Here is a 72,089-nt window from a genome sequence, read left to right on the forward strand (position 1 = left end):
CCCGCTAAATTCTCAAGTATTCCTATAATTCCGCATTTAATCCCGACATGTCTAAACCATTACTAAATTACTAACCGCTACTCAATAATTCCCGAACACTCTATAATATTCCCAAAATACCCCTAAGCTTCTCCCGAGCCGGGTATTTGACCCTGTTGTGACTTTCTAGCTAAACAGCTCCCTAGGACCGTCTCGGGTCGTGCATCACAATTATATCAACACTCACACGTGGTATCAATCACAATATATAAGAATATCACATTTATGCCCTCAATGGGCTAAAATTACAAATATGCCCCTAGCAACCAAATGGGGCCCACATGTATATTTCATATATTCATATAATCTTACAAGCATACTTAACACAGAATCATGTATTAAACTATTTAATTCACACATAAACCATTTGTGCCCTCTCGGCACACTAATCAAGGCCCTTAAGCCTTATTAGTGATTTTGGGTCGTTACAGGACCCTCCATCTGCCCCTGGATTTTGCAGCAGATGTTTGCTAGTATGCGAGTAAGGCTGCTAGATCAGGATGAGGAGATTAGATGGTTGAGACAACGGGTTCCGTTGGGGAAATGTTGCTTTGTATATCTTGATAGTAAGGGCACCAGTGTTGGTTCAACCTGAGGATGGAAACAGATAAGAGTTATCGTATGAAAGACTTTAGATGCATTATCCTCCAGTTTCTGAAGGTGGTTTGGGTTTGCTCAAGAACTGATCAGTAGATGGGCATGATTAGTTCTGTCCGTGATGATATGAGAATGGTAGGCCATGATAGAGTAATTGTACCACGCGCATGCGGCAGGAGGATGCCCGGACGTGGTGGGAAGTAGTACCCTATACCTGAAATGTTGTCATGATGGGTTGGGAGGAATTCAGACTATGATTTGATAAAAGAGACTACTGTGATGCAGTTTGAAATGCGAAGACTAATGAGTTTATGAACTCGGTTAAGAATGGTAAGAAAATGATAGAGTATGTCAATAATTTGATGGGTTGGTCAATCTGCTTTTGATTTGATACAAGAGAATGTAGCTCGGAAAGAACGATTTATTTAAGGACTGAACTCTGAGATGGCCCAGAGCGCTAGGGTCGCTCTAGTGCATGATATTTTCATCTATGCTCGGGCAGTATGGAGGGCCTTGTTATTAAAGACATAAGAGTTGAGATATGGAGTGAGAATGTCATAGGGCAAGAAGCGCAGGCAATGGTATTCCCATTTGCTGGATTAAGTAAGGGTAGATGCCCAGTAACCAGAAAGGAAGGACCCCTGATAGATCTACTACTCTTGGTTTTGACAGGAAGGGTTATAGTTTACAAGAAAGTCGTCAAGGCGGCAGGTAGGCCTGGTGAAGTTACTTAGTATGAATTAGATGCGGGAGACATCATCTGGGAGGACACCAAGTGAAGGCATGTTTTCAACATGGAATGGTTAAGCACGTTAAGGCTGATTGCCTGAGATTTGAGAAGGGAGGACTGGTCTGCCTTGATACAGTTAGAGCTCGAGGCTAGTCCCTCAGAGGTGACCGGTTGGCTTTCTAGTCCTCCTACCTTGTTGTACATTAGGCTGATTGAGTTTGGTGCTACGTATCTCTCAAAAGAGACAAATATATGGAGCACACGCTTCAAGGTTACTATACGATGGGGCTTCAGATATTAGTGTCTGCTGGGAAAGAGTTGTTAACTTCCAAGAGGAAAGTTAGAGTATTATTGGTAAAAGGTTTACAGTAAAAGTGAGTGAGTTCGTCATATGAGAGTTTTGATATGATCCTGAGTAGGAGCTAATATGTTAAATAAGGGACAACCATGGATTGTAGGAGATGGTAATAATGTCTAGATTTAAAAAGGAAGGAGCCAGTTGCGTCTATGGGATGCCTACATATTGTGGTAGGTACCACTTGGAATATATCAGTTAGACTGGATGGAGATTGAATTGGCCAGTAAGGTTCCAAATGGGTGCGCAAGGAATTGTTGGGTACGCTATAGGCTTTAGGTATGAATATATTCAGTATCAGGGACATCATGAAGAATGATATTACCTTACCAGAAATAATTAATGGTTTAGTTGAAGAAGTATTTGATTTGAGGATGGATTAGACAGAGTATCGCATCGTGGGACACGTTGACATCGCCTGTTAAGGATGAAGGGTCCAATTGCCCAGTTGCAAGATAGGATAATGTTCTCAGGAATTGATCTTCGATCTAGTTATTACCAGCTGAGGATCAAGGAAAGAGACATTATAAGAATTACTTCTTGCACCAAGTAGGATGTGATGGAATATCAGTGAAGGTTCTTAACTGACCAATGCTTCAACGACACAAGTAAATTTGACAAGCAAAGAGTACAGGAACGACATGGATGAGTCATATCCAGATTAGTTAGGAATGTGTTGGTCTACTCCCAGTTAGAAGCAGAATGCGAACGACTACTATGTTTATAATACTAAGATTGATGAAGCAAGGTTTCAGGTAAGGCTTCAGAAAGTGTAAGCTTTGATTTCTCCAAAGGTATTCAAGGTCACGTTATAGGAAGTAATGGGATCATGTATGAAGGAATTCAATCAGAAGCCATAAAGAAATTACTGAAGAACGCCTGAGGGGTGAGAAGTACAGTGAGACCAGTAAGACATGTCAGCTACTACTTGAAGCATCTTTGTAGATAATTATACCCAAGATTGAGACAACACAAGAACCTAAAGTTTGTCTGAATGGATAGTTTCGTACTGGATTTTCAGAAGATAGAATAAGGATTGGTTAGCAGCCTATGATATTAGAATCCCTATGTAATGGACGGATATGGGAGGACAACATGATGGATATTGTCTTTGCTTAAGACATGAAACTATAAGGCGGTGATGTGGTGAGGAGACCCTAGGATTTCAACGGGAGTTATTGCGCAAGGAAAAGCTAATGGAATTATGATAAATGAGATAAGGTCTTATGGAATAAGACTGTCACTCTAATGAGAGTGTTACTGAAGGATAAAAAGGTACAGGACTGGACTCTGTGGTTAGAGTTAGATTTACGGGATTTGTATCCCGGAGTGTTTGAATAAATTTCGAGGATGAAATTTCAATAAGGAGGGGATAGTTCTAACGTCCCAAAATGCTAATAAGGTTTAATGCCTTGATTAGCGTGTCGGAAGGGCATAATTGGATGTATGTGTGATTAGTTGGTTAAATGCATGACTGTGTGGCATGCATGATATATATGATGAAGTGAATATATTTAAATGCATGTTTATATGTATTAAATATGCATGTGGATCCATTCTTGATAGTTGGGGCATATTTGTAATATTGGCATGTTGCGAGCATAAATGTTATTATATGTGAGTAAATGAATGAGACCACATTATTATGTGGATATATTTGCATTATACGGCTTGAGGCAATCCTAGTGAGCGGATTTGTGGAATAGTTACAGCGGGGTTTAATACCCGGCTCGGGGCGAGACTAGGGGTATTTTGGAAAGTTTAATGTATATTTGGGGTTTATTGAGTAATGGGTAAGTATTTAGTAATTAAATGGCATGTCGGGGTTAATTGAGAATTTATAGGACTACTCGAGGAATTAGAGGGAAATGTGGCAAATGACGATTTTGCCTTTCGGGCCATTTAAGGTTAAGGGTATACTTAAGGGGCAATATTGTCTTTTACTAACTATTGGACGGATCTTGGCTGGGGCTAGAAACTTTGAGAAACAATCAGGAATATTCAAGAGACTTTCCTTCTCTCTTTTACGTGTCTTTCTCTCTCCTCCCTTTAGAAGGCGAAGGCTGAAGGAAAACCTTGAGGAAAGCTTAGGCTTGAGCTGGAAAAAAACTGAAGAAATTGCTGAGGAATTTGGTGGGAAGCTTGGCAACTTAGGAATTTGAGCTAGGATCATTAAAGGATTTGTTTAGGTTGGTACCCTGTTTTCTTGATCAATTCTGCTATGGTTTAGGTTTTATTGAGGTTTAAAATTTGGGTTTGAGTCTGAGTTTTGTTGAGGATATGGGTTAGTTTTTAGGGTAATTATGATAACTATGTTGTGTTATTGTGGATTCTAGACTCAATTTTCAGGTTTGATTATGGTTAGGGTGTGTTCTTATGGGTTTAGCTTGAAGAAAATGCAAGTTGCGACCCACGTGCCCCAGAAGGCCCAGGAAGGGCTGCTAACATGAGGGCACGCTGCAACCCTAGGGGGCAAGTCGTGGCCCGCCTCCCTACAGATGCAAGGCTGCGCCTCTGACTTGAGGTGCCACGACCCTCAGGGCTAGGTCAAGGCCCGCCTAGACAGTTCTAGCCTAGGTTTGTCTTAAGGCTCGGGGAGGATCGGGGATTAAAACCTAAGCGCTCGAGACGAATTCTACTACCCAGTTTAGTAGGATTCGAGGTCCCAGAGGTTAGTATTTGATTCCAAAGCTTTTAAATGGTTTAGGATCTTATGGTTATCCATTATCACATTATGACTAGGTTATACCATAAGGGATCAAGGAACAGGGATCGTGCTTGGGGCTGCCATATGCTAGCTGGTCAAGACCTGAGGTAAGAAAAATACACTCGAGTTGTGATTGGTGTTAAACCCCTTGTATGAATATATTATGATTATGAACTATACACTACCATTGATTACTTTCTATGCATTGATTTGTGATTATATCTGTTTACAGGTCGGCTTAAGGGTGCCAGGGGCTAATAGCAAGCGCGTGCGAAACACAGCCCCGCCTAAGGGTGTTGGGATCGGCTATAAAGCCAATGGACTCAGCCTAAAGGCGTCGGGCTTGGAAATTATACAATAAACAGAAGCGTGGTTCACGCTTAACTATTTGTATTGATTGATTTATATGTTTGATTAAGTTGAGAACTTCTATTGAGTTTGTTGCATATAATCTATTGTTAGTTGAATCTGATGAATTATATGTACTATTTTTATAGTGTTGCCTAGTTGTGCATGTTGTTTTAAATTTTCTTGTTAGGCTTTGGCTCACGTGTGCTACGTGGTGCAGGTAAGGGAGTTGGTAGCTAGACCAGCCATGAGTTGGAGAGCTTCAAGGGCGATGTGTACATATGCAACCTGCCCAATCTCCACGGTTGGGATAGCTTGGGAGGAACTAGGGTTATACCCTGTTTTGCTGCTTAGGACGTCTAAGCTGTAATCTATTTATCTTTTACAAGTCTGTAAACTGATTTTTGGGATCCCGTGTACAAACTTAATATTTTAATGAAAAATAAACATTTTGTTGACCAAATCTTTTATTACTTGACCTTGACTTAGTCTTTAATTACACATTTATGTTCAAACGACTTGCTTAGCAGGTTAAGCATTATTTCAAACACACAGTGTAACAATCTTGGTTAACCAAGGGGTTACAATTTGGTATCAGAGCAGTCTAGGTTTAAGGGTTCCTGAAGACTGGCTGGGCATGTACACTCGCTGCTAAAGATAAGCTCGACTCATGGTTAGGTACTTAATGACATGATTATGTAGTTAATTGTTTAAATTTAACCTATATGCCTTATATGTTTGTTAGTATAGAGAAAGCATGATGTGTATGAGTGTATTTGATAGTAATGGAATTTGATAATTAATGCATGAGTAATGTAAATTGGTGTTTTGAATGTATATTGTGCGTGTGATTATTGTGATTGTTTGGACCTGCCCGAGGGATGATTATGGATATGAATATCAAGGCTGAGAGGTAAAGTCAGTGTTTGCGAACTGATTCAGAACGTATGTATTCAAGATAGTTAATTGGACCTGGTATCGTTAGAATGGGGGCTACAGATGATAGTTAGGGATGGAACCCTCCATCTGTTTACAAAACCTCTTGTGAGAATGTTAGTAAGTTCTACTTCAAAATGGGATTGAAACTCCTAGAAGAGTAGATTCACCAATGATGGAAACCCATCTCTCAACTTTTACAAATCAAGGGAAAGTGTTTAACGGGTAAGAACAAGTCATTGATAAGAGAATAGTTTCAACACTAAAATTTATGATGAGTTCCATCCGAGATGGTTAGTGTTGGTTACTACCAAGTTAGGGATAAGCCAATGGATTTTAATGAAGTTTAGTTGTGTGTAACAAGAATCTATAAAGGTAGCAAAGATGCTATAAGAACTTCACCTATGTGGACTTAGAGGTGGTGTCGCCTCTCATGGGAGTTGGAGTTTCTCCCCGGAATGTCCATGAAGAGATGAGCACATGGGCATGATAGTGCTAAGCGAGAAAGTGGGAAAATAAAAGATATGGTGGAGGTGTGTAAGGTATCACCGGTGTTATCATATGGAAAACTTAGTTCAAGCTTTAAGCTACTAATGATCTCGATAATACTTTGTGGTATTTTCACTAAGATAAAGTTCAAACCGAAAAACACTTTATTTTATGCACAAAAACTGTTTAAGCTAAAGAATGTGGCTTGTATTTAACCAAGTGGGGTATTGTTATGATTGGTTAAATACAAATGATGAAGTGTTAAAATACAAGTAAGGTATAAATACTTAGTAGAATTCACATAGTGTAGATGTGAATTTGAGTTTCAAATTGTAGGCACTTAGAAAATGCAAATTTGGGTACAAAGTGATACATAAAAGTATCTAAGGGTTCTCAAAAAATTTGGTGGCATTTTGAGAATTTTTTGGACCTTTGGAAGTGTCCAAAGTCAGAAGGGGTGGCGATACATCGCCACCCAAGAGGCGACACATCGCCTGCTGTATTATGTGAAAAATCGTAAATTCTCTTTATGCATGTTTTGCAACTCTAATCATATTGGTTAGACCTAATGATGGTGCCTACTGTATATATGGGTCAAAAACAGTGATTTGAAAGACTTGACCACCCTCTCTACCCTCATTCTCTCTTTAGCTCCAAGAACACTCCCAGAATGTGCTTGACTTAGAGAGTTGAAGGCTTGTTCAATCTCAATCATCATTTCCTCAAGAGAAGGCCTCAAGCATCAATGATGGCTGGGAAATAGAGTATTAGGACAACGTTTCTCAACGTTTATAAGCCTTGGTTTGTGGATTTTATTTGCTCGAAGACTTTGCTCAAAAGAAAGTGGTGGTATTGCCTAGGGTTTCAAAGCTTCATCAAAGATTGAAGAACTCCATTGATTAACTTGGGTTTGCAAGTTCTTTCTTAATCTTTTTTAAGTCTCTGTCAATCCAAATTTTGTGTAGATTTTATTTTTTGTGGTGGTGTTATCTCACTCTCCCCCAACACATTTAACATAAAGAATCTGCCTTTATAGTCATTCGGGTGGTTGGGGAGGTCGATGACGCTGGAAGATATAGGAAACCAGGTGATGTAGTAGAAACTGTCACATCAGGTTTTAATTTCTAGGTTGGCTTTTAGACAGAAAAAATAAATAATGTCCTCTAGAGTGGGGACCTACCACTCGTTCTTGAGGAGTAAATATTTTAACCTTGCAAGGAGGCAATATGAATTTGGGGGGGAGCTGGAATGGAGCGAGCTTGATGTATTTCAGGAAGTCTACGAAGTACTGGTCCAGCGGGAGGAAGGCATCTGCTTTCAAATGTTCATCACTCCAGGCCCCAAAGTCATCTTCCAACGGGTCACAACTTCATTCGCCAACCAAAGGAGGTGGAGCATAAAACTAGAGGATCATCTCTATTCCATGACTCAGCATAATCTTACTGACCTTGTCCTAAGTTGTTATTCGAGACATGATCAACTCGGGGATCATCTCATGCGCGTCTCTAGTTTACGCATAATCATCTCATGCGAATCTCGGGAAGGTGCTAAAATTTTGGGATTTGCATGTCAAACGCGGTGGTTTCGAAAGGCGGTTTAAGGCAAAACCATCCCAATGTCATAACCCTTAAGCTACCCAAAAACTGAACCTAAAACCCTTGAATCTCCAAACCAAGGAATTCAAATATTTGTCCTGTAAATCCAGAAAATCACCCATTTTTTTATCCATTATTTCTAATCAGATCTAGTAATATTGTTTTTGGTCTAGCAAAAACCCACACTAAACTTATACAGAACCAAAGTAAGGCAAAAACATTGGAAAATTTCATAAAACTTGTTGAAAAATGAGAAAATGAAATTTAAACTAGGGATGAGCATACTTACAAATTGGTTTCTTGATCGATGAGTGAAATAAGAACAAAAAGTGCTTGAAAAATCCAAGTGTGAGGGCCTGGGATTTCTGGGAAGTAAGGGATTTCACAAAGTTTGAATGTTTTGAGAAGAAGAGAGGCAAGAGGAAAGTTTTGAATGCAAATGTGGCTAGGCTCAGATTTTGCTCTACTATTTATATGTAAACTTCAGGGACAAATCTGAGCCACACGATTAATACGAAAAGAGATCCGAGGGCCAGAATTAAATAAACTAAACGATGGCAAAAAGTTGACAAGACAACTATCACAATACTCGAAACCTGAATAGCCACCTATGACAGGCAAACACCTGTCCCATACTCGAGTGAGTGGATGGGCACATTTTCTCATAACAGAAGCTGAAAAGCCTCTACTTTGCATGTCAGAGGTGACATCATGCACGAGCAGGAGCTGGGGGGCAAATGTTGTACTCCAAAAGTACGGGCTGAATTACTCAGCACAAGGTATAGCTGGTAGACAAGCACATGAAGAAAATATACATATAAAGGTATTTTGTTAACTCAGGAGTGAATAACTCGAGCCTACTTGATAGTTCGTGACAACCCGGATTTCCAGATCACCTCTTACGCCAACAACTTAGTTTGAGGTACATAACGTCCGGTTCACCCTTGTGAAACCCCGGACATGACTTGCATCAGTTCGCATTGGTTTTACAACATCCAGCTCGAGGAGTGTGTTCAGCTCGCAGAAGTTTGACTATGACGCACAGTGAAGGATCCCAAAAGACTTGGAGATTCCTCATATGCCTAATAAATGCCCAAATTTTATTATGTATTTATTACCCGATATAATGGATAAAGAATTAATGGCAATCACATATTTATGTAAATGGGAAGTTACCCAAAATTTTCAGTTACCATATTAATGTACGGTTACCCTATACTATCCATATTTTTTTTCCATATAAATATAAAGGGAATGGACTATAAAAAGGATAGACTTTCTATATGTCAAAGCTCTGCTGAAATTGTCATAAACAATTTCATCAAGAGTCCAAAATAGATCAATAATAGTGACTTGTGGACTAGGTGGATTTTAACCATTGAACCATGTAAAATCGTGTGAGTGTTTCGTGTTCTCATTTTTTATATTCTTATATATTCGGTTACAAAAATCTTAATCTCTCTGTCTCGGATTTATAAATCCCTTGTTGATGAAAAACTGCATTAACAATAAGACCATGCATGATATCATGATGTTTAGTTATGTGATGCCTTAACAAGTTTTATGCAACATAAAAGTACGTTTTAGTAAGAAGTTTAAGTTTAGTGCCACTGTTTTGAAAAGGCAAATAAGAGTGTAAGTAAGTGTAAATGGAGACCTATAGTTAGGCTAATAGTGGCAGCCCAATAGTTTGGGTTAGGATTTAGTGAAGCAATTATATTGTTTGTCATGTTCCCATTTTTACTTCTCCTCCCTATGAGTTATGTTATATATATTGACACCACAGTGTGTAGGTGCCTTAACTCTTGAGCTCGACAGAGCAATGATGGAATAAGGTTTTTAATGCGCCCTACTATGGTGATGGCTAGCCGGAGGAGAACCCATGGAAAATTTATAATATATGTGTAAGAAGCCCTATAGGCATTGTGCTAATCAAACAGTGTGCACAATATTAAGGGGTCCGGAGATGAAAAAGAAAATGTGATAAGAAAGTTTAAGGATAAATTGTGTATGCACATTAATATGGGGTACTCATTAGCATTGTATGCATTACTTTGCTTACTAAGCTTTAGGCTCACACTTGTCTTGTGTTATAGGTAAAGAAAGAAATGAGTGAATGGAAAAGGAGAACTAAAGCATGGTCCTGATCCTGATTTGTACATATGAACATATCGCCCATATGTGGTTTATTTCAGTTTATCATTTTGTCTACTTATAATAAAGTGTGAGGTTATGTTTTGAAAATAAATTGGGTTATTTGATACTTTGTATAATATGTTTGAGACACACTTTATGTTTAATATAAATAATGTGAAATAAGTTTTATAAAAAAAAAAAACTACACTTCTGCATATAATGATTATGAAATTGTGTAAAATGTAACACCTTAACACATGGTTTTAAATTATATAAGTGAAGGTGTTACAAGGACGGTCGGTACGATCGTTGGGGCCAGGAAGCCTATACTCAGGCATGTAAAACAAGTTGTGTCCATCGGTCATGTCAGAAGAGGAAACGATAAAATTACCTTCGAACGATGAGGGAGCGATGTTGCGAGCATGTCTGGTGACCTCGGCTAAATCAATCCTAGAAGAAGAGCCTGACTCCACTATGGCGGGACGGAATTCTCCGTACCTAGGCCAGGCTTGAGGTCCTTGGGGTTGGCGAGGGGCCATGTCAGCACAACAAATGACCTTCCTTGATAATCACCAATTTGCTAAGATACCTAAAAAAAGTCCAACAAAGAAAGAGTTAGCATCCAAAGTACCAAATCCAGAGTACGGGTTGAGCAACCGTCCCATCTCTGAAAATGGGATTCCCTGCGAATGTACCAAAGCATGGGAGTACGGGTTGAGCAACCGTCCCATCTCTGAAAATGCGTGGTTAAGAACAATGAATGTTTCTTTGGAGGAGCATAGCTAGTACATGCCCATACTATACATGGAATCACACACCTATAAATTCAACGTAATTGAGCAAAGCCAGGGCAAGCCACTAGCAGTGGAAAATGAACTTCAACTTCCCATCAAGCACCTTGCCGCACCAAAAATTATCCACAAAGAAGAAAACAAGAGTACGTGTTAGGAAACGAAAATGGAAGGGAGACCAACTCCCGTAATGAAGAGCAATCAATGTCGAGCAAATCTAGGGGGACAGTGTGGAGACTAATCAGGTCCGAGCATGCGAGGTAGGCAGCTTGTACCTCGAGGGACTTTCTAATGGGGAGGATGCTTCAAGGTATCCTTGGTGTAGTCGCCTGGCAAAGGCCATTGTGAGAAGGGAAGGCTACCGCCACCCCTTAAGTTTGTTACAACCTTTGATCACTCCGGAGGCGCCTCATTTCCTTTTTCTGTAAAATGGAGAAAGATGGGCCAAGGAGGTTAAGACGACTGACGTGAGTCGGCCCTAACATGAAGCTAGGTTACCCGCTAGGAAGATTACTTCCTTGTAATGGGTAAAGACTTCCTCCCAATGGTGGGCAAGGTTAATAGCCTTCCGAAGAGCACCAATTTTATCTCAACAACCACATTGCTCAAGGAGTATAAATCGGAACAACATGGATGCCACATAGTGACAGACAAGAGCAAGCAGACCGCACCTGGCTAATTCAAGTCAACCTCACGCTAGCATGAAGCCTAACTTGGAGGGCAAATGTTATACCCAATTTTGGTATTTCCATGTGGTGACTCGCATGGTTGATGATGTGTCAAACCAAGTGGTGAAGTGGCAAAACACTACAATCACCATCCTTCACTAAGGGAGTGGCCCTCATCAGTTCCACAACACTTAGACAAAATCAAGTGTCACCCACAAGAGTCTATTTCTCCAAATGCACGAGCCAATCGGTGCTCAGCCATTTATGCCCTGTTGCCATTCACACTAGGTCACTGCCACACTCAAGGACAAGGGGCTCCTCGCCACTCCCCCATCGATGATTGCCATAGCCTGTCACTGGCGGGCCTCACCGGTGGTCGTTGCTGCTCAAAGGTGGCCCTTGCCACCCCAACCTTCCTTAGCACCGAAAAGTGCAACCAACTTCTCCACTCAAGGGACGCCCTAAATTTCCATATTTGAAAGGTAAATGGTATTCAACTGAGTGTCACAAAAGTTAGTCGAATCGGGATATGAATTGCCACCGTCAGCTCTTCCCATTTCCGTGGCTATAAATACTTCAATTCAAAATGTAAAGTGGATTGGTTAATGAGTCAGTAATCATTCATATTCAAGAGAGCTTTCAGTCTCCATTGTTGTAGTTGTCTCAATAACAGAATCAAAACCCAGTTTAACTGTTCTTGCTAAATAAAAGTTCATAATATTTACAATTAACTAAAGTGAACATATGTCATCTTTTCGGTGGCCAAATCACTATAAATCTGTGTCTCTTACATTTATTATTGCACTTATTTCTCTGTCTTTAGTTAGTTATTCACAGCAAAGAATCTACTTAGAATTTTACACACCAAATAACTCTTCATTTATTAATCTGCGTTGACGAAAAAATCAATCATAATAAGATAAATACAAAAGTACACATGGAATATTGAAACTATAAATTCACTAAGTCCTCGATTGAATACAATTTTTTGGCTCCGTCACTTTTGCATGCTAATTTTATTTAGGAAGACCTAAAAATATTAAAGTTATTATTGTATGGAGTTTATTATTATTTGCAACTACAAGCTTATGTTGGTACTATTAACTTTGTAGGATTATAGAGAGGAAGATTTAAGGAGATTTTGTAATAAAATTTAAAGAACATTATTAGTTGGGGGATAGTGAAAATTTAAGGGCCCGTTCGGTAACCCATATATAAACAATTTATTTATTAAATAATTAAAAATTTAAAAACAAATACTGAAAACGTGTTCGATAATTAACTTTTATTTTTAAAAATTTTAATTAAAATTTATGAAATTTTGAAAACAAGATTTTCTCACTGTTAAAATTTTTTAAAAATTTATTTCCAATTATTCTTTCTCTTTTTTCTTCCCGTAGCCACAACCAAGATTTCTCAAGCATCCATGGTGGCTTCTGAGCTCTCTTCAACCTTTCTTTAGGTAAATCACTATCTCTTTTCCTCTTATTTCTCTGATCTAACCCATGTATTGAATACAATTCTCTAACATTTATGTACTTCTACACACCCGTCAAAGCCCTTTTGCTAAGTCTTTTGTGAATCCCTCATTTTAGTTCTTTTGCATTTGATTGTTTAATTGATAGTTTTTAGTCATTGCAATTTTAGACCAATATTTTTGTGGTTCTTTTTGGATCTTGAAAATCTAAGAAAACTAAAAGGAGTATATGAAAATATTGGGTTTATGACTTTGTTTTGTATTAGATTTTAATTTTTTAAATTGTTTGGGGAAAAGAGTTTTCAGTTTGCTATCTTTTTTCGGCCATATAAGAATCGTTTAATTCAGTGCAAATTGTTAATTTGACTTCTTACACATTTCCTTTTATGGTTGTTTTATATTTCAGTTACCATATATTACTTTTGGTTTTTCCTGTTAGTTATTTATGTTATTATATTGGAATTATCTTGTGTATTTTAAAGTTTCTATAGCTTATTATAAGATTGTGACGATGATGGTGATTTTTGATTATGAAGTTACTATGATGATGTTGGATCTAATATTTCATTACCAAACAGAGCTTTTTGAGTTTTTATATTTATTTTTTATGATGATGGCTTAACTTTGATGCCCTATAGAAGAATCAAGAGATTGCTTTTCTTGTTGGAGTTGAACACTTCACATGTGTTGAAGCTTACCTTTTTTATCAAAAAACAAAAATGAATGAAAGTTACCTGATTAATATATGTTATGGTGGTGTCCTTTGGGTTCCTAAAATTATATATTTATATTAGTTTATTGGCTTATAAAGACTAGACTCCACAATATTTTATCTCTTTTCTTTTTGTGCTCAAGAGATAGGTGCTTTACTATTATTTTTCTTCTCTATGTTGGTTGTGCATGTGTCTTGAAATCTGTAATATATAATGTATTCATATCTATAGCTCTATACAATACATACACATGCAACATGGCTATGCATCTATATCTATCTATATTCAATATTATATGAGATACAAACAACTCTTTTGAGTGTATCTTTTAGGTTTGTATATGGTTCTCTCTGAGAGTTTGTGGCAAAGAGCTTAAATAATTACATTTCTTTCATTTTGCTCTTTTGTTTTCCCACCAAGTTTTTTTTCCTGGTTTTGTAGATTTAAATGTTATGGGATTTAATTTTTTCTGGCATATAAATGTATCATTTTCTAGAGCATGTGATGTGGGCTATAAAATCTATGGTTGTTTCTTTCTCTGGTAAGAGAAAAAAAAAAGTCTCTTTAAGAAAGTCTCCCAGTGGGGAGACAAACTATACTATGTTGATGTTACTTAAGAGAATCTGGTATTCAATTCTAGTGTACCATAAATGGGAAAGAAATTCAATTAAATCATAAATGACTTTGATTTATGAGGTTCGAGCTAGAAAAGTACAAATGAGAGAATCTAGGAGAATAGTTGTGGTGAGCTAAGCCAAGGATATCTTGGTTTTTGGTTCTTGCTCTGATTTAGTCATTCAAAGTTGATGGCTTGGTTCTTATTCTCTTGTAATTTTAATGAGAAATCAATATATTTTGAACGTTTTCCTGTGGATGTGTTTTTCTTCTTTATTTGGCATTGCATTATTATGTAACTCTTGTTTTGCTGAGCTATATATCGATTTTTATGAATCTTTTTCTGGTTTGGTTTGGCAATGGGGTTTTAACATATTCTTATCTTATATATTCCTTGAAAGGGTATTGGAGGCATTGAAGGACATAGGACAGAAATTGACTATTGATCGTGATTGGGGGATCTAGCTAGGCAGCTGTAAGTTTCTTTTCTGTGATTCTGTTTCAGCTTCTATATTATGCATAGTTAACCAGTTTATAACATTCTATGAGACCTTATCTTTTTTTTTTCTGTGGATTTATTTCTCTGCACCGTGTCTTTTTTTTTTATCAGACTTTGCACTATATATAGACTTTCCTTTTTGGTTTGTATTTTTATTTCATATGACATTGTATTATTTTGTTTTTCTTATAGGCCCCATAAAAGCTCTAGTACTAAACGTTTTATGCATGTATTATTGAATTTAGTAATGAGGCGTAATTAAGTTTGTGATTGTTCTATATGTATAATTAAATTATGCAACTCTGTTTTTCTAAATACAATTTAAGATCACGATATTCCTGTCGAACTCAAAACAATTATTTTGTCATGGTTCTATATCTATATAATTAACCAATCTATATATTGATTTTTATGCTGAGAACTTGTTTTGCTGATCTATGTATGGATTTTTATGAAACTTTTCTAGTTTGGTTTGCATATGACAATGTATTTTGGCTTACTTGGTTTTTCTTTAGGAATAGTCTTGTATTTGCATTTATAATTTTTATGGAATACTTAGGTTTTAGATAGATGGCAGGTGTTGATAGTGAAGTTCTTATTATTGAAAATAATGATAAGGTTTTTGTTTGGACTAAAAAATTTGAAGAAATTTATATTGAAATTATGGAAGAATAAGTTTTAAAGGGAAATAAGAATACCACAACCTTTATAAAGCAATCATGGAAACATATAAAGGAAGAGCTTTGTGCACGAGTAAAAAGAAATTATAGGGATATGCAACTAAGGAACAAATACAATCAATTAAAGAAAAAGCATAAGCATTTTAAGTCTTTACTGAAAGAGACTGGTATGGGATACAATGCAGTGATTTGACAAGTTAGTGCGACTGATGAAATTTGGAATAAATTTATTTTGGTAAAAATGATTTAAAATAGATTTTATGCTTGTTTTATTTTAATAGGTATTGGTATATTTTATCATTATAATTTCATTCCATGTAGGTTAACAAGTCTGTTAAAAGATTTAGAAAGAAAAATTGTAAGTTTTATGAGAAATTATGCACTATCTTTGGTGATACTACTGCAACTAGTTCCAATGCTCATCTTTCAACTCGAAGTCCTTCTATTGATGGAGATAATGATGATGATGATGATGCAACGTCGATAAGTCTTACTAGGAATGAAGAAAGTGGTTTTGATGAGGATGGTAGCAAAAGAAGAGGTAAATCAACAACCACTTCAAACTCTCTCGATCAATAAAATGAACAAAATTCTTATCAGCTTTGGCAAATGCACTGGCGACATATAATGAAACTGCAAAGTGAAAGACAGAATTAATAGAGAGATTAATGGCAACATCTGTATCACATTACTTATTGGATGAGAGTGTTGAAGCTCCTCATCAAATTGATGGAATTAGTGGAGAAGTATATGCAAAAGCTATTGAGAAGTTTGAGAACAAAGTGTCCAGAGCACTGTTTCTAAAGATGCCAAAGCATAGAAGAATAGATTGGTTGCTGAATTTCAAGTGAAAAGTTTTGACTTTGTTTAGCTATGAACTAGAAGACTCTGTTAGCTATTAACTTTAGTTTTGTTTAGCTATTGACTGGATGAGTTTGTTTAGCTATTGACTGGATGACTTTGTTTAGATATTGACTAGATGGCTTGTGTTAGCTTATTTTTGTTTTATGATTTGAGTTGCATTTTGTAAGTGTGCAAATTTAATTAAATGTTTAGATATTTAAATGGTTTGAGTCAGAGATGACTTTGATTTTGAGTGTTTATATATTTTTATATATTGAAAGTAAAATTAAAATGTTTTTCTACTATCAGGGTAAAATGTTTTTAAACATTACTCGGTTCAGCAAAGGTAATTTATTGGACCATTCAGATGATGAGTTTTGAGAGATTCAGGTCATGAATACGTTATGGAAGTGTTGCATAGCCATTAGAGTAGATATTATGATTTGTTCAGAATGAACAAAGATGTCTTCAAACTATTTTGTGGTGTTCTAAAAGAAAAAAAAATATTGAAGAACTCACAATATCTGTTTGTTGAAGAACAAGTGACTATGTTCTTATTTATGATTGACTATAATGAATGACATCTTGTGGTTGCTGAACGATTTCAGTACTCCACCTCAACCACATCTCATTATTTTAGGAAGGTTTTGAATACAGTATGTCGCCTATCCAAAAAACTAATTACTCCATCTTCATTTGATGTAACTCCTCCACAAATTCGATTCAATCCAAAATACTATCCACTTTTTAAGGTACAAAAATTTGAATTATTTGTTTTCCTTTCTTTCAATATTCAATATAAAAAATTTAATAATTTATTTTGTATTTTAGAATTGTGTTGGAGCTATGATGGGGCTTATATATCTGCACATGTTCCAATTGATGAACAAGTACCATATCGAGGTCGGAAAGTGGATACAACTCAGAACGTTATGTGTGTTTGTTCATTTGACATGAAGTTCACATATGTTGTCCCTGGATGGGAAGGATTAGCTAATGATGCAAAGATTCTTCTAGAATGTGTCACAGACCCAGATTATGGATTTCCAATGACGCCCCAAGGTAAGTGTTTATCAAACTTATTATGTTGATTGATATATTAAATATCTATATGTAAAAGCTAACACAAATCATCGTTGGATCAGAAAAATATTGTCTTGTGGATTCTGGCTATACAAACATGCTTGGTTTTTCTTTCGTCGTATCTAGAGGAAATGTATCATTTGGGCCAGTACACAAATCTTAATTCCATAGGAAGAAATGAGCTTTTCAATTATCGACACTCTTCCCTGAGAAATGTCATTGAGCAGTGTTTCGGCGTGTTGAAGGCTCGCTTTCCAATCCTAAGGCAAATGTCTTCATATGATCTAAGAATACAAAAGTTTTTATAAGGAATAATGCATAAGCAGGTGTGTATTTTGATGGTGGTGAAGGAAATTCTGAAGTACAGGCTACTACTTTACAAAACACAGATGAAACTTTGACTGATAGTGTAGAGTTTAGTATTTCTAGAACTCATATACGTGAAATGACTCATGTTCGTGATGAAATTGCTGAACATATATGGAGAGTTAATCAACAATAGTGAAATTGAGTAAAAACTTTACTTGATTGTTATGACTTGTTTAATATTTTTTTTTAAGTTTGGACAATTATCATTTCATACGATTTTATTTTACTAACTAGATTTGATTGATTTTGTGTTTTCTCATGGATAGAAATTGAGATTTAAGATTACTTGGATATTATTAATATGATTTTTTTTTACTATAATTTTCTTATTATTTTTTTAAATAGTGGTCACAAAAAATATTTTTATTTTTTTGGTTTAGAAAATAAAAATATGTTTACCAAATATGTTTTTTATTTTTTTAAAAAAAAAATATATACCAAACACTTTTTTATTTTATAAATTAACAAAAATAAAACCAAAATATATTTTTAATTTCGAGTTAAAAAAAATTAAAAAGCAAAATTTTACCAAACAAAACCTAAGTTAATATCACTACATAATTAAGAAAACAGTAGCGAGTGAAAATTATTGGCGCCACGTGTCTATGGAGCACTTAAGATTACAATAGGTTTTAACTTCACTGCAAGGCAGCACCACCAACCACAATGCAAAATTATTAAGCACTCAATTTAAGAGAGAGAGAGAGAGCGAGGAAAACAAACTCACCAAGCTGTCCATTCCAACCCCGCGTTTACGCAGCTCGCACCTGCTTTGTTATTAGTACTTATTTTGTTCTTAAAAAATAAAATAATTTTTTTTTTTAATTTAAAAAATAAAAATAATCATAATAATAATCTTCTCCAAGATCTCAGCTTTCCCAATTTCTTTCTTCTCCGATAAGATAATTAGGGTTAATTAGGATCTGTCAGGAGGGGTAACCCCTCCATTTCTAACGCCTTTCGATTTACTCCCGGATTGATGCTTTTCTCCACTCCAATTCTGCTTTGAACTCTCCCATGGAGTCGATCTGGAGCTACAATGGCGCCCCAGATGCTTGGCATTCTCTGGTCGCCATTTACTTCGCTTTCAGCTTCGTCGTCGCCAGGTTCTTCCTTGACAGATTCATCTTCCGCGTAAGATTCTTCCTGCTAACTCCCTTTTTCTCTCTCCCCCCTATTCTTTGTTTTATCCGTCTGTTCTTCACAATTATGTATTTAGAAAATCTGTATTATTCGCAATTGAAATTTTTTGGGGAAGCTTTGTTTTTCACGATTTATTTATTTATTTTATCTTCTTCATATTATCAAGTATGTAAAAGGGTATCTTGGCATTCATATTAGTGAAAGATTGACATGCCTTTTATATGATTTTGAGTTTATTTGGACGTCGAATTCTTCGTGGTTGTTATGCATAAGCAACTGAAGGATTTTATTAAAATAACATGGCAAAGATAACATACATGTCAAGAAATGCTTGTTAAATTGGCCAATATCGGGAAGAGAAAAGGAAGATTGTGTTTTTATTTTTATGATGAGAGTGGAGTTGCCTGAGGTTAAAATGGGTAATGACTTTGTAGTCATTATTAGCTTGGTAAGAATAAATTTGAATGTATATATGGACTTGATTAACAATGTGCCGTTCAAGCTTCTGGGAGTCCAGTTTTGCAGTCCGTACCGGAACAAGAATCCCTTATTCTTGGGTTAGTTATTGATAAATGTGAAAGCAATCATGTGGTAGATTTGTTGTTTCACTGTTTTTCTTAAACAATTGAAATGCTATTTTCTGAAATGAGAACATGTTGAACAGATTCTGTTATTATTATTTTTCTTGGAAAACTGTTATATTAGAGAACTAGAGAAAGGAAGCCTCAAAGGAGGGCTCCTCCCCTGCATTGAAAAATCTGTTGTTCTTGTGGAAGGGGATTACTTTGCTATGTATTGTTGTTTAGTTTAATAATCATTTGCTTTTTTCCATTTCAGAGGCTGGCCTTCCGGTTGTTGAGCAATGGATCTGTTCCCTCAAAGATAAATGAGGGTATGCAAGCAAAGATTGCAAAATGCTCGGAGTCTATGTGGAAGTTAACATACTATGCCACTGTCGAAGCATGCATCCTCAAAATTTCCTATAATGAACCATGGTTCCGAGATACAAATGAGTTCTTTAGAGGCTGGCCAAATCAGGAGCTAAAGTAAGTAATTTGTCTTCTGGGACGTACTGTATTACCTTGGGTGGATTCGTGCATGGACTCTAATTCTGTTAGCATGGTAAACATGTGTTTAACTTCTTTTACCTTGCATACTTTTTTTGAAGCTTCAGGAACAAGTGATTTGCCTTGGTGTAGTTTTTCATTCAAATAAGTGCTAACATAGGACAAGAGCTCGTCTTGTCATGTATTACCATATAAGAGAATGGGTCAAATGCACGCTCCTGTTTATTTAACAGGATCCTACAATTTGAAATCAAGTTTATTTAGTTTAATTGCAGGAGTAATGCCGCTGAATTGTTTTTTATAACGTATATTATTTAATGATTTAGCTGGTGATATGGTTGGAAATTTATAATTTATGACTTGGTTTTAATTATTTTAACTTTTAATTTAATTTCTCTTTGACATATAGTCTGTTAATTTTCTTGTTTGCTTTCAAAGTTTTGTTTTTGTTTTTTTTCTTTCTGTTGGCATGTGATAAGAAGAATGAATGAAGCTTTGTTCTTAAACTTCTTTCTTACAGTAATGTAACGTCTTGGTGATTCTTTACATTTTTTAGCTTTACTTGTGTTTTCCTTCCAATTTTCTATAATAAATCTATAGTATTTTTATAGGATCCAAGTGAGACCATACGTACGTTATATTTATAGAAAATCATAGATGATTGTATTACTCGCTCCGTTTTCTCTAAATTATGCACAAGTAGCCTAGCCTTTGCCTTTTCTCCTGGATGTCATTTTCATTTCATCATATAGTGTCAAGTTGCTTTTAAAATGGCATATCAAGATTTTTTTGGGCTGAGTCTATATGATTAAAGAATTGACATTCTTAGAAGGTTTCAATTTGCATTTATAGCATTAAAAATCTCTAAGATTAATCTCTTTTTCTTTTTCAGGCTTCCATTAAAGCTCTTCTATATGTGCCAATGTGGATTCTACATGTACAGTATAGCCGCCCTTCTTGCGTGGGAGACTCGAAGGAAGGATTTTGCAGTGATGATGTCTCATCACGTAATAACAGTTATCCTGATCGGGTTCTCATATTTTACAAGGTACTATAATTTCATTTTTCATGCTAGCTCCAATAGTTGAGAGATAAGGTATAACATATTCTATTCTTTCTTTTTAATAAATATTTTTATACTGTCTTGATATCTCATTCTCAACCATTAAATATCATTGTCTTCCATTTTTTCCCTGCATTTGATTCAACCTTTTTCCTGAACTTTTATGTTGCCCAAATCTAACATGTACTTCTGAAGTTTGAAAATGAACTATGAAAATGTTTTGAGATGCAAGATTGCTTATTGTTAAGACAGACCTAAAAGAACTCACATAGTACATCGAACATTAGTACTGCAAAAACTTCATACTGTATTTTCTCTTCTGACATAGATTGGCCTAAAAATGATCTTATTGGCTCTGATATTCATTACTTAACTTAAAAATGACATGGTTCTAGAAGTAGAGAATGAAATCTTACTTTGGTTCCCTGCTCTGTACATATAAAATGCTTTCAGATCTCTTAGAAACTATTAACGGTTGACAATACTTTAAATATACTAAGCAAAAAAGCTGGCATTCGTATTCTATTATCTTCAATTCTTAACATATATCATTTTTACCTGCTAGCAACTATTAACAGTTTTCAGCTCCGTTGATACAAAGCAAAAGCTGGTATTCATATTCTATCTTCAGTCCTGCTTGGCTATTTGCTAATAGTGGCACCTAAGCTCATGTTTGCAATGATGCGTTATTATATTAGGTTACGTGGATTTATGGGAGGGAGGTATAATACCTATTAACTGTCATTTAACATTTATCAATGTTTTGGGATGCCCTGAGCATTTATGCTGTTATAGTCTTACTTAGAAATTGAGATTTTTGTCTTTGGTGACAAGATGTGCAAGGATGCCCTGAGCATTTATGCTGTTATAGTCTTACTTAGAAATTGAGGTTTTTGTCTTTGGTGACAAGATGTGCAAAATTCTGTCACTTGCCAAATTTTGCTCCACTTTTGAAACATGGCACTGGCTGTTTCTATTCTAGTTGTTATGTTAGCTTAAACTCCTTGGTCCCTGAACCACTGATGTTGAGATCAGAAATGGTTTTATGCATTTGTTTCTTCTTGGAGGAAGTACTATTATTTTACTGGTGCCTAACAATGGAATTTAACTTTGCGACACTGAATTACTGCTTATTAGATATTCTCTTAAAGAGTTTTGAAGCATGTAGGTGTAGATTGCAATTCAAATTTGACCGATTAAAGTTTTCCAAGACTAAATTACAATCACAATACTAATGAGAAAAGAGGTAATGAATTGCGCAATTGCAGGTTTTTCCGGATAGGATCAATGATCCTTGCCCTGCATGACGCAAGTGATGTGTTTATGGAAGCTGCCAAAGTTTTCAAGTATTCAGAAAAGGAGCTTGGAGCAAGTGTGTTTTTTGGATGTTTTGCTGTTTCGTGGCTCATACTGCGGCTGATATATTTTCCCTTTTGGATCATTAAATCCTCAAGGTTTGCCTTTGTCATAAAAGCATTGTAACAATGCACATGAGATGTAAAGTTCCTTTGGCTTATCTTTCTCATGCTTGATTTTCTTTCAGCTACGATCTTTGCAAGTACTTGAAACTCTCAGAGGCGTTTCACAGATTCATGTACTACGTTTTCAATACTATGTTACTTATGCTACTTGTCTTCCACATATACTGGTGGGTCCTCATATGCGCAATGATCCGTAGACAGCTGAAAAATAGAGGAAAAGTTGGAGAAGATATTAGATCTGGTAAGAAATGTAACGGATGGATCATAGTTTTATTTTTTATTTACTCTTTAAATATTTAACTGAAGAGTTTTCACTTTTATTATGTCTACAGATTCAGAAGACGATGATTAAAAGAAAGATTTTGTACTGGTATTTCGTTTTTTGGTCCTTCCTTGGCAACCTTTACAATGAAAGATTTTGTTCTAAAGAAGTGGCTGTTGCGTGTAGGGAAGGAAGGGCTTTCATTATTATTAATTTTTTTTTAATGATTCTTGAGATAGTCCTGAGATGATCAGAGATAAACTTTTCGGTGTATAAATAATAGGCAATTCATGTATTTTTGTTCTGGAATTACTGGTCAGTCATATGGGAAATTCAAATATATTGGAATTAATTCATTTTTTGAATGTAAACATATTTCTTTAGATTTACATATAAGATTAGATGATATTTTAATTAGATGGAACTTCTTGTATTATTCTTATTTATGTATACAATTTTGAAGGCCATTAATCTCAACCAATGATGGAAACACAAGTAAATATACTGCAGATTCTGGTGGTTGATTTTTCCTAAAGGCAAATGTTTACACTTGAAAAGCCGTGAGATGGATAGATAATCATCAAGGTCGTCTATTTCTTTTTTTACATATTTTTTTTTTCAGAATTGTTAAATTTTTTTATTATATATTTTAATAGATAAAGTTTATTAATAAATTATTATATTTTCATAATGACATTTTTTTAGGGATCTACCATTTTGATAAATTATTATATTTCTTTTTTTACATTTTTTTTTCAGAATTGTTAAATTTTTTTTATTATATAATTTAATAGATAAAGTTTATTAATAAATTATTATATTTTCATAATATGACATTTTTTTAGGGATCTACCATTTTTGGTTCCTGTATTTAAACTTAATTCTAGCAGGGTTCTTGTATATACACTTAATTCTACGATGGACTTTCTGGTTTAAGAAATATTTATTTTGACTTTGTCTTCTGTGTGTTTGTAAATTGGTTGAAAATTTTGACAAAACACGGTATTTGAAAATGTATTTCTAAAACAAAGAGTTCATTGTGAAGCTATCGCAAAACATATATGGACCCAAAATAAAATAAATCTTTCTTTTTAGTAATGTCTACTTATCATGTGATATATCATGATTTTAAATAACACTTTATCTCAATGTAAGGTTACTATTAATTTTAGAGTTTTTTCTTTTCAAAAATTACTTTTTTTGTGTGTTTTTTAATAATTTTTAAAAAGGTGTACACAATTTGGTTTAGTGTGATTTAAAAAAATTCGAAACCAAACTGCTCATGTAATTTTGTCAAAATGGAAAACCAATCCCATTTAACTTCTCAAGCTCAAACTTGGCTTAGACAATCTAGTTTGAATCTTTCAAGCTTACTTGATTAAGATGGATAAACAGTTGTACATGTCGAAAATTCCAAACAACAACATTCAATAAAGAACAACAACACAACAAAAATAATAAAATTAGAAAAACATAAAACTAAAAGAAAAGAAAAAAGAACATCAATCAATTTATACTAAATCAAATCAAATTTTGATCCTACACCCAGTTTGAAATATCACCACATTCTCCACTAATGATGCCAAAACTTATTGCAATCATCATAGTTGAGCCTTAATAAGTACTCTAACAAGGGAATTGATCACACTCCAAACTTTCTCACTTTCCCAGAACCTAAATACATCCAAGCCCTCAACCAGGGCCCAGCGAACAATGAGCAACCAAACCCTATCGGTTCGGACCATGTCGAGCCCACTAACTAGCAATTGGTACAAGCATAGTAAGGGGGCTGGAAATGAGATGTAGGCCCGAACCACCTTCTCGGGCCCACCCAATCTCTATCCTCCAGGATTCAGATTATGGTGGCGGACTGTCCATTCCAAGAAGCGGATCCCATCGAGTAGGATCCTTATGAAATCTTCGGGTCCATCCCCAATGTTCTAATTCGCCATCAGGATGTCATTCGATCCATCGTCGCTAGCTGATGTCCGCCCTAGTAAATGAACCCGTGTCTTGGTAAATGAACTCAGACATCTATAAACGAAACCGGACCATATGTCTGGATAAACACAAGCCCATTCCTTCCTACAATTGATATGTCCCCGAGAAATTCGGCAGTTGGTCTCCCTAACTAACTTGCAAAATGTTGTACGCACGAAACGTACAATGTTCTTAGGAAATTGTACTGCCACTATTCTAACAGATCATGTCCCTAGGATCCCCCTGGAAGCCCACGTGGATTAGTCTGTGCCAACGTACAAATGGCAGTTGTAAGGCTCCATTACACTTAAGTCGACCCAATGGGCCTATATTAACAATTTGTAATCATGTTGCATCCTTGTATTATAGCTCTGTTAGAGAGCATTTGTCATTATATCCTCATTGGGCTCGGATTAGTATGGCCCAAGTCACATGACTGCCTATAAATAGGGTCATTCATGCACGGTGGCGAGGATCTCTTATTTTCTCTTGTAAGCTAAAATGCTGCGGAACTTGTAGAAAACCTCCATTGTTAAAATCTCTAAAGCTCAATACTAGTGACTCGTGGACTAAGGCTCATTAACACTCCAACCACGTAAAAACTGTGATCTTGTTCATTTCCTTGACTTTCTTTCTAGCTCTTATTTCTCAATATATTTATAGTTTCCGAAAAACGCAGTAAACATTTTGGTGCTTTCATTAAGAGTTGAAGAAAGCTTGAACCAGTCCTTGTCATCTACAAAGATGGTGAATACAAACATACCGTGTTTGATCCCGCTCAACAGCAGCAGCAACAAGACAATGGAGAACCATTACAAAACCAACAACTTCCTCAAGACCAACTAGAGGATGTGCCTTATCACAGACCCATGCATGATGACTCCCAGAACTTCGGAGAAGAGGGTGAATACGATGAAGACTATCACAAGGAAGACGAAGAGGGGTATGAAGAATATGAGGCCGAGAATCCCGTTGATCCCGGAAAGAATGATGTGGAACCTGAACAGGAGGACCTGGAAGTGGTCTGTCTGAGACAACAGTTCCTCGACCAAGAAGCAAGGATGGCGGAACAACAAGAGAACACCTGCCAGATGCAAGAGTCCCTCATGGCTCTTCAAGCTTTTATTGCTGCTCAGGGATTTATAGTCAATCCCTCAGCTGTTCCTCCCCCAGGAACTCAGCCTCCTGTCCCACCTACAGGGACTGGCGCACCCACCCAACAACGCTACCACCCCTACTCCTCCTCCAGGACGATCCCCTCATCGCAGAGCCGGTCCTTTGAATCCAGCTCAAGAAAAAGGGAAAGCCAAAGTAGTCGATCCCATTGAAAAATAAAACCCCCAAAAGAAGACTCCTCTCGCTCCAAAAAACTAGGGCTGACCTAGGGCATTTCCCTTGGAAAGAACAAGTGAATCTTGTCCAAGGACAGAATCACTCGAACAATCCGTAGGGGAAACGACTGCATGGCACTAAGCCCCGGAATGTCCCGAGACAGGACGACCACAGAATAATTTTTTATCCCGGCGCTTCCATGAATAAGGATCACGGAGGGCGTAAACGCGGAGAGGAGTCGGAAGCTGTTAGTTTAGGAGATGACACATCCCGCATCGATTTGCGAGATGACCTTAATGCTCGAAAGGAGTAGGCCCGAAAAGAAAAGATTCTCCTTGGAGGAGTCGACTTGAGGAATAACCTCAACTACACGAGGAACAAAAGAGTTCCCCTTGATGATGGAATGGCCAGGAAGTTCATGGAGCAGCTGGTTGATCTCAAAAGGTCACAGACAGCTTGGTCCAGAAACAAGAAGGTGGAGGTTCCGATTCTGAAGATGAAGAAATAGAACCATGTGCAAAACACACCCTGGACGTCGTGTTACCAAAGGTGTTCAAGATGTTGGATATAACCGCCTACACCAGAAACACTGACCCTAGAGACCATCTATCCCACTACAAACGCCTCATGACTGTAGTTCATGTCTGCGACAACAGAAAATGCATGTGCTTTTCGATCACCTTGGCCAGACCCGGTGAAGAGTGGTGGAAAATGCTCAAGACAGGATCTATCCAAACCTAGTTCGGATCACAATTAGCTTTCTGTAAGCAATTTGTAGCCGCCCAGAAACTGGACATGGAGGTCAATGCGCTGGCCAACATTCAGTAACATCCCACTGAAACCCTTAGGGCTTACATCCAATGCTTCACGGAAGACGCCTCAAAAACTAAGGTGGGTGATGGACAACGCCTAGTAGCCCTCCGGTCCAGCATCAAAGCTGGATCCCCTCTCTGGGATGACACGCAACGCAGCAAGGCGACCACCCTTGAAGAATTTATTAGGAGGGCTCAAGGGTTTATCAACTGGGAAGAGGCTCGAATCCAAGCTTTTGGATGGCAGCCGACACCACAATCAACAACATAAACCATGTTGGATAAACTTATACAGGATCTTTATTTATTTTCATGTATATCTAATATTAAACAAATTAATACGAGATAGCCTAAAACATGTTTCTAAAATTGAATTCAAAGATAAACAAAAAAAATAGAATACTTACAGTATACGCAGCTGAATTAAAGAGTCCTTCCTTCAGTTTCTCTAACTCTTGTATCCTCTCTGTCGCAGAGTATTATCAAGAAACTGAACCGATCTTCTATTTTCTTCACAACCTTCCAATGTATCCTTAGAACCACCTAGACTAGTGTGGGCAATTCTCAACACATGAGATAGATATAGAGAGAAGAAGAGAAAATAACAAAGTGGGTTAGAAAAGGACTTGTGTTTAGAGAGAATATAAAACTATCAGAAAATCTAACTTGTGACTTATCTATCGTCTGTTTTGACTTCTCTCTAAGCACTCCTTTTATAGACTCAATTAGGCCATTTAATTTAATTAAAAAATCAATAAAATAATAGCCATTTTGAAGCCCTAGGTCGAAATTATCATGGGCTATAGGCCCGTGAAATTTCCCATTTGATTGTAAGCCTATTGGACTTAAAATCAAGGCTTGTATTATTTTCTATTGATTTAATTAATTAAATAATTATTTAAATCATTTATCAAATTAATTATTTATAATTTGAACCTTGATTTAAATTTATTTATTAATTTAGATACCAATTTATCTTAATTAATAAATCAGCCATAATTTCTCTTTTCTTCTCAAAATTACACAACTCTGTGAAACTATCCAAAATTGACCTGGTCAACTTTGATAATTCTAATTGATAATTAAATCAATTAATTGAGACTATCTAGATGATTTTATCCAAGGTACAATGGGGACCATGGACCTATGAAATCAAGCTCCAATAAGTTATCATAAATCTAACAAATAAATTTACTAACTTATTAATTCCTCGTGACTCCACTATAGACTTGGAATTGCACTCTTGAATTCATAGAACGCTCTATAACAAATATGGATACGCTATTAATTATCCATTGTTACAACCATAATTGTCACTCAATCCTCTATAGACGGTCTATAATGAGATAGGACTAAAATACCGTTTTACCCCTCATTGTATTTTATCCTTAAAACACTTAGTTCCTTGTAAATGATATTTCAGTAAACTAATTTAATTACTGAAATAAGATCTCTATCATTTATCACCTTGAACCAAACTAAAAGGAAACCATCGTTTCACTTCTTCATTAGAAGCTATAGATGTTCATATCTATGATTAACACTCCCACTCAATTATACTACCGAGTTCCCAAGATGTAAGTATGGGCTAGTCCGTAGGGTAAGCTGGTAACGAACAAGTCAAAGAACTCAAATAATACAACCAGTTAGAATACTAACCACTTAGAATTGAGATTGAATTGACCTATGGTCAACTATATGATATGACTAGAATAGATAATAACAGTATGTTTACTTATCTTATCAACTGTCAATATCGGTCCTGTCCGATGTAACAAATACATCCGATCTTATCTACTTTGCTAATGTTCTGGAAAGAACATAACACTGTAATGTGTAAGTAGATCATATCGTAGATTGGCAAGTCAGTGTAAATCCAGTGCACTGACTAATCTTAGGACTAACTTTTTTTGAACATATAATCATATTTATATTCCACTGTGATTACGTCACTATAAATAAGATTAGCTATATGCCCAGGATTTAATAGAAGTTTATATTAATCAAATAATCATGAAAATAAAACATGTGAGAAAAGTGATTGACCAAGTCAAAAAATGATTTCTATTATTTTATTGATAATAAAATGAGATTACAAAGAATTTGGGTTTTAATTAGGGCATAAAACCCCAACAAACCATTCCCGTGTACGGAGTGCAGTACACGAAAACTCTCTATCTGGCACCTGAAGTAGTGTCCGGACCAGCTGAAACTCTCGAGAAGCAGTTCCTGACCCCGACCATCTATGCGCCCACTTCTTCGGGCTATGCTCCGAGTTCTTTAGCCTCTTTCTCTGGGTACGGAGTGGCACCAACCGGGTACAATGTTGCTCCCGAAGTTTTTCAACCATCCCAGACTGAAGCGGTCGAGGCAAGCATAAACCCTTCCCGGGGAAAAAGATCGAGCAAAAATCAGATCCTGACCGAGCCCACAAAGAAGGGAAAGAAGGGGTACGAGCCCCGATACACATAATACACGAACTTGGTGGATATCTTGGAGAATATCTACCTTGCAACAGTCAATGTAGTCCACTACCGGGAACCAAGCCCAATGTTTAAAGGGAGAAAGAACCCAAGGGACGCGAGCAAAAGATGTGCCTACCACAAGGACATAGGCCATACAACTGAGGAATGTCGTTAATTGAAGGGTGAGATCGAGAATTTGATCAAGCTAGGGTACCTCCAGCAATGGGTCAGGATGCCAACTGGAGTTTCGGGACTGCCCACGGCTCCTGGACAACCTTTGGCCCAGGGAGCACAAGTACCATATAGAACTCCTCAGGGAGGGCCCCTCAGGGGGCCCCAATAGTGCAACCTCCTGGAGGCCCTATGGCTCCCAGACCTGGGATGCCATATCCACCCGGAATCGCGCCCCCTTGAGTAGATGGCCAAGTAGCCACCATATCAGGAGGCCTGCACATGGGAGGACCATCCCGGAATGACCATAAGAGGTACCTTAGTGAACTCGACCACTACCATGAGGTGTGTTCGTTGGTCCAGACTCTGGCCCAGTGCCCAAACCTGATGAATCTTCCAATAACGTTCACAGATGAAGATGCCTGGAATGTCCACTACCCGCATCACGATCCCTTGGTCATTGATACCCAAATCACCAACAAAAGAGTATCGCGAGTGTTGGTGGACAATCGGAGTTCTGTCAATGTTTTGTTCAAGTCCGCCTTCACAGCAATCGACCTAAAAGAGGCGGACCTAGCGTCGTGTCCAACACAGATCTACGACTTCAATGGGGATTCATTACTCTCGATGGGAAAGATACAACTCCATGCCACATTGGGGAACGATGTTCAAAACTCGTTCAAATACTGCACATTCGTAGTGGTGGATTGTCCCACTGCATATAATGTGATTTTTCAGCGCCCCACTCTGGTCGACTTTGGTGCCATTACCTCCATTCTCCATATATGCTTGAAGTTCTCGTGTGATAACGACGGAGTGGGGACAGTACATGGAGATCAAAAGAGCGCCCGAAAGTGTTATCATGTCTCCGCTCGACCAATCTTCATGGTTCGTGAAGAACCCCTAGAAGAGGAGAGCGTCGATCCAATCCCACCACCACAGCCAGCATGGAGGGTGGTTCAGGAAGATGGCGAGTTGGATCCTCGAATAAAGGCAGACAGGGCGTTGGAGCCTATGGAGGAGATTGAGGAGGTGTGCATCAGTGACACTGATCCAAACAGAGTAATCTGGATAGGAAGAAATTTGAATCCGAATATCAGGGCTTCCATTATTGCCCAAGTTAAAGAAAACCAGGACATCTTGGCCTGTTCCCACTCGAATATGACCGGGATTGACTGCAACATCATATGTCATGCCTTGAACATTAACGAGAACACAACTCTAGTCCGACAGAAGCGAAGGCCATTGGGCACAGAACGGGCAGAGGCCCTCAAATTAGAAATCGAGAAGTTATCCTCGATCAAATTCATCCGAGAAGCACTATACCCCGTTTGGCTGGCCGACCCAGTGTTGGTGCCAAAACCAAACGGAACTTGGAGGACTTGCATCGAATTCGAACCTTCACAAGTATTGCTTCATGCCTTTCAGGCTCAAGAATGCTGGAGCTGCCTATCAAAGACTTGTCAACAGAATGTTCGAGAACCAACTCAGGAAGAACATGAAAGTCCATAGACGACATGTTGGTTAAGATGTCGGCCCAACACACAGACAACCTGGCGGAGGCATTCGCCATTATCTGGAAGTATGGGATGAAACTAAATCCTAATAAGTGCACTTTTGGCGTGGCATCCAGGAAGTTTCTGGGATTCATAGTAAGCTCAAGAGGGATAGAAGCTAACCCGGATAAGATCAGAGCACTTATCGACATGCCATTGCCACGAAAACACAAAGATGTCCAGAGTCTGACGGGAAGAGTAGCGGCTTTGAGCCATTTTGTGTCGAAGTCCACAGACAAGTGCATCCCATTTTTCAACATACTTCGCGGAAACTAGAGAGTGGACGACTGAGTGTGAAGAGGCTTTTCAAAAATTGAAGGGGCATTTGGCCCAAACTCCAATCTTGTCGAAGCCGGTGGATTGGAACCGTTGTACCTGTATTTGGAAATGTCAGAACATGCCATAAGCGCCGCCTTAGTACGAGAAGAGGGAAAGGTCCAACTCTCGGTCTATTACGTAAGCAAAAGGCTACTGGGCGCGGAGTCCAGATACCCTTTGATCGAGAAATTGACATTTTGCTTACTGACCTCTTCTAGGAAGTTAAGACCTTACTTTCAAGCACATGCCATCAAGGTACTAACAAATCATCCACTACGACAAGTATTACAAAAATCTTAATCATCGGGGAGACTTTTGAAGCGGTCCATGGAGCTAAGCCAATTCAATATCACCTACGTTCCCAGAATCTCCATCAAGGGACAGGCCCTGGCCAACTTCATCGTAGAATGCACTGGGATAACTAAGGATGAAGAGCCAATTTACCCCATAGTGCCCTTTTGGAAGATCTTTGTTGACGGAGCCTCCAATGAAAACGGGGATGGGGCTGGGATCATTCTAATATCCTTTCAAGGTCACCAGTTGCAAAGCGCCCTACGCTTCCAATTCAAAGCGTCAAATAATGAGGCTGAGCATGAGGCCATGTTGGCCAGATTACGCTTAGCTCGGGAAGTGAAGGCAGAGAACATCGAAGGCCACAACGACTCCCAATTGGTGGTAAGTCAGACTTTGGGAGAATACCAAACAAAAGGGGAGAAGATGATCGCCTACGTGGCGCAAACTCGAGAGTTACTCCAATCATTCAAAAGATATGTCATCCGCCAGATCCCCAGGGAACAGAATGTGTTCGAGGACACACTGGCCAAGCTGGCCACGGATGTCGAAGCATTTCTCTCCGTGGTAGTCCCAATCGAGCATCTACCCGCTCCCAGTATTCAAGCCCCCACAATCATAAATGCCATCGATTACACAACGTCCTATATGGAGCCTCTCATCTAGTATCTATCCACTAGAGAATTGCCCACAGACAAGGTCACCTCTAGGAAGCTTCAGTACCAGGCCCCCAGATATGTCATGATGGATGGCAAGCTCTATCGCAAGCGGTTTATCCATGTTGTATCTTCAACGCGTATCTGGGACTGAAATTAGCGCAATCATGCACAAAGTGCACGAAGGCTTTTTTGGAGATCATACAAACGGACTCAGCTTGTCCATGAAGATCCAAAGGCAAGGATATATCTGGCCAATGATGAAGAAGGATTGTGTGGATTACATCCGCAAGTGCAAGAAATGCCAAAGGTACGCGAAGATCCCGCGAGCTCCTCTCATGGAGATAAACTTGATGACTAGTCCCTGGTCTTTTGTAGTTTGGGGAATTGATCTGGTTGGATCCCTCCCGACCGGGAAGGGCAGATTGAAATATGCCATTGTAGCCGTCGAATATTACACCAAGTGGGTCGAAGCGGAACCATTGGGCACCATTACCTTCAAAAATGCCCTGGACTTCGTAATTAACAATATTGTGTGTCGATACGGCCTCCCTCATAAAATCATATCCGAAACATGAAACAATTAGATAGAATCCACTTCACCAAATTCTATGAAAGACATGGAATCATCAAAAGCTTCTCCGCGGTCGCAAGGCCTCAAGAAAACAAGCAAGCAAAGGTCGCTAACAAGATTTTGAAGGGGACACTAAAGAGAAAGGAACAAGCTTGCAAGAGCAAATTGTAACGCCCTAAACTCTAGGGACCGTTACGGTGTACCTTGTAAACAGTGCTAAACTCGCTAATCAAGTCATTTGGCCAAAATCGTGTAACTAAGTATGATTAGCGGTTTAGGGATTAAAATTTTTGGTTAAGATATAACATTTCATTAGAACGTTTATTATATACATTGGGATCCCAAAAATATAATTTAAAGGTCTATTACAAGAAAATATTTACAACTAGCCGGTCTAAGCGGCAAAACAGGATTTAACCCTAGCTCCTCTCCTTCAAACCTCGGTCGTGGCGGTCGAGCAGCTGCATATGTACACATCGCCACCTAAGCTCTCCAACTCAAGGACGGTCCAACTTTCTTTTGCCTTTACCTGCACCACATAGCACCTGTGAGCCGAAGCCCAGCAAGAAAACTCAATATGCTCATGAACAGTAATAACATGTCATCAAATCATAAGGCACACGCCTAGCAGATATAGCCTCAGTCAAGCAGGCAAAAAAATCCACGTAATGATGGGTATCCAGGATAAGGAATCCTGCCCTCCTGATGGGATGACTATCAAGTCAATCAAAATCAGATAAGTGAATTATCACTGGTGGTTCCGGTAACCATACCGGGCTGATAGCCCTGAATAAAAGAGTGACAGTGGTACAAGTCACTAAAGTGGGTTTCATTCCTTTTATAAATAAGTGATCCTTTCACTAGCTTAAACAGGATAGGTGCATGATGATTAGTCACCAACATAACCTTCCTCATGACCCTAGAGTCATAACTATGGAACACTGTTCCCTAGCCACGTGACAAGCAGTCACCTAGGCCTTAGGCTCTGGCTCCGAGTAACTAGTCCTAGACTAGCCAAGAGCTTATAATTTTCATCGACCTTCGGGTCGGCCCAGCATTAATACCCCATATGAATCATTCAATGCTGATATCGATTAGATCTAATCTTCATTCGGCCCTGGGTCCTCGACGCTTATGCCATTTCTGACTCTCAGGTCAGTGATATGCGGCCATTGCCGATCCTGAACAGTTGGTGCCATACACAAGCAAGCAATGCTACCAAACATATATCATATGTCAAATATATGAATATAGGGCATTCAACATGCTTACTTAGCAACTACTAGCATAATTAGGACCATGCATAAAAACAGAGGCTCAAGCTCTGAACAATCTCATATACAATACTCAAAGCATGCCCTAGTCACATGTTTCTCGTGCGATACATGCATCACATTTAATCACTTGTCATGCCTCAACAATAACCATGCATGTCACATTTAAGCATCTAACATGCATCAAGAATAATCATGCATGTCACATATACACAGGGTGCAGTTTTCTTACCTCTGATTCGAGCGAGAATTAATATAAGAACGACCATTGAGAACGATCAACCTTTAAGCCTTTAGCGGTTACCTAGTCATAACCAAATATGGGACACCATCAATAAAATGAACACCAAAGGTTCCCAAACCAAGATCTAGCCTCCGGGACATCAATCCCCACTAATCCGGGTAGTAGGAACAATCCCGAGGCCTAAAACCAAGTTCCCGGGGCCAAAACACTCAAACGGGCTCAAACCTGTCCAAGGGCTACGACCCTAACCCCTTGGGCCGCGGCCTCCAGCCACTCCAGGAGCAAGGGCCGTGGCGCCCAGCAAGGCCAAAACCTCCCCAGCTGCTTCTTCGAGCTAGGGCTGCGGCCCCCAACCCAGAACCATCCATAAACCTGTTTTCCATCATCCCAAACACCCCAAAAACATACCTAAACACTTCCAAATCATCAAATCAAAGTTGCCAAGCTTCCCAATGATCCAAAACCATCAAATCCCGAGGCTCAAATGAACCAAAAACTCAACGATTCACAAAGTCCAATTCTAAGCTTAAAAACTTTAAAAACTTAAAACTTAAAACTTGAATTACCTCCAATTGAGTTGTTTCCAACTAAATCCTTCGGCTAATAAGCTTCCAATCTTTCCTAGGATTGCTATGCCTCGATCCTCGCTTGAATTCGATTCCTAGAACTCAAGATTTCTTCGAAAATGCTTCAAACAGTAAAATGAACTATTGGGAAGAGAAGAGAGGTTTTCTAACGTACGGTTCTATCTGACAAGCTACTTCAAGCTTAAGTAACCTCAAATAAAACCTAGTACTTGGGGTCCCAAAAACACCCCCGGGGACATTATAGTCAAAACTCCCAGAATTTCCTCTTGATCTCAATAAATCCCAATTTATCATCAAATAGCATTCTCATAACTCAATATCCTAATAAAAGACCCCGGTTATGACAAAACCGCTAATCAATAATATAAGACCGTCTCATGCCGAATTGCTCGAATATATCTCCATAATAATGGGATTTCATTCACAAATCACAATATGCACCCAAATATACAAATATGCCCTCAATGGCCAAAGTACCAAAACACCCTAATAATCAAATGTGGACCCACATGCATGCATATAACTTCATATTATAATATAATTCACATAAACATGCATATTATCAATTAATATCATAATTAAACAATTATGGCCCACCCGGCCTACTAATCCAGCCATTAACCCACATTAGGGATTTCGGGGCATTACACAAATGGCCCGAAGATTTACCCCGCATCATATGGGCATATCGGACCACGGAAAGAACTTCGACTGGACATACTCCATACTCAATGGTTTACGGATGAAAAACAGTCATCCCAGTAGAAACTACGGTCCCGTCCCACAGACGAGATACATACTATCCCATCCAGAATCACGCCTTACTCCAAGAATCCATGGATCTCATCGAAGAGATCCAGGAAGAATCACAAGTGCAGCTGAAGATGTATCAGGGAAATATTGCAAGGCATTTTAACTCGAAAGTTAAGAGTTGAAGGTTCGAAACCGGTCATCTAGTCCTGAGAAGATTCTTCCCTGCATCTCAAGATCCGGAAGTGGGGGTTTTAGGACCATATGAGATCCAAAACAAAGTATGTTCGGGAACATATCACCTAAAACGGCTAGACGGAACAAAGGTCCCAAGGGCCTGGAACGCTGAACACATTTGCCGGTACTGTCAGTAGTCGAGAGGATTTAGCCCTGTGATAACTCTAGGAATTAGAGTTATTTTTTATGCTTTTGAACTTATAATTTTATCAAGAAATAGTGGTTTAGGGTGTTTTTGTAGTGTCTTTATTTTCGTTTTGTCAAATATTGAATATAATAAGATAATATTAGATACAAGTATATTGCTGGAAAAATATACCCTAAATTGTGAAATTTTGCCTTGGCAGGTGGTTGATAGAATTTTGGTCATTTGGAAAGAAATTGAAGTTTTAAATGGTTTCAGCAGGAGGAATGCTGCAGCATTGCGTTCTGCCAGCCAATCTACTTGATGGCCCACGTGGAAGCTACCATTTAATTCTCTAGCTCACTTTGGGGATTATTTAAATTGGGCTGCATGGTAAAGAGATAAATGCTTATTGGGATTCATTTTTCCTTGGACCCATTTATGGTAAAGAGGACAAAAAGACAAAAAATGAATTAAAGGAAGATAAGAGAGGCCCACGTGGCCCGTAGAGAAGGAAGTGACCTAGAGAAAATATTGTCTTCTTTTCCATAAGGGGATATACGGGAGATAGACAGAAGGAGGAAGGCAGCCGCCTGTGTAAGAAATATCCCCATTTTGGCAGCCATTAAAAGAGGAAAGAAGGAAAGAGAGAGGATTTGAAGGAAGAAGACAAAAAGAGAAGGGTTATTTGGGGGACACTCCTTAATATTCTTGGCTTGTTTTTCTTTCTCTTCTATCTTGGAACTTAATTATTTCTTGCATTTATTTTTATTATGGTTGATTATAAGTTGGGTTATTTTGTGTTTAAAGTTATGAACTAATTCTCTTAAAGTTAGGATAATTAAGAAACCTTGTTATGCAATTGTGGAACTTTGCTATTGATGCTTAATGCTAATTGAGGTTTATTCATTAAAGTAATTTTCATGCTTAATATTTACTATTGCTTGATCACCTTTAGTAAATGATTGAAACAATTAAGATTGCTGAAAAGGATTTTAATTATTGGACAAAAGACTTGAATGGTGCATGATTAAGTTCTTTGATTTTAATTTTGTGAGGGTATAGACATATATCTTTGCCTTGCATAATCTAATAGAATTGGTGCTTGCTATGAAATTCTTGAAATTAAATTAACTTAGACATAAGTAAATTAATTAGAGAGTTAAACCCATTTGATTTCGACAGAAACTTATGGACTTGATTAGAATTCTTGATTAGTAAACTGTCACCGTGCCACAACATTTTCATAGCATTGCTTTCAGTAATTGCAAAACAGGGGGAATTAATTATCCTAGCTTACCATTTCATTATCAACTGATTTTCATATTGCATCCCATTAATTTAGATTTTAAATTCAGCTGTTAGTTATTTTTAATTGCATATAAAAAAAATCAACTTCCAATTTAATTTGAGTTTGGTTCTTTTATTTTTAATCATTTTGCTAAACTTAAATTTCACAATCTTAAGCTTAAAAACAATCCTTGTTGATACGATATTGGGTTCTTATCACCTTATTACTTGTTGACAGTGTACACTTGCACTCACATTAAATTTTGCACAACACCCTGCTCTTTTTAACATTTTTACTTTCAAGTAATGTACGACCCAAGGCCATTTCGTATTTAATGAAAATGGTGCAAATAAAACACCATAAGGAATGTTTTAAGAAAAGAAAAAGTTCACGTCCATCTTTAATTTTTACACGAACAAGTGACCTAAGACTACACTCTTTGGTCATTTGGGGGATAGGACCATATATACAATCCAGAATTAAAATCAAAAGAGGATGCAAGGCATAAAGCCCATTCCAAATCCGGATTCATATGGCCTGAGGGATTCAAAACCCAACTCCCAAAAAATTGGCCCAGACCTAACATGGTCCAGGATAGTCTAACCTTTATTTTTTTTGTTTCCCCATAATAGTCCAGGACCGTTGGAACTTGAATCTTAGGTTGAAATTGATTAAATTTAGGCTTGTAAACAGTCCAGGTCATTGGAATCTGAACCTCGGGTTCGAGATAAATTAATCAACTAATTTCTACCTGTCATATCTTTAACGGTCCAGGCCATTAAAACTAAGTCATATCTGAAAATTTCATAACGGTCCAGGCCGTTGGAACCTGAACCATAGATTCAGGAAAAATCAGCTAAATTATATTTGGTAAGTCCAAAACGGTCCAGGCCGCTAAAACCTGAACTTTGTTTTCAAGATAAGTTAATCAACTTCCACAATATTTCCCCTAATGGTCCTGGACATTGGAACCAGGACTCCACTTCTAAAAATTCATGCATAGTGGTAAAACACTTAGTGAAGTTTTAAAGAAATATATGAGTATAATGCGGGAAACAAAGATGTGTGAGGATAAAAAATGTATAATAACAAGATAAGATAAACAATTATCTTAAGAGCATTAGCGCCCATAAAAAAAATATGCTCACAAAAACAAAAGAAAAGGAGAGAGGAAGCCCCAAATAAAAGTACAAAGGCTTAGGCTTGGGCTTCGTTCTGATTTGGGACGTCTGGAGTGTTTTCATCCTATTGATCCCCAGTAAGGAGCTCTGCGTCCTCTTTCTCCTTAGCCTCAAACTTGGCCTTTTTTGCAGCCGAATCCGGGTAGATAAGGAGATTCATATTCTTGTCCTGGAGCCAGGCCATATAAATGGCTTCGTCAAAAGTGGTCGCCAACAACTCGTCAGCCTACTTCTTCTCTGTGCAAGCCTCCTCGTTCCGTTTTGACTCCAGCTGGGTCTTGACCTCCACAGTCTGGATTTGGGCCTGAGAGATTCCACCTTCTCCCACTCTTGATGAAGTACGTCTCAGCCACCTCTAAGAGTGCCTTGGTCAAAGCCTCCAAGCCATGGACACAGGACAATTCTGCCTCCACCACCTTCTTCTAGTCAGCGTCCTTCCTTGAAAAAACTTCCTCGTGCTGGGCTTGAACTTGGGCAGTCTCCTTGGCGAGGGCCTCCTTGTCAGCTTCTCTTTGGTTGACGGCCCCCTCCAGCTCTATCTGAGTCTTCTCCAGCTTCATGGCTATCTCGGCCACCAGGTCCGCGTTTCTATGTGCCAGCAAGGAATCTTGGAACAAATTTTTTTTAGAAACAACACAAAAAGACAACGGCAGTAAAGAAACAAGACGAACAAGTGGCTTACCGTCGTGGCCTGATGACGGATGGCCTGGGAGATGAAGATGGAATCGTTGCTAGACAATGTGGTGTAACGTTTGAGCTAAAGAGTGGACATGGACTTCCCCACCTAGGCCAATAAGTCCGCAGCAAATGGGGCCGCGTCTTGCCCCAACTTAGGCCGAAACCCAATCTCGGCTCCTAGGCGATCCACTATCTGCTGGGGGGCATTAAAGGCTTGTGGAAATTCGGTAAATTACAATTTTCGTTGAATGATCAAGGCCCAGGCTACCTCATCCCGCTTGTCGTACCCCTCTTCCCAAGCTTGGGATACCATCTTCATCCTCTCTTCCAGGATGATTGACTCCCCTTCCCCATGAAGGGCCGAGTTGATAAGAAGATTGGGAACATCTGGGAGCGCTGGCGTAATGATAAGACTTATACCAGAGGAATGATCCTCGGTCACGGTGAAGTCCTCCTTTGTCTTGGCCTTCTTGGCCCGCTTTACGGACACCGTGGCAACAAAGTCCGTCTTCCTTTTATGTGCCCCACCTTCTTCTGAAGGCTCCTGCTCCAAGTTTATGATTCAAAGAGGAGCAGGATGGGATAAATGCTGCTCAACAGGCGCCATAGGAGCCGAGGTGGCAGATTGAACTCCCTTTGAATCCTCCGTGGCCGGTTCTGAGTCCCCGAGTATCATATCAATGATCTTCTTCTTGGCCGGGCCCTTGGCGGCCTTCTTTGTTGATGCCTTGGCTAGGGCAGATCTGGCCTCGATCATTTACTTCATTTTGGCCACAGGATCAGACATGTTCTACTCACCTAAAATAAGGATAAAATATGGATTAGTAACGAAGCGGGAAAGACAGACAAATACAAAAGAAACATGCAAGTCTAAGTCCTTTGGGACAGACCCTTATCTATGGGTTGGGTCTGACTTAACTCTCCTAGGGAAAAAGCATGAATTTAATCCCCATGTCATCTGAGTCCAAAAAGCTACCATATTGAAGGAATCAGGATGAATGCATGAGGTTCAGCGTGTCCACTACCATAGAGCAAGGAAGCCCAACATTGCTAATGGTCCCGGTCAAATAATCCCGGTACCGTTGCCTATTCCTAAAATAGCCTTCAGTATGAGGGGCATAAGTTAAAATTGGAGGCGTTTTACCTTGCCCGATATGCTGGCCTCAGGAGCTCCAGCATTGGGCTGCCTCCCCTCGAGCAAGGCATCCAGCTCCTCAAACTTGGCTCACTCCGCAAGGTGCAGACGCTCCTTCTTCAACCTCTTCGCATCCGCCTTGAACGCGACCTCCACCACCTCAATGTGAATGAGGCCAACTTTTCCCTCAAGGCAGGGTCCCTTTCATATTGCAAACCCCGAAGGTTGGGTGCGTCTATTGACTAAAGGGCGGCAATCAGTCTGGTTAGTCAAAGATTCTTTATAGTCACGAACCCCCCCACGTCCAGATATTCGATACTGGTGGTGGCGTATACCTTCTTCCGTTCCAAGATGAACTTGGTTAGCCGGGTTTGAGCATAAGGACTTGTTTACAAGAGCGTGAGTATCCGATAAATAAAACAAAAAATGAGACAAAGATGGGGAAGGATAACTTACCCACGCGCTGAAAGTCCAGCACCAAAATGGGGTTCTTTTGCAGAAGGAACTCGGATATCATAAACTAGTAGTGTCTGACATGCGACGGATGTTTCCAGAAGTTGTATGGAGCCGGACTGACGCCATGGCTCTTCAACCGATAAAATTCATCCCGATTTTTATCCTTGGAGTTCAGTTGCATTTCCAACCAGTAGTAATACAACACCTCTATGGGGGTGGGTTCCGGGATCTCCTTCCAAGCGCAAAATACACACCACCCTACCAGCAACTTGTACACCTGGGCTGTGAGCTAGAACGACGCGATCCCCACAAACTTAAGGAATCGCGCGAAATAGTCGTGAAGAGGGAGAATGGCTCCCGCACTGATGTGGCATGTGTTCCTGGCCCCGAATATGCCCACTTTAGTGTGGGCCTTCTCTTCCTTCCGAGCCAGTCTATTGAAGAAAAGCCCTGGAGTCGATTCTATCCCGAAGGACTTCTCCATCTCGTTCAACATCTAGTAGTTTCAGAACTCGTTTAATTCCGCGTCCATTTCCCACGTGTTGCCAGTGGGAAGCTTTTTCCCCTCTAGGACAATGGGGCCCGCATTTACTACATCTTTCGGGTAGAGAGTGATGCCACAACCCATGATCAAAGACCTGGAAGCGACAAGAAAAGCAAGAACCAAGCAGTCAGCACCAAAACAGAAAAATTATTTAAGGTACAGGGATTATCCTAAACTTCTTGGAGAGGTCCCCTCCGGAAACAAATCCGGGAACAATTAAGGTTCCAGGAACACGAGTCGGGAACAAAAAGGCTAAGTATCATAGCAAAAGGAAACTAGTTCACTCGGGCGATTTTGAGGTGTCCGGGTTCGATGATTCAGAGTGGTCTAGCCCGCTCCATCGATCAATTTATCTACGGACTGAAGTCACCTAGAAATTTCTCTATTGTTCATCAATACCACTACCTAGAACCAACCTACACGAAGGTCACGGCCCTAACGACCACATGATCCCAGAAACAACGTGGTATCAAAAATAGTGAAGGAAAATAAGAAATTGACCAGAAAACTTACTGAATAAATGTAGATCTGGGATTTCTTGAAGTACGAGCGACAACGCCGGCAAGAGTGTAGTTTTGAACTTGAGGAGGCGATACAACAGTTCGTCGATGTTCTCAGAAGGGTCTACTGGGATGAAGTTATCTTCTTGATAAATGAAAGAGGGCTTCACTGGAAATAGGTGGGCTCGAAAAAGCAACAACTATTGGAAAAGCTCGTCTGCAATTTTGGACATGCACTGTTTGAGAATTTGGGATCAGTAAAAGTGTGGAAGGGAGCCTACTAGGGTATTTATAGGAAGAAAATCTCTTGTTCAATCCAATGGTCCACAGTGAAAATCCCAAGACAATCCTCATCCGATGGTTTCAGATGGCACAAACGCATTAACTAGCCCAATCAAGTGCTAAATCGTGGATTCGTCAATCCACAATCCATTCCTCTCTCATCCAACGATCCACATTGAAAATACCAAAACCATCCTCATCCAACGATTTCGGACAATGCAGAAACATTAAACAGCCCATTCGAGTGGCCAAAACGCCTTTTCGTATAGACGGGACCCTTCGAGAACTGCGCTGACACCCATCAATCACCTAGGACGTCACAGGATTTTCCCCATATTATTGTGGTGCAAGTGGCACAAATGTACCATTTCCCTGAAGACACGTGCCTAGGTCAGTGGGAATTCGAAAGGTCTTGGATTAACCAGTTGGCCCCCAAGTAAATGAACGTGGACTTAGGTAAATGAACCCAGGTCTTGGTAAACGAACCGGGGTTTAGGTAAACGAATCGGGAAACAGGTGATTGATCCGGGATGAAGAAGGAAAGTCTCCATCGCGCGAACACGGACGAAGACTTGGGGGTAAACGTTATCCATATTTTCCACCTTGGACACGTGGCATGGCCAAACGGGTTTCATGGGCTCTCGGGAGAGACCCAGGCCAAACCAGGGCCCAGCAAACAATGAGCTACCAAACCCTATCGGCCTAGACCATGCCGAGCCCAATAATTAGAAATTGGTACGAGCATAGTAAAGGGGCCGAAAATGAGATGTAGGCCCGAACCACCTTCTCGGGCGCACCCGATCTCTATCCTCCAGGATTCAGATTATGGTGGCAGACTGTCCATTCAAGGAAGCGGATCCCATCAAGTAGGATACTTATGAAATCTCCAGGTCCATCCCCAATGTTCCAATTCACCATCACTATGTCCTTCGATCTATCATCGCTAGTGGATGTCCGCCCTGATAAATGAAATTGGCTCTTGGTAAATTTACCTTGACATCTATAGATGAACCCGGACCATATGTTCAGATAAAACAAGCCCAGTCCTTCCTACAACTGACGTGTCCCTGAGACATCTGGAAGTTGGTCTTCCTAACTAACCTGCAGAATGGCGTACGCACGGAACGTACAATGTTCCTAGGAAACCGTACTGCACTACTCTGATTGATCTTATCCCAAGGATCCCCTTGGCAGCCCATGCGGATTAGTCTGTGCCAACATACAAAGGATAACTGTAAGGCTCTACTACTCTTAAGCCGGCCAAATGGGCCTAGATTAACAATTTGTAATCATGTTACATCCTTGTATTATAGCTCCGTTAGAAAGCATTTGTCATTATATCTTCATTGGGCTCGAATTAGTCCGGCCCAAGTCACATGAATGCATATAAATAAGGTCATTTGTGCAATGTAGCAAGGATCCCCATTTTTTTCTTGTAAGCTAAAACGCTGCAAAACTTGTAGAAAACCTCTATTGTTAAACACTCTAAAGTTCAATACTAGTGACTCATGGACTAAGGCTCATTAACGCCCCAAGCATATAAAAATTGTGGTCTTGTTCATTTCTTTGCCTTTCTTTCTAGCTCTTATTTCTCAATATATTTATAGTTTCCGAAAAACTCGGTAAACAATTTTAATTGTGAGATTGTTTTAGTTGTAAATATTTAATTTAGTTTGGGCTTTATGTTATTTTTCAGATTTGATCAAAATGATATAAATGAAAAGATGTAAAAAGACAATAAAAGCCCAACCTAGAAGAAAAAGAAGCCCAAGCCATTTTGGAGCCCAACAAGCCACTTTTTTTTGTGGCATCCTCTGATTCATTGAGTCGAGCCGACCACTTGACCAAGCCTCCAGTAGACGAACAAGAAGGTGACACAAGTCCCACATTGTCTCCCTCACTCTAGCATTTGATGAGTATGGGGCCCACCTTCTGACAATATACCTGCCTAGATCACCAATGTACCCCAATTGTCCACCTATACGAGGTTGTCCTTGCCGAGCTCCCCTGAGTGTGCCATGTGTCCACAAGTGTCTCCCACTCCACCAACAACTTCTTCTGCACACCAGTCTTAGCTTGACACATTGGTATTAAAAGAGCAAATCAAAGATACCCAGCAGGGAATGGACCCTTTTTAATAATTATTAATTCCATCCAAGATCATACACAAATATATATATATATATTAAATCAAATACAATTAGATTAGAGATTACCTCTTGTATCCTATCAAGTTTCCCCGAATCTTTTTGTATAAAATCAACGATCTTCTTATCCAAGTTCTGAAAGCTCACACCTTGATCTTCCATACAAATCCTCAAACACACAAGGACGTGTGTGGGCACGTAGGATTTAAAAGGTTGATTTATGACTCTCTAGATGTACTCAATGTTGGAGTTTTATGTACAAATTAAAACTCAATTTCATTGTAATCTCATTTTATTATCAATAAAATAATAGAAATATTTTTTGACTTGGTCAATTACTTTGTTCACATGTTTTATTTTCATGATTATTTGTTTAATATAAACTTCTGTTAAATCCCGTGCATATAGCTAATCGTATTTATAGTGACGCAATCACATTGGAATACAAATATGATTATATGTTCAAACATAAGTTAGTCCTAACATTAGTCAGAGAACAAGATTTACATTGACTTGCCAATCTACGATATGATCTACTTACACATTACAGTGTTATGTTCTTTCCAGAACATTAGCAAAGTAGATAAGATCAGATGTATTTGTTACATCGGACTGGATCGATATTGACAGTAGATAGGATAAATAAACATACCGTTATTATGTATTTTAGTCATATCATATAGTTGATCATAGGTCAATTAAATCTCAATTCTGAGTGGTTAGTATTCTAACTGATTGTATTATTTGAGTTCTTTGACTTGTTCAGCTTACCCTACGGATTGGTCCATACTTACATCTTGGGAACTCAGTAGTATAATTGAGTGGGAGTGTTAATCATAGATATGAACATCTATAGCTTCTAATGAAGAAGTGAAACGATGGTTTCCTTTTAGTTTGGTTCAAGGTGCTAAATGATAGAGATCTCATTTCAGTAATTAATATTATTTTACTGAAATATCATTTACAAGGAACTAAGTGTTTTAAGGAAGAAATGCAATGAGGGGTAAAATAGTATTTTAGTCTCATCTCATTGTAGACCGTCTATAGAGGATTGAGTGACAATTATGGTTGTAACAATGGATAATTAATAACGCATCTATATTGCTTATATAGCATTCTATGAATTCAAGAGTGCAATTCTGAGTCTTTAGTAGAGTCACGAGAAATTACTAAGTTAGTAAATTTATTTGTTAAATTTATGATAACCTATTGGAGCTTTATTTCATAGGCCCAATGTCCCCACTGTGCCTTGGATAAAATCATCTGTATAGTCTCAATTAATTGATTTAATTATCAATTAGAATTATCAAAGTTGACATGTCAATTTTGGATAATTTCACAGAATTATACAATTTAGAGAAAAAAAGAGATTTTAGGGCAGATTTATTAATTAAGAAAAATTTGTGTCTAAATTAATAAATAAGTTTAAATCAAGGTTCAAATTATAAAAAATTAATTTTACAAAGGATTTAAATAATTATTTAATTAATTAAATCAAAAGAAAATAATACATGCATTGATTTTAAGTCCAACGAGCTTATAAAATAGGAAATTTCACGGCCTAAAGCCCATGATAATTTCGACCTAATGGCAGATATTACCTATTATTTTATAGTTTTTGTAATTAAAATAAATGATCTAATTAATTCTATAAAAGGAATGCTAAGTGAGAGTTGAAATCAGATTTTTTGGATGATGAGAAGATATATTTTTGATGCTTTATGGTTTTAGACTCTCTCTACAGCAAAAGTCATTTCTAAGCCTCTATACTGTCTTCTTCTCTTCTTCTCTCTGTATCTATCTCATGTGTTGAGTATTGACCACTTTAGTCTAGGTGATTCTAAGGATACTTTGTAAGACTATGAAGATATTAGAAGATCGATTCAGTTTCTTGGTGATACCTTGCGACATAAAGAATTCAAGGGTTAGAGAAACTGAATGAATGACTTATTCATTCCGCTGCGTATGATGTAAGCGTTCTTATCACTTTCTCTGTTTAAATTCAATTATAGAAACATGTTATAGGTTTTCTTATATTAGTTTGTTTAATATATGATTTACATGAAAATAAATAAGATCATGTATAAGTTTTCCCAATAACTGACCTCAAAGCCTTTGGTAATCTTTATTTTCATACATGAACATGGTAAAAAATGAATTATTTGATGTGTTGAGTAATTGGAAGAATTTCATATATTTTTTATGAAGCATATCTATTTTTATGTGATTATTAGCAAATTTGGATTATTTTGTTGTGTTTTCTATGCAATTAATTTTTATAGATGCTTTATTTGGTGTAAAACATTGTAAAAATTATTTAGAAAACATTTTGGGTTAAAAAATTACACAAAATTTTGTTTTGAAATTTTTTTGTTGCTGTGTGCATTCGCGCGCCTCCTGTTTCGCACGTGCACGCCTGAGTGTGTCTCCCCTACCATGCGTGCGTCTCCCCAACAACCGCACGCATGAACACTACCCGTCACGGGTATTGTTCATCCATATTATTTTTAAAAAGTTTCTTTTTTAATTTTTTTTTAAAATTAAAGAAAATAAAATTATGAAATTAATTTGTTATAACAAACCCAAAAATATCAGATTTATTTTATCATTTAAAAATATTTATTTAAAAAGGATACTTTTGTTGTTTGATTTTAAAAAATGAGATATTTTCTACAAAAATTCAAATTCAAATTTAAAAATAGGTTAACTAATTAATTTTAAATCTTTTAATATATTAAAATATTAGAATTAAGCTATCAGACATTAAATATATTTTTTAAATACTTGTTATTTTATATATTTTATTTGAAAATATTAATATCTGATTATTCCATAGATTTTAATATTTAAATTATTTAAAATTTGAAAATTTGTTAACTAGATATTTTTATGGATATTTGAATTTGTTTAACTATTTTATGATTGCTATAACTATCAATATTTTTTATTTTTTAATAAATGGTTAAAATATTTGCTCATAGTTGTAACAACACAAGATATTTTTTTAAAAATAATTAAGATATATATTTTTTTAAATATCACATTTTTCAAACCAATTAATAATTTTTTTTAATTAATGGAATTTAAATTAACTTTTGTTAATTGTTGTTAAATCCTATTTAAATTAAATTAATATTTTTCAAAATGACCCAAACTAAGTTGATTGTTAATAAATGAAATTTAAATTAACTTATGTTAATTGTTGATCAATTTCATTTAAATTGACTTATTTATTTTTGTAAAATTTAATTAATTCGAAATTTCGATAAATTAAACAAAATTAATTGTGGTATTTTTGCACATGAAATAAATTGTGGTATTTTTGCATAAATTTATAGTCTTGCTCATATAGTAACATGATTAGGCTCATCCAATTATAACATATTTGTTTGCACTATATGTGGTATTTTTGCAATTGGGCTCAGATGTATATAGTAGCTCATATGTTTGCTTAATATATGGACTTTTGTTAAATAAAACATTCATAATATGGCAGATTTTATTTGGGCCCATTAGAAAATGTTAAGTTTAAATTCCTCTTATGTGGTGGTTCCACTTGTGAAGACTCATTTGCTTTGCATGGCTATAATGTGCCTAATCAATTAATAACAATTAATAAAACAAAAGTTTAAATTCCTGTCATTTGGACCTTGTATGGAAGTATGAGGGTCTTATTAGTGGGAACGACATATTGGACCCAACCCTCCTCCATACAAGCCCAATTGTTAAGGTCAATTTGCTTGAATTGGACTTAATTGTATATGTTCATTATAATAATTAAACCTAAATATTGATTAGCAACAAATTAATTCAAATTTAATTGAATTTGTTTCAATGTGACACTTTAGAATTAATAGAAAATTATAGGCCTTTGGTTTCAAAATTTTAATTTTACAATTTTTCGGAGAACCATAGTCATTAATTTTAGAAAAATAATAATAAAAATAGTATTTTTAATTAAATAATGAGCTTATTTTAAGAATTATATTCAATCTCCACCGTTAGTTTCACAAGATCAATAGCTTAATGGGGCCTCGAGATGCTTTGATTTGTCCCCATACGGAAGGTGTTCATTAGTTATTTTGACGGTTAGATTTCGAATGATAGATAATTATAGGTCAAATTCTACTAGACTCACCCCTACGGTGACTACTAGGACTAAATATATGATTATCGAAACTGTGGGTCTAGCTCATAAAATAGGAAATTTTGTTTTCTTATTTTGATCGAATAGTAGGTTGTTAATAATGATGTACATTATTAAATGAGTTTACAACTCTATTTAACTAATGATATATTTTTTACTCTCACCAACAGGGACAATGATATCATAGAATATTTAAAAACCTAAAGAAATAAAAATATGATTATTTTGGTATTTTTTTTCCATATCTTACATATTTATGGTATATGTTGTGTTATTTCTTGAAATTAGAATGAATAGAAGTTTTATTGAGCAAAAGTGATTGATTTCTATTTTATTGATAATTGGTAGTTTTAAGTATTGTTGTGTATACTCCCATCCTTTCTCAACTTTCGATGGAGAAACTCACTGGAGAAAACTTCCTTAAGTGGAAGCAGAATATCTACGCTGTGTTGATTGGTGACAACGTCGAGTTCGTCGTGACTGAGGAATCCCCATAACGAGCACCGTCTCCACACGTTCATGATGGCATCGTCAATCGGATGGCACCGTCTCCGCACGTTCATGATCAACTCAACTATGGTATGCATAGCTCATGAACGAGCTTCAGACATTTGACTCTATCATGGGTGGACCAAGTAAGGGAGGACAAAAGAAGACTACTGTTGCTGCTGCTGATCCAACTAAGGCTGAAGCTAACCAAGCTTCGTCTTCAAAAGCTAGAAACAAGTGGAAAGATGGACAAAACAACAACCCCAGGTCTGTAAAGGTTGCAAAGACGAGTGCACAACCAAGTGCACAAACGCCTAAGGGGAAGAAAAATAAAAAAACAACAAAGGTAAAGGTAAATGCTTTCACTGCAAAGAGAAGGGGCATTGGAAACAGGATTGCCCTAAGTTTCTAGCAGCAAAAAACAAAGGCAATGATTATAGTTCATTTACGATCCAAGTTTCTAGCAGCAAAAAACAAAGGCAATGATTTCACGTGGGAGGAAGTGAATGAAGGCGGCTTAAAGCTTAGAGTTAGGAACAGAGCGTTCTTTACGATCCAAGTTAGAGGAAGAGCTCGCCTGAAGTTTGAAAATAAATATTTAATTTTGAAAGATGTATTTTTTATTCCGAATTTTAGTAGAAATTTAATTTGAGTTTCCATGTTGCAATTAGAACAATTTGTTATGAATTTCACAAGTTCTAATATATCTATTTCTTTAAATGGATCACAATTGTGTATTGCATGTTTAGAAAACTGGCTTTATATTATGCGACCTAATGAACCCCTCGCTCTTAATAATGATTTATTCAAAGTAGCTAAACCTAGGACCAATAAATGGCAAAAGACTGATAACGATAACATGAAGAATTTATGGCATTTGAGACTAGGTCGCTATGATAGAATTCAAAGACTTACAAAGGAGGGGGCTTTGAGGGAACTCACCTTAGGTGAATTACCTGTCTGTGAGTCTTGTCTAGAAGGAAAACTGACCATGAGTCCATTCTCTGCAAAGGGTGATAGGGCCAAAGAACCACTTGGACTTGTTCATTCATATGTTTGTAGACCTTTAAATGTACACGCCAGGGGTGGTTTTCAGTATTACGTCACTTTCATTGACGATTACTCTAGATATTCATGTCTTTACCTAATGCATAGGAAATCATAAACATTTTCAAAGTTTAAGGAGTTTCTAGCTATGGCTTAGAACCAATTAGGTAAAACGTTAAAGATCTTTCAATCTAATAGGGGTGGAACATATTTGGATATGCAGTTCCAAGACCATTTAACTGAACTTTAGATTTTATCAAAACTTACTGCCCCAGGTACTTCGCAACAAAATGGTGTAGCGGAACAACGGAACGGAACTTTATTGGAAATGGTTAGATGCATGCTTAGTTACTCAACTCCACCAACTTCGTTATGGGGGACATGCAATTGAAACATCTTTAGAACCCCGGAATGGTCGTGAACCTAGTTTACGCCATTATAGAATTTGGGGGTGTCCCGCCCACGTCTTGAAGAAAAAGGAAGGAAAGCTAGAATCGCGAACGAAAGTTTGCATGTTTGTTGGTAATCATAAAGGCACTCGGGGGGGGGGGGGGGGGGGGGACTTTTCTATAGTCATTCAGAAAAGAAAGTGCTTACTTCTACAGATGCTACTTTTATGGAAAATGACTATGTCCAAAACTTCAAACCGTGCAGCAAAGTAGTTTTAGAGGAGATGGTTGAAGAATTGACTCCAATTAATTTTCCATCGTCATCAATGCAAGTTGATGATGAAATTCCCACTATTCATGTCCAACCGACGCAAGTTGATTTAAATGAAGAAAGTATCAATGTTCCTGAGCAAAAAGTCACGGAGCCTCGTCGTAGTGGGAAGGTTTCTAGGAACCCAATTCACTATTGTTTGGATGGTGAAACCAATATGGTTGTTGGTGTAATGTCCCAAAAAAATCTCTTAACATAATTTTTCGGAAAACATAACAATTTTCTAAAATAAGGTAACCAAAAACCCATATAAAAAAACTTTTCAAAACATACAATAGTTTGGAAGTATGCGCATACTTAAAAGTGAATTACAATGTCATAATTTTAAAACATTCAACGAGCCAAAAATAAACTATTAGTTATCATATGGGTTCTAATCCCCAAAACCTAAATTCCTAAATGGTCGGTCCACATGTACATCCTCGAAGATAAACTCCAGTGTTCACTGATCCACTTTGCCTTTGAGCTTACCTACAACACGAAACAACTAGGTAAGCAAAACGCTTATTAAGAACAACTTAACAAACATAACCCCATAAACAGATCAAGAACCTAACTAACTATAACTAGGCTAATAATCAACCAGGAATAGGATTATGATGAAACTGAACCCTAACATACAACTTAAGAACGTGCGAACATCATGGAAAACTTATGGTCATGCCTCATAACCAAAACTTATAACCTGAAGGTACACCTGCACGTAGAAAATCCCAGAGCATACGTACCGTTTTAACTGGTAACATACATACTTACTTACTCAGTCATATCATAACATACATACTTGCTTAGGGTTCCAGAGGAACCTTCGACGTAGCTTAACATATCTTAGCATAGCTTTTCATATCTAAATACATCTTCACATATCTTACCATAGCATCGATGGGTGTAAACTAGTTACACCAATTGCCCAGACTCCTAGAGGAATTTGGCATACTTTCTTAGCCATAGAGATTTTATTATGAAATTAACTTACTTATGTGTCACAGAGTTTAACCGGACTCGTATGTCACGGTTAGCGAACCGAACATCTTATATATCGTGATGGCCAACCGACTTAGCCACACATGCATCGGTGGCGAATCAGTTTCTCACATAGTTCCCCGGTGGCTAGCTGGAGTTCATAGTTATCATGGTAGCTAGCCAGACTCTTATGTCACGAGTGTTAATCCGGACTTCTTACATATTGCGATGGCCAACCGACCTTAGCCACACAGGCATCGGTGGCGAACCAATTTCTCACATAGTTCCCTGGTGGCTAGCCGGAGTTCATAGCCATTGCGGTAGCTAGCTAGACCGCTTACCTTAGTCATGAGTATGCACATTCTCTAGGTACACGGTCTTGAGTAAACCTTCTAGGAATAGTTCAAATTATTAACTAATAGTTTAGTTATCTAAACTAGTCATTAACGTGTTGTAGCCAAACATATCATAAGTTGTCTTATCCAGATTCATTAGCACTTGCTTGTGGAAACCTTCTATCCAAAAGCGAGCCTTCACGCTTACATAACACAGTAGTGAAACCACACAGTGACTCAGATTAAAATATGGCATATTATTATAGTTAATATTCCACAATAGCTACATGAAATAAATTCTTAGCGACTCTATACTATAGTCTCTTATACACTTTGTTTCAGTCTTAACAGTATCATAAGAAAATCGGTCTCGTTGCAACACGCTCACCACCATGCATTTTAATATTCTTTAAATGAAGAACTATCAAATAACTCGTATTTTGGTTTTAGGAAAAAGGAGTTATACTCAACTCATATCTTTAGAAAATACCAACTTGTCGTCTTCTTATAAAAATTTACCGTTTTCTATTATTTACCAAAATACTGCTTATTGATCCTTTTAAAATAATATCTAATACTGTCATATCGCTCTCTTGAAGGTTCTAAAAAACCAAAACTCCCATTCTTACCAATTCTTACCCATAACCTAGGATCTCTCTTTATGTTTTTTTTTTAAAGAAGGGCAATTGGACCCTTAACTTATAAAATGGTAAAAAATAAACTTTTCGTTAAGGTTCGAAATTTCTACCTTTTATTTTTTAGGGAAAACTTAGAAAAATTATTTCTCTTAAACCATAAAATATTTTTATCTCAAATTTTACAGGAGTCCTTGTAAACATCTTAAATAATTCCCTTCAAAATTTTAAAATTTTTGGGATGGTAAAACCCATTCGAATTTTTAAAGCAATATGGGCAATGCTTGCTGCCCAGAAGTTTTTCCCATTTTTTATGGTAAATTAGAAAATTTATTTCTCTTACACCGTAGCCCCGTTAATTCTCTAAATTATCTTACTAAAAAATTTCATAAGTTTTGGAATAATAAAACTCAGCCAAATGTTTAAAACCATCTGGGCAGTGCTTGCTCCCCAGAAGTTTTGTTTCTAGATTCTAGGGAAAACTTTGAAAAATCATATCTCTTATACCTTAACATATTTTTCTTTAAAATTTCATAGTGACCCTTAAACATGTTTAGTCTAACATCTTACAAAATTTCATAGCTTTTTGATTTGTAAAACCCGTTCAAAAGTCAAAACAATCTGGGCAGTGCATGCTGCCCAGAATTTTCCAGATTTACATCAAGATGCCAAAAAGTTCATAACATTGGTTTGAAAACACATTTTTTTTCGATTTTCAAAGGCCTAATATCAAGTACTCATCTATAAATATGCAAACATACAAATTATTTCTACAAACAGAGGTAGTAAGGTACAATCTAACCCGTTGGAAGTTAGACCACGAGAACTTGGCAACATGCATTTTTACACATTCTAGCAAAACTAAACACAACTAGCAAAGTCCTAGCCACACGCATGCATGAAAATAAAAAAAATCAACCAATCTAACCCTCAAGCATAAAATAAACTTCAAAAACCAACAAAACAACCTATACAACCAGATCTAGCATCAATAACCAAAAATAACTCAAAACCAACCACCTTTGATGGTTCTAGCTTGGAAATGATAGTCCTTAGCCTGTTCAAACTTCCTTCTTGGATTCTATACCCTCAAACCGAGCCCCATAGGTTTCACACGCAGATTTTTAAGAGAGTGTTAGAGTAGGATATTTTAGATGAATGGAAAAACACAAAAACTCTAGAACCCTTACCTTTTTTTTCACTAGATCACCAAAAAGCTTCAAACTTTGGTATCCTCCTAGAACAACCTCCCTTGAACCCTAGAAAACAAAATCCATGCCATGCAGGGCTATTAGATGAAATGCATGCATATTTCATCCCTTAGGGTTTCAGATTTGAAGAAGGAAGAGCTATGATCCGAAACATACACTACTAGAACTCTTGAAGGTCTCCTTCCTTCAATGGAGAGTGGGTGTTCTCGCTCTGTAACGACCCAAAATTACTGTTATGGCTTAAGGGCCCTGATTAGTGTGCCAGGAGGGCATAACTGGTTTATGTGCGAATTTATTGATTTAATGCATGATTATATGATAAGCATGCTTGAATGATTATATGAATGTAATTGTGGTTAAATGTTATATATGTGAGAACCACATTATTATGTGGGTAAGTCTGCAGCGTGCGACTTAAGGCGATCTTAGGGTGCCAGTTAGTGGGAAAGTCACAACGGGGCTTAATATATGACTTGGGGCAAGTCAAGGGGTATTTCGGGAATTAGATGATTATTTTGGTTATCGGGTTATGGAAATAAATATATGGAGATATATTTGAGGTTAGGAAGCTTAGGCGGGAATATTGGGATATTTTACCATTTTTGCCCTCGGGGGTTTCCGGCACCCCGAGCCTTGGGATTGACTTAATTAACCAAGGATAGACTTAACAAAACAGAAACTAGTGGAACAAAAGAGAAAAACTGACCCTTTAGTAGTTCCTCTCCTCTTCTCTCTTCTCTCTCAAGAAAGCTTTAGGAAACCAAGGTGAATTCAGCTGGAAATCTTGTGATTTGAGCTGAAGTTTGAGGAATTAGCTCAGCTCTAACCAAGGAGCACTCAACTAAGGCCAAGGTAAGAATTGAGTTTTGTTTTGGGTGTTAGAATTCTGAGTTTTGGCTGAATATTAAGGTGTTTATGGTTTTGATGTTTAAGGGCTGAATTGAACCTGAGAAGCTTGGGTTTTAGCTCAGAAGTTGTTAAGGAAGTGGTCCATCAAAGAAGGTAAGCTTCAATTCGTAGTTTAGAGCTTAAATTCTAAGTTTGCATGACTGGTTTTTGAGTTCATTAGTTGTTGGGTTTCAGTAAATCAAAGTGGACTTTTAATGAGTTTTTAAGTTGGATTTCTGTTGGATTATGCTGTTAGAATCGTGCTAAAAGTATTGTGATTAATGGGTTTTGGTATTAGGGTGCTTTGGGGTGGTTTTGAATAAGGTTAGGATGTTAGAAATGGTGTATTTTCTGGGCACGAAGGGGTAGGCCGCGACTTTGTTCTAGAGCGCTGCGGCCCTACAAAGCAAAGGAGCCAGGGAGGCTCGGCCGAAGGGGAGCGCTGCGGCGCCACAGGGCAGGGCCGCGGCACTTGTCTGCCTTCTGAGGGGCTTGGTTTTTATTTCAGGGGTGGGCCACGACTAGGTTTCAGGGGCCGCAGCCCTTAGGTGCATTTTTTATCTTTTGGGGATTTTAAGTGCGGGAACCTAACCTAGGGTGCTCGGGATTGGTTTCACCACCGTGCTTGGTGGAATTTGATGTCCCGGAAGCTAGCATTGTACCTGGAACCTTTATTTGAATATTAATGGAATCCATTACCTTGGTGGTGACTAGGTGATAAGCTAGGGCTCGGGAAGCGGATCGTGCTCGAGAGACGTCGCTTGTAGACAGTGAACGTGGAAATTAAAGGTAAGAAAACTACACCCGGTTGTGTCTTTGTAATGGGGCTAAGGGTTCCCTAATATGTATGTTTTGAAAGGATGATATTATGCCATGTAATTAGTAAACTAACGACCTATGAGTGCCAAGGTTAAACTAGCGCACAGGGCGCAGCTCGGCCACTAGTAGCCGAGGACAGCTTATTATGCACTGAGCTCGGTTTAAGCAGGCCGGAGTCAGTGGGGTAAACAGAGGGTGCGGCCTAAGTTGTCGGCCCTGATAGTCATGTAACTTGATTGTTATTAACATTTAATTGCATCTTTGATTCTGAATACGTGTTATGTGGTTAATATGAGTATTGAGTGTTTGATCATGCTTAAAGGATTATTCATCTATTGTTGTTGTTTGTGATGCATATTATGTTTTCTTGCTGGGCCTTGGCTCACGGATGCTACATGGTGTAGGTAAAGGCAAGGCCAAACTCGATCAGCCCTGACTTAGAGAGCTCTGCGAGATGAATGTACATGACCAGCTGCTCAACCGCCATGGTTGAGGGGAAGACAGGAACAGGGGAACCAGAAATGTTTGTTTTGCCTTAGAATGGCTAATGGTTGTCTAAACCTTGGAAATTTTGTAAACTGACTTTCAAACGCTGTTCCTTTTTGGGATCCCACGTATAAAATGTTTTGTTATATAGAATGTACACTTTTGAGACCAAAACCTTTTAACCCTAGTTCATTAGTGGTTTTTGGTATCACGTTTTGATTAAATGAATTGATTAGAAAGTCTTGCATCTTTATAAACACACAGTGTAACGGTCTTGGCTTTCTAGGGCGTTACAACTTGGTATCAGAGCGTCCTAGGTTTAAGGGTTCCTGAAGACCGGCTGGCATGTACATTCGCTACTAGAGACAAGCTCAATTCAGGGTTTGGTAATGTGTATATGTGCATATATGCGTGTTTGTCTGGAATGAATTATGAATGTTGTTATTTATTGAATTAATAGGAAGCATGAGATACTGATAGGGCCTGGCCCTTGACTGTTGTATGAAAATATTAAGGCATGCTTATTAGCATCGCTGTGCATGTAAATGAATATTTGAATGATTAACTGTATATTGTGTATTGGTGAATGCTTTTATCTTAGCTGTGGTGTGGTAATGTTGGGGCATGCTTATCAGCAGTCGGTGCATGTGGATGAATGCCTATATCTTGAATGTTTGTGATTGGTTATGTTCCTTTGATGGATTTTGGAGAAGCTTTTGCCCTGTCATCATGGTCTGACTACCGAGTCGTTGATTGCAGATTGACTTGGATAGCTATGCGTCCAAGAAAATATACACGGCTAGTCGGCACTAGGCATGGGACCGGGGGTGATGACTAGGGCCAGATTCCTCCGCCAGTCCCTGATAACTGGCAGCAACTCATGGCAGATATGCAAGCGCGATTGCAGAGTCAAGATGAGCAGATCCGCTTGTTGCGACAGCAGGCTCCATCAGGGAGTGCAACCCCTATTGTACCACCTACAGTGGTATAAGATGTACAGTCTGGGGAGGTTGGGAAGTTTGCACCAGATCTTGTGCCTACTGATGCTGCTAGGCAAGATAGGTTTATCAGGGGGCGTAATGCTATGATAGCCCGGGATGTTAGGATTACAACGGTACCTGGAGGAACAACTTATGCCCAGGCCGTTGAGAAGGCTCTTACCACTGAGGAAGCAGAGAACAAGATTTGGAGGGAAAGTGCAGTGAGGCGCGAGGGCCGCAGAGTGGTGCCTCCTTATTCAGGGACAGGTAGGGGTGGAGGCCCCAATGATTTCAAGAGAAAGACTCTTGACACTTCGACCGCTGCTGGTCTTGATAGGAGGTGGAACGATCCAAATTTACTAATGAAGCTTAAGGGCCTTGATTAGTGTGCCAGGAGGGCATAATTGGAATATATGTGATTTAATGATTTAAAGTATGTTATATGACTATTTGAATATCTGAGATTGCATGACTATGTGTATTAGTATGCATGTAGGCCCTGATTAGGATAGAAATGGCATAATTGTAAATTTGGCATGTTGAGGGCATAACTGTATATATATGTGATAATTGTTGAGACCACATTATTATGTGGATATATTTGTGATCTGTGATTCGAGACGACCCTAGTGAGCAGGTTAGCGAAAAATTCATAGTAGGGATTTATACCCGACTCGGGGCGAGCCTGGGGGTATAAATGGGAATTTAGAAAATATATAGGGGTTAATTTTGACATTGAGGAATATAATTGGTGATTAATTAGGTATCAGGAAGTAAGCGGAAAATATTAGAGACACTTGAGGAATTAGCGGGAATTGGGTAAAATGACAAAAATGCCCCTAAGTGGATTATAGGATTTAGAAATAAAGGGGAGGGTATTCTTGTCATTTGGCATATAAAGATAGGCATAACTGAAGCTTTATGCTTAGTGGAGTTTGTAGAATGAAGTAGAAGTCTGAGGAAAGAAAGAAAAGGAAAGAAAGAAAAGAATGGAAAGAAGAGCAGGCCATTTTGTTAAGGTCAGTCTAGGTTTTCTTCACCAGTTCTTGAGGTATTTTGGAGCAGAAACCCAGGGGAAACCAGAGTAAGCTTGAGGCAAGAGTTCTTGGTCTGGCTTGAAGAATTGGCCAGGTTTTAGCAAGAACAAACTGTAACGCCTTACTTCCTTAGAGCCGTTACTAAGAGAGTTTTAAGACAAAACAGTGCAATGAACTCGCTAACCGAGGTTTTGAAGCAAAAGTGTGACTAATAAAAGTTAAGGCTGTAATCTTTGAAAATGCGTTGACTCAATAAAAACTTCTAGTATTAAACAATTGGGATCCCAAAAATAAGGTTTGAAAACTATTTACATCTTGAAATAAGTTTACAGTTGATCAGTTACAAAATCATAGATTATTACAGCCATTTTCAAATAAACCCCCAACCAAAGAAGTCGGGCAGGCCAAACATGTACGCGTCGCTTCACGCTCTCCGTACTCATGGTTGGTTGACTCAGCCATTGCCCTACCTGCAACACGGAGCACCCGTGAGCCGAAGCCCAGCAAGAAAACTCATGCATAACATAACATATGCAATTCATACAGTTTATCATAATAGATAGTCCACATACAAACAAGTCAACCATTAGACTAAGCAAACACGGCCATGCCGCCCCCGAAGCCTTACCGAAGCCTGGGGTCTCGGTCCTCACCGCAAGGATCTCACACATATCCTCTGGGTCCCGGGCCCTGCCCTGACCATAAGCATCCCATGTGCTTAGTGTTACTTCCGGCTCCGCTGCCGTACCCGGCCTACGCCGCACTCGGCCCTTGCCGTACCCGGCCTACGCCGCACTCGGCCCTTGCCGTTCATTTCATTATAATCATATATAGCATAAATCAAGCAACATTCAAACAAATGCCAATTTATTTAAATCTGCACCCTAACATGTAATGCAATATAGGGCCATGCCCGGCAATCATCTCATCATGCAACATGCAATATAGGGCCATGCCCGGAAATCACACTATGGACCCATGCCCTATCCTACGGGTGTTATAGTTTTCTTACCTGTATTCCGAGCCTCCTGATGCACTAAAGCCGCGAGCACGGTCCTCTAGCACGAGCCTCACCAACAACCTAGTCACAACACACAAGAAACATCCCTCAATACTAATCAACCCAAAACCACTTCCCGGGACCAATCCCGCACTCTCGGGACCTCTAAAACCTTAAAACAACACCTCGGAGACATCCCTCGAACCCCCGGAGCAAAGGCCTAAAATTGCCAAAAAAATGTCAACCTGAAATTTGCCTTGTGCCGCGGCACCCATCAGTCAGGGGCTCCCTCGACGCGGTACGAAAAACCTGTGTCGCGGCACGCCTTCGCAGACCCAGAATTCTGGGTTTCTCCTTCGCGTTTTCCCGAGCTTCAACCTCTCCAAATCACCCCAAACCAATACCTAAACCCCAAAACTCAAATCCAAACTTCATATAGACCATACATCAACCCATAAACATCATAACCCAACTCAATAACACAATCACACTCAAAATCACCCATTTGATTTCAACTTTCAGAAAACTCAAACCCAAAGGTCAAAAACACAACCCAAGCTTGAAAATCCTAAACCATGGCTCCAAAATCTTAAACCACAACAGAAAAGAAAACCCAAGGATGCTTAAAACTCTTACCTCAATCAAGAATTCAACTTTGAGCCCTCTCCAAGTCCAGCTCCTTCCCCTCTTCTTCTTCTTCTTCTTCTTCTAGCTTTTCTTTAGCTTTTCTTCTCTTCAAACTCTATCAAGACCAAAATGACTAAGCCCCAAACCGTGTACCCCATATAACCCAGCTGCCATTTATCTAATTCCCAACCAAATGACCATTTTGCCCCTCCTTGCCTAACCTTTCCTACCTAAACCTCAAGGGCACTTAAGTCCTTTCATTTCTATTTCATATCTACCATTTTCTTTCTAAAACTTGTTACTCTCAGCAGTAACTAATGGTTACCCAGGTTACTAAATCTCCAATAACCATTACCCGCTAAATCTCAACTTAACCATAAAATTCCCAAGGTACCCCTAGGCTCCTCCCGAGCCGGGTATAGAAATCCCGTTGCGACTCTTGAGTTAACTAGCTCTCTAGGACCGTCTCGGCACGTGCATCACAATAATAAAATCACACTCACGTGGTACAATTCACAGAATACAATTATCACATTTCAATACAGTTATGCCCAACATGGCCAAAATTACAATTACGCCCTTCTAACATGATCCGGGCCTACATGCATACTAATATACATAGGCATGCATCTCAGATAAACACATAGCCAAATAACATGCTTTAAATCATAACCATGCATTTAACTCATAAAATCACGCATAAATCCCAACCTGCCCTCCAGGCACACTAATCAAGGCCCTTAAGCCTTATTAGCTAATTTGGGTCGTTACACAAACTATTCAGTTGAGGTAAGACTTTGAAGTTTCTTTAGTTTCTGGTTTTGGTATTGAACTATGGTGCCTAAGCTGAATTTGGTGGGAACTCTAGGGAATTCAAGCCAGGGGTTTGAGGAGGAGTAAGCCAAGGAGGTGTAGAAGCTGACTCAGGGTCGAATCCCCATTGAAGGTATGAAATTCTAAGCTTTAAATTCTGAGGTTTTGACTACTATGCTGAAGTTTCTGAGTTTGAGGTTCAACCATGATGAATTTTGAGATTAGGGGTGCATGTGATTGGATTTTATGTATTTGGGATGCTTGGGATGAGTGGAGTGTGTTGATAAGCTTGTTTTTAAGTTTGGTTGAAGATTGGAAAAGGTTTGGTAAGGGTTGGCTCAGGGAAATCGCAGGAAGGAAAAATGCAGGGGTGATGGTTCTGTGACTAGCGCTACAGCGCTGGCCTTTGGGCGCTGTAGCGCTAGGCTTAGTTGTCTGGGGGATTTTGGTTCTGCTTGTAGCGTTGTAGCGCCCTCGAAAGAGCGTTGTAGCGCTACCCTGCTTCCAGAAGAGGGTTTTTGAGTTATTTTCAAGGGTTTTTGTCCGGGGGTTCGGGGTTCGATTCCACCACCCCGTTTGATGGAATTGAGGCTTCCCGAGGGCTCGGAATTGGTCCCAAGGTTAGGTTTTGGACTTAAGGTTTGGTGATGACTTTGACCTATGGTTGTGACTAGGTGTGCACTAGGGCTCAAAGGGGATCGTGCTCAAGGATCAAAGTGAACAAAGCTAGCAAATTTAAAGGTAAGAAAACTGTACCCGGTATATGTTTGTGATTTGACTAAGTGCTCCCGATATCTGTATAATGTCATAGATGGTATCATGCCATGGGACATGTGATAAACGACCTAAGGGTGTCGTATACAATATTTGCGCACAGGGCGCGGCTTGGCCACTAGTAGCCGAGGACAGCTTAATATTCACTGAGCTCGGTTTAAGCGGGCCGGAGTCAGTGGGATAAACATATGGTGCGGCCTAAGGGCGCTAGCCCTAGTTATCATTTGTAAATTGGTGATTGGTATGAGTTGATATGTTTAGTATGCTGAATACTTGATTATCATGAATGCTTATATGATTGAGATGATATGAGATATTGGATTGTTTGTTAACTGCTTATGCCTTGTTATTGTGTTTTCTTGCTGGGCCTTGGCTCACGGGTGCTACGTGGTGCAGGTAAAGGCAAAGGCAAGTTGGACCAACCTTGAGATGGAGAGCTGCAGGGCTGAATGTACATAGGCAGCTGTTCGGCCGCCATGGCCGAGGAGTGGATCAGGACAGGGATTGCTTAACTGTCTATTTTGCCTTGGTATGGATAATACTGTAGCTAAATCTTGAATCTTTGTAGATGACTTTAATCGTTATATTTTTGGGATCCCGTGTGTACAGAAAACGTTTATTTATAAGAAATGTGGCTTTTGAGACCAAAATCTTTTAACCCTAGCTCCATTATAGTTTCAGTAACACATTTTTAATTAAATGACTTGATTAGCAAGTCTAGCACTTTTATAAACACTCAGTGTAACGGTCTTGGATATCCAGGGCGTTACAGGAGGGGTCGGGGTGGTCAGGGTGGCGGCGAGGCATGGCAAACCTATCCAGAGTGCCCGAGGTGTAGAAGGCGTCACTTGGGCCAATGTCGAGCCAAAGCTTGTTCTGTGTGCGGAACAGTGGGGCATCTCAGGAAAGACTGCCCAAAAGTGAAGAAAGGTGAAGCAGGAAAGGTGGATAGCTTGACTCCAGCTCGAGTATTCACTTTGACGCAGGCAGAGGCCGAGGCTAGTCCCTCGGTAGTGACAGGTCAGCTTTCTAGTGCTGGCTCTTCTTTTACTGTATTGATTGACTCTGGTGCTACACATTCCTTTATTTTTAGTAAAGTGATTGATAGGTTGTGTAGACCTAGTGAATACAGGATTGCGGGGTTTGGGACTTTATTGCCTATGGGGGAATCGGTAATTTCTTGGAGATGGATTAGGGCACTGCCAGTGATGGTTGATAGTAGGGAACTTTCGGTGGATCTGATTGAGTTAGACATGGATGATTTTGATATGATTTTAGGGATGGACTAGTTGGTCAGATATGGGGATACTATTGACTGCAGGAAGAAGATGGTAACTTTTGAGCCTAAGGGCGAGGATCCTTTTGTCTTTGTGGGTGCGGTATGTGGACCCCGCGTACCCATGATTTCAACATTGAGAGCCAGAGACTTGTTGCAGGGGGGATGCATAGGTTTCCTGGCCAGTGTAGTGGATACCACTAGGGTTATGCCAGCAGGGCCAGGAGAGACCAAATTGGTGTATGAGTTTTTAGACGCATTTCCTGAGGATCTACCAGGGTTGCCACCATGCAGGGAGATTTAGTTTGAGATTGAGTTAGCACCAGGGACAGAGCCAGTATCAAGGACACCATATAGAATGGCCCCAGCAGAGTTGAAGAAACTAAAGATACAATTGCAGGAACTTCTAGATTTGGGGTTCATCAGGCCTAGTTACTCACCATGGGGCGCTCCAGTGTTATTTGTTAAGAAGAAGCACGGGACATTGAGGATGTGTATAGACTACAGAGAATTGAACAAGTTGACTATAAAGAATAAGTACTCTCTACCAAGGATTGATGACCTGTTCGACCAGCTGCAGGAAAAGACGGTGTTCTCAAATATTGATCTACGATCTGGTTATCACCAACTGAGGATCAAAGATGAGGATATACCGAAGACGGCTTTCCGAACGCGATATGGGCACTATGAGTTCTTGGTCATGTCTTTTGGTTTGACCAATGCCCTGTCAGCTTTTATGGATTTGATAAACAGGGTGTTCAAGGATTTCTTGGATCAGTTCGTCATTGTCTTCATCGACGACATTCTAGTATACTCCAGTTCGGAGGCAAAGCATGAGCAGCATCTTCGACATGTTTTATAGAGATTAAGGGAACACTAGTTATATGCTAAGTTTAAGAAGTGTGAGTTTTGGTTGCCAGAAGTGACTTTTCTTGGACATATAGTTGCCACAGAAGGGATTAAGGTGGATTCGTCTAAGGTGGAAGCAGTAAGAGATTGGCCGAGGCCAAGGAACGCCTCGGAGGTGACGAGTTTCCTTGGGTTGGCAGGTTATTACAGGTGGTTTGTGGAGGGATTCTCAAATATCACTTCACCGATGACAGAATTGACAAGAAAGAATCAGAGGTTTGTTTGGTTAGAGAAGTGTGAGAACAGTTTCCAAGAGTTGAAGCGAGGGCTTATTTCTGCACATGTGCTAAGCCTTCCTTCGGAGGAAGGAAAGTTTGTGGTTTACTGTGATGCGTCGAGGATGGGTTTAGGCTGCATGCTGATGCAGAATGAGAAAGTTATAGCTTATGCATCGCTGAAGCTGAAGGAATATGATCAGCGGTATCCTACTCATGATTTGGAACTAGCCGCAGTGGTATTCGCACTGAAGGTGTGGCGTCATTACCTGTATGGGGAGAAGTGCGAGATATACACTGACCATAAGAGTTTGAAATATTTCTTCACTCAGAAGGATCTGAACATGAAACAGAGGCATTGGTTGGAGTTGGTTAAGGACTATGACTGCGATATCCTTTACCACCCAGGGAAGGCCAATGTGGTGGCAGATGCGTTGAGTAGAAGGGGCCCAGGACAATTGTATAGTTCCATCTAGATCACAAGAGAGTTAGCTGATGAGATGGCCAGGGCAAAGATAGAATTGATGGTGGACCAGTTAGCTAATATTACCTTGCAGTCGACCCTGTTAGAGAGGATCAAGGAGGGGAAATTGGTGGATGTGCAGTTGCAAGATGTTAGACAGCATGTCTTAGCTGGGACAACTAAGGATTATTCTATTTATGAGACTAGTATACTTCGATATCAGGGACGGATTTGTGTTCCGGCAGATGAGGGGATCAGACGAGAGATACTGGATGAGTCTCACACTACGCCATACTCGCTTCATCTAGGTACCACGAAGATGTATCAGGATCTACAGACATTATATTGGTGGCCCGGGATGAAGAAGGAGGTGGTAGAGTATGTGGCTAGATGTTTGACATGTCAGCAAGTAAAGGCTGAACATTAGCGACCAACGGGATTGCTTCAGCCTTTGGGTATCCCAGAATGGAAGTGGGAGGACATCACGATGGATTTTGTGGGAGGACTACCCAGGACAGTGGGACTTTGTGACTCGGTGTGGGTGATAGTAGACAGATACACCAAGTCAGCTCATTTTCTGCCAGTGAAGTCGACCTATACAGTGGAACAATATGCAGAGTTGTATGTGAGGGTCTCCATGGCGTTCCAAAGTCTATGGTATCTGATCGAGATCCTATCTTTACCTCTAAGTTTTAGGGAGCTCTACAGAGAGCTATGGGGACCCAGTTGAAGTTTAGCACAGCTTTCCATCCTCAGACTGATGGACAGTCTGAGAGGACGATTCAGGTGTTGGGGGACATGCTTAGGGCGTGTGTGATTGATTTCGAGGGGTCTTGGAGTAAGTATCTACCATTGATTGAGTTCTCGTATAACAACAGTTATCAATCCACGATTGGAGTGGCTCCTTATGAAATGTTGTATGGGAGAAAGTGTAGATCACCCATTCATTGGGATGAGATGGGTGAGAGGAAGTATTTAGGGCCAGATATGGTTTAGAAGACTAATGAAGCTATTGAGAAGATTCGAGCCAGAATGCTTGCTTCGCAGAGTAGACAGAAAAGCTACTCTGATCCTAAGCGTAGAGACGTGGAGTTCCAGGTTGGGGACCACGTGTTCCTGCGAGTTTCACCACTGAAAGGGGTGAGGAGGTTTGGAGTAAAGGGCAAGCTGAGCCCTCGGTTTGTTGGACCTTTCAAAATTCTAGAAAGGATTGGCATGTGGCTTACAGGTTGGCCTTGCCACCATCGCTGTCAGGAGTTCATGATGTATTCCATGTCTCCATGTTGCGAAAGTATGTTTTAGATACGATGCATGTGCTGAAGTATGAGGACTTAGAGTTACAAATAGATTTGTCCTATGAAGAGCGACCAGTTCAGATTTTGGATCGGAAGGACAAAGTTTTACGGAATAAAAAGATTTCGTTAGTTAAAGTGTTGTGGAGAAATAGCAAGGTTGAGGAAGCGACTTGGGAGTTAGAGACGGCGATGCGGGATCATTATCCCAAGCTATTCAGGTAAATTTCAAGGACGAAATTCTTAGCAAAAGGGGATAGTTGTAACGACCAAAAATTACTGTTATGGCTTAAGGGCCCTGATTAGTGTGCCGGGAGGGCATTATTGGTTTATGTGCGAGTTTATTGATTTAATGCATGATTATATGATAAACATGCTTGAATGATTATATGAATGTAATTGTGGTTAAATGTTATATCTGTGAGAACCACATTATTATGTGGGTAAGTCTGCAGCGTGCAACTTGAGGCGATCTTAGGGAGTTAGTTAGCGGGAAAGTCACAACGGGGCTTAATATTTGACTTGGGGCAAGTCAAGGGGTATTTTGGGAATTAGATGATTATTTGGGTTATCGAGTTATGAAAATAAATATATGGATATATATTTTAGGTTAGGAAGCTTAGGCGGAAATATTGGGAAATTTTACCATTTTTGCCCTCGGGGACGTTTCCGGCACCCCGAGCCTCAGGATTGACTTAATTAACCAAGGATAGACTTAAGAAAACAGAAACCAATGGAACAAAAGAGATAAACTGACCCTTTAGTAGTTCCTCTCCTCTTCTCTCTTCTCTCTCAAGAAAGCTTCAGGAAACCAAGGTGAATTCAGCTGGAAATCTTGTGATTTGAGCTGAAGTTTGAGGAATTAGCTCAGCTCTAACCAAGGAGCACTCAACTAAGGCCAAGGTAAGAATTGAGTTTTTTTTTGGGTGTTAGAATTCTGAGTTTTGGCTGAATATTAAGGTGTTTATGGTTTTGATGTTTAAGGGCTGAATTGAACCTGAGAAGCTTGGGTTTTAGCTCAGAAGTTGTTAAGGAAGTGGTCCATCAAAGAAGGTAAGCTTCAATTCGTAGTTTAGAGCTTAAATTCTAAGTTTCCATGATTGGTTTTTGAGTTCTTTAGTTGTGGGGTTTCAGAAATCAAAGTGGAGTTTTAATGAGTTTTTAAGATGGATTTATGTTGGATTATGCTGTTAGAATCGTGCTAAAAGTATTGTGATTAATGGGTTTTGGTATTAGGGTGCTTTGGGGTGGTTTTGAATAAGGTTAGGATGTTAGAAATGGTGTATTTTCTAGGCACGAAGGGGTGGGTCGCAGCTCTGTTTTAGAGCGTTGCGGCCGTACGAAGCAAAGGAGCCAGGGAGGCTCAGCCGAAGGGAAGCGCCGCGGCGCCACAGGGTAGGGCTGCGGCGCGTGTCTGCCTTCTGAGGGGCTTGGTTTCTGTTTCAGGGGCGGGGCGTGGCTAGGTTTCAGGGGCCGCAGCCCTTAGGTGCATTTTTTATCTTTTGGTGATTATAAGCGCGGGAACCTAACCTAGGGTGCTCGGGATCGATTTCACCACCGTGCTTGGTGGAATTTGATGTCCCGGAAGCTAGCATTGTACCCGGAACCTTTATTTGAATATTAATGGAATCCATTACCTGGGTGGTGACTAGGTGATAAGCTAGGGCTCGGGAAGCGGATCGTGCTCGAGAGACGTCGCTTGTAGACAGTGAACGTGGAAATTAAAGGTAAGAAAACTGCACCCGATTATGTCTTTGTAATGGGACTAAAGGTTCCCTAATATGTATGTTTTGAAAGGATGGTATTATGCCATGTAAACAGTAAACCAACGGCCTAAGAGTGCCAAGGTTAAACTAGCGCAGAGGGCGCAGCTCGGCCACTGGTAGTCGAGGACAACTTATTATGCACTGAGCTCGGTTTAAGCAGGCCGGAGTCAGTGGGGTAAACAGAGGGTGCGACCTAAGTTGTCGGACCTGATAGTCATGTAACTTGATTGTTATTAACGCTTAATTGCATCTTTGATTCTGAATACGTGCTATGTGGTTAATATGAGTATTGAGTGTTTGATCATGCTTAAAGGATTATTCATCTATTGTTGTTGTTTGTGATGCATATTATGTTTCCTTGCTGGGCCTTGGCTCACGGGTGCTACGTGGTGCAGGTAAAGGCAAGGGCAAACTCGATCAGCCCTGACTTGGAGAGCTCTGTGAACTGAATGTACATGACCAGCTGCTCAGCTGCCACGGTTGAGGGGAAGACAGGAACAGGGGAACTAGAAATGTTTGTTTTGCCTTAGAATGGCTAATGGTTGTCTAAACCTTGGAAATTTTGTAAACTGACTTTCGAACGCTGTTCCTTTTTGGGATCCCACGTATAAAATGTTTTGTTATATAGAATGTACACTTTTGAGACCAAAACCTTTTAACCCTAGTTCATTAGTGGTTTTTGGTATCACATTTTAATTAAATGACTTGATTAGCAAGTCTTGCATCTTTATAAACACACAGTGTAACGGTCTTGGCTATCTAGGGCGTTACACGCTCCTTTGAGAGAAATGACAGCCATGGAGGGTAGAGAGAGACTAGGCTGCGGTTTTGGAGAGAGAAATGGAGAGGGTTATTTTTGTTTTCTTGAGGAAAAAGGAAATTAAAAGAAAAATAATGATTGGATGTGCACTACAAGAAAAATGGTCTTTAGCGGCGACATTATTAGCAGCGACCAAAAGTCACCACTAATAATACAAATATTAGCGAGGACAAAGCTTGGTCGCCGCTAATATCAGACCAGTTAAATTTATATATTAAAAATATTATTAGCGGCGACATTTTCACTATTAGCAATGACATAAATTCGAAAATACCCAAAAAAAAAAGAGAAATTTCCCTCCAACGTGAATATTTAAGACTATTAGTGACAACACGTGTCGCCGCTAATAGTCCACCAGATATCCTCGACTTCTCCTCCTTTTTTTTTGCAAATCCATTCTCCCTCTCCCCCATCCACTCTGCCCCACCCCGAGCCCCCGCCCCCAACCCCTTCGAACCCACCCCGCGCCCCCGCCCCCACCTCTGACCCGACGAATCAAGGTATATATATTATGCATAGATAGTTATATATATTATATATATGTAAATATATTTATATATGTTTTTTTATTATTTATTTGTTAATTTTTATTTAATTTTGTAATTTTTTTATTTAATTTTCTGTTTTTAATTATTTTATTTTTGTGTTATAGATATGTATATATACAAATATGTATATTTATATTTGGGTATATATATATGTATAGACTATATATATGTGATTGTGTGTGTTTATATATATATATATGTATGTAAGTATATAGATATAAATGAGTATGGGTGTGCGTGGTGTATATGTATATATGTGTGATGTGTATATATATATATGTTTTATGTATTTAATTTATGTGTTATATTTTTTTTTACTAACTTTCTTTTCTATTAGGAGAAAATAAATTGGTATAATTTGTGGAACCTTTTCTTTTGGAGCATTTTATTAATTGGTATGTGTCTCTTATTTCTTGCATTATTATTATTATTATTATCATTATTATTATTAGATGAGTTTGAATAACCTAAATATTCATCCATAGTGAAGTAGGTTCTGAGATACGCATTGTGTGCTGTGGTGATAAGGAAGGTTATGAACTTGCATGTATTAGTGAAGTAGGTTCTGTGAAATTTTTGTGTGCTACAGAGATATAAGAAAGAAACTTATAGTGTGTTGTTTGAATTTTTTTTAACTGTTTAAAAATGGCTAGGTCTTTAGTATAGAGGAGATGCTGCCTAATTTTTTGTAGATTTAGAGGAGATGCTGCCCAATTTTGTGTAGATTTATAGGGTTGTGGGTCGGGATAGGGTCTTTATGGGGTCAGGGATCGGGATAGTTTTTTATAGGGTCAGGACATAGTCGTGGGTCGGGATAAGGTCTTTATAGGGTCGGGGGGGGGGGGGGGGATAAGGTCTTTATAGGGTCGAGATAGGGTCTTTAAAGGGTCAGGGGTCGGGATAGGGTCTTTATAGGGCCAAGGGTCGGGATAGGATCTTTATAGGGTTGGGATAGGGTCTTTATAGGGACGGGGGTCGGGATAGTGTCTTTATAGGGTCAGGATAGGGATAGTGTCATGTTCTACGTGACACAAACTCATCCAATTTCATGTTGATTGTTGAGCTCGAGGAGTTGGTTGTTCAACAATCTAATCAACCAACAACATTCATAGGCCCCGTCCCTCGACCATATTCGACTGCTCAGGATATTGATGATTTTATTAATGATAATGAAGAAGAAGTTGAAGACGTAGAAGAAGCAGATGACGAGGATGATTTACTTGTTGACCTTAGTGACGATGATAACACCATTCATGTTTCACCAATAGATGTTAATTTGATAAGTGATTACAGTGACTATTGTACTTAGTTCTTGTATATGTATAAGAAAAAATTTATATCTAAATAATTATATATCATAAATGTTGAATGATTTATGGAATTATGGATTTTCTATGTTGTGGATTTGTAATCAGAAATGTTAAACAATAATTTTGTGGTGATTACAACTATATATTCATAAAAAATATATATCTGATATTCATATTAACAAACAAATTTTGTCATATTTAGTTTAAAGATGTCAGCATATGTAGCTTCATACCATGGCGGAGTTGGTGGTGGTCTAGATCCACCAGATCTTACAACGATCCCATCCAGTTGCGAGTCGGGTATTTTAAAATTTGTTCTTTATTTATTTCTAGTTAGACTTTACTATACAACATACTAAATTGTATGATGCATCTATTTAAAGCAATACAGTAACTCCGACAAAGAGAAAAGGTTGCGGGCCTGCCTCTGAGAAAAATTTAGATGACAAAAGGCGAGAACCTGGACTGTCACGGGCCGGCTATTTGGGTACTCCAACTAGACGGAACGTGCGGCACTTGCAGACTCTTCAAGCTAGCAAGTCAGCCTACAACACACACCTACAGGCAAACAAACTCAGCGGTTAGCCACATACACATCTCGGACATGCAACGGGCGATAACGAAGTATGAGCAAGCACAAAGCAAGTCATTCCTAGGAACGTCCACACAACACAAAGCACACAACAAGGCAAGTGGCACACAATGGCCCAACGAAGGTAACAAACAAGTAACACATAAGCAACAAGGAAGCACACAGGGGCAAGTATGGATAAATGTTATTTCATTAATATATAGCCTTGATAGGGAAAGGGAGTACACAGCTTTGGCCCCTATCTGCTGATGGCCATGGTGCTTCCCTAAGTCACCAGGTCACCTCCCCCTAAGGAGCCTTCTAGGGAAATAAAGTCTTCCCAGGAACATATATGATTTTTGTCTGGGAGACATATGCAATATTACAAAACTGCCACTACCCTATCCCATGAGGTTGCTTGGTGCAAGACTTGACTAATGATCAAGCACCAAGGCATGCTCATTACAAAATGGCCCCATGTGGGTGTGCCAAAGGGGCAGCACGCCACACTCTCCCCCACTTAATCTTTCGGCGCCCTCGACGAAGTAGCTTGTAGATCTTCAATCTTCTGCGTGAGCTTCTTCAAGTCTTCCGCCCTTTCCCAGCTGATTTCGTCATCAGCGAGCCCCTTCCATTTTACCAGATATTCTTTATGCTTTTTACGGTCAGTGGTGACCGTTCTTTCCGCCAGGATTTCTTCAGGTTGACGCTTGCTCCTTGGCTAAACACTGACTCCTCCTCTGGTTGACTGGTTGCGCTCTGGATTGGCTGGATCTTCATGATACGGCTTCAAGTTGCTGACGTGAAGGACCGGGTGTATCTTCATCCAAGCGGGTAGGTCGACTTTGTATGAAGTTAGGCCAACTTTTGAGATGACTGAGACCGGACCCTCGTACTTGCGAACGAGTCTGATGTCTTTGTCCTCTCAGAATCTCAACTGTTCGGGCCTCAGCTTGATTAACACTAAGTCACCTGCTTTGAACTCCAGTGGTCTGCGCTTCTGATCTGCCCACTTCTTCATTCTTCTTGAGGCTTTTTCTAGATAAGCTCGGGCAATCTCTGTTGTTTTCTTCCAGTCTTTTGTGAAGTGAAAGGCTCGCGGGTTCCGACCGCGATATTCGTCCACTGTGTGGGGTAACAGTGGTTGCTGTCCATTAACAACTTCAAAAGGGCTCTTATTCGACGAAGAACTCTTTTGAGAGTTGAAACAAAATTAAGCTACATCGAGTAGTTGCGGCCAATTCTTCTGATTGGCATTGACAAAGTGGCGCAAGTACTCCTCCAACATCCCGTTGAATCTTTCTGTCTGCCCATCCGTCTGCGGATGGTAGCTCGAGGAAATATTCAGTTGTGACCCCAAGAGATTGAATAATTCGGACCAAAACATCCCCGTGAATCTTCCATCTCGGTCACTGACGATGTTCTGGGGCACTCCCCAATATTTGACAATATGTTTGAAAAATTGTCTGGCTGTCTCTTCTGCCGAACAGTACTTCGACACTTGGATGAATGTTGCATACTTCGAGAATCTATCCACGACCACCAAGATCGCACTTAAATCTCCTGTCTTCGGAAGACTGGTGATCAAGTCAAGCGACACGCTCTCCCACGGTCGGCTTGGGACTCGCAAGGGCTCCAACAACCGAGGTGTCTTGTTCCTATCGACCTTGTCTTGCT

The 72,089-nt window shown here is 38.9% G+C and overlaps 1 protein-coding gene and 1 long non-coding RNA gene across 2 annotated transcripts; both read left to right on the forward strand.

Moving 5' to 3' along the window:
* Positions 1-12,705: 12,705 nt before the first annotated feature.
* LOC133797432 (uncharacterized) lies at positions 12,706-16,465 on the forward strand. Its single transcript, XR_009875648.1, has 3 exons — positions 12,706-12,853; positions 14,598-14,671; positions 15,697-16,465. It is a non-coding gene; the product is annotated as an uncharacterized LOC133797432 (long non-coding RNA).
* Positions 16,466-18,349: 1,884 nt separating this feature from the next.
* Positions 18,350-23,075, forward strand: LOC133797439 (ceramide synthase LOH2). Its single transcript, XM_062235337.1, has 6 exons — positions 18,350-18,804; positions 19,651-19,859; positions 20,773-20,928; positions 22,212-22,397; positions 22,487-22,665; positions 22,757-23,075. Exons 1-6 carry the CDS (start codon positions 18,688-18,690, stop codon positions 22,774-22,776), a joined length of 867 nt encoding a protein of 288 aa, XP_062091321.1. The 5' UTR covers positions 18,350-18,687; the 3' UTR covers positions 22,777-23,075.
* Positions 23,076-72,089: the final 49,014 nt, after the last annotated feature.

Source organism: Humulus lupulus, chromosome 1 (assembly GCF_963169125.1).
Source record: "Humulus lupulus chromosome 1, drHumLupu1.1, whole genome shotgun sequence".
Taxonomy (NCBI): Eukaryota; Viridiplantae; Streptophyta; class Magnoliopsida; order Rosales; family Cannabaceae; genus Humulus; species Humulus lupulus.

What these genes read in the sequence shown, in the direction of transcription:
- LOC133797439 (XM_062235337.1), top strand. Translation starts at nt 18,688, where the DNA reads ATGGAGTCGATCTGGAGCTACAATGGCGCCCCAGATGCTTGGCATTCT. An exon ending in TTGACAGATTCATCTTCCGC is followed by an intron (nt 18,805 to 19,650) that starts GTAAGATTCTTC and finishes TTTCCATTTCAG; the next exon opens with AGGCTGGCCTTCCGGTTGTT. An exon ending in TGGATCATTAAATCCTCAAG is followed by an intron (nt 22,398 to 22,486) that starts GTTTGCCTTTGT and finishes ATTTTCTTTCAG; the next exon opens with CTACGATCTTTGCAAGTACT.